This window comes from Ursus americanus, chromosome 24, assembly GCF_024610735.1.
Source record: "Ursus americanus isolate L20-20 chromosome 24, mUrsAme1.1.p, whole genome shotgun sequence".
In the NCBI taxonomy this organism is placed as follows: domain Eukaryota; kingdom Metazoa; phylum Chordata; class Mammalia; order Carnivora; family Ursidae; genus Ursus; species Ursus americanus.
Window position 1 is genome coordinate 10,889,168 of NC_142150.1, and position 72,089 is coordinate 10,961,256.

Genomic DNA, 72,089 nt, shown 5'->3' on the forward strand with positions numbered 1-72,089 from the left:
ATAAGAAAGAAAATTATTTGGGGGCAGTGGTGGTAGGCAGCTCTTCCCTTGGGCTTTAAATCTCTAATGAGGACAAGATCACTGGAAACTATCGAATTGCCACACTCTTCTGGGGCACAGATCGTATTCCTAGATTTGACCAATGACCTGGCTCATGGCTCATTCTCTCATTGAACCAGCTAAGTCCCAGGAACTGAAAACACAATACTGATGAGCGATTTTTAAGCACTTTGCATGTGAGAGACACTATGAGCTGTGTGTTTTTCATGCAGGATTTCATTTAATCCTCACAACAACTGCTTGGGGTGAGTCAGGGTGTTAAAGCCGCTTTGCGTGAGGAAACAGACTTGCACAGACAGAGGGACTTGGGCAAGGGAGAAGAGTGAAGGGACCGGGATCCCGTTCCAGGCCATCTGAGCCCCTATCAGACTGGGCAGAGTTCTTGTCCCTGTGCAGTGAATACCTCCATGAGGAGCCAGAGAGCAAATGTTTCTTCCCTAAAGTGCATTCAATTATTGTTTTATAGTAGTTCATCATTATACGATTGTGATAAAGACTGAAAGAAGGGCTATGGACGACTATTAGATCTCACTGAGGATGTCAGAGAATCCCTCCCCGTGGAAGGAAACCTTAAGCTGAAGCCACAAATATTTAGAAGTTAATGAGGTAAAAAGTGGAAAGGGGAGTGAGCTTTCCAGAGAGATGTGCCCTGTAAAACTAAAAAAATTAAAAGAAGCAGCCAACAGTTACTGCTTGATTAATGACAACCAAGCTATACTAATCCCTTTGTAACGATTATTTCTCTTAATTCACACAGGAATTCTTTATTTTTTTATTTTTATTTTTTGAAGATTTTATTTACTTATTTAAGAGAGAGGGAGCTTGAGTGGGGGGAGGGGCAGAGGGAGAAGCAGACTCCCTGCTGAGCAGGAGGTCTGACATGAGGCTGGATCCCCCGACCCCGAGATCAGACCCATGACCCCGAGATCATAACCTGAACAGAAGGCAGACACTTAACCGACTGAGCCACCGACGCGCCCCACACAGAAACTCTTTAAGGTAGATATTATTATTATCCTCATTTTCCTTATCCAGAAACTGAAACTGGGTATAGTCCAGCAATGTAACCGAAACCACACAACCTGTAAAAGGCCAGGGCCTGAACCAGTGCAGTGCAGTTTTAGAATTTAGATTCTTTTTTTTTTTTTAAAGATTTTATTTATTTATTCGGCAGATAGAGACAGTCAGTGAGAGAGGGAACACAAGCAGGGGGAGTGGGAGAGGAAGAAGTAGGCTCCTAGCGGCGGAGCCTGATGTGGGGCTCGATCCCGTAACGCCGGGATCACGCCCTGAGCCCAAGGCAGACGCTTAATCGCTGTGCCACCCAGGCGCCCCTAGAAATTAGACTCTTAATTACAATTTGTTATAAGAAAGAAGGAGCCTTGAATTTACTTGTAGTGGATTGAACAGTGTCTCCTCCCAGTTCACGTCTACCTGAGCCTCAGAATGTGACCTTATTTGGGCCTTGAGATCAAACATTCTGAATTTAGTGTGGGCCCTAAATCCAATGACCAAAGTCCTTCTAAGGAGAGAGGACACAGAGACACAGAGAAGAAAGCAATGTGAAGACAGAGGCAGAGGTCGAAGTGACCCATCTATAGGCTAAGAAAGGACAAGGATTGCCACCAACCACTGGAAGCTAGGAGACAGACAGGAGACGATTTCTCCCTCGGAAGGAACCCAACCCTGTTGACACCTTGAATTTGGACTTCCAGCTTCCTAAACTGTGAGAGAATAAATTCTTGTTATTTTAAGCCACCCAGTATGTGGTAATTTGTTGTGATAGCCCTTGGAAACTAATACAGTACCTTTTACCACAAGCAGAACGCAGTAATAAAGTTTAGGAGGATATATTTATTCAACATTATTTACTGTTTGCCTGTCTGGCAAGAGTTATGGAAAATGCACATCATGTAAACATGAACCCCGTTTCTGAAGACTGCAGGGTTAAAAATGACATTTCATACAAGGGTTTTAAATAAATCATCATCATCATCATCATTGTCATCATCATCATATTAATAATTACTCCCATGTGTCAGGCGCTGTGAGAGGTGGCTTACATGCATTATTTAATTTAATTTGCAAAAGATAGATATAACTCATTCCATTTAACAAATAATGAAACTGAGGCTTGATGAGTTTTAATTACCTTCTCCAAGGTTGTTCATTACTTCCAATGACAGAGCTGGATCTCACTGTCCAGTGAGGGGATAAAGGAAGGAACTTCATTAAAGAGCGTGCATTTGATCTGGGTCTGGAATCATGAGCTGTGCTGGGCACTGGTAAATGAAGGCAAGGGCAAGGGCATTATGGGTGAGTGGTAGGGAGCACACAGCCCGGAGAGCATGGAGTAGGGCTTCTGTGGGTAATAGCGGGCTCCAATTTGTTGGAGTGTGTAGAACTAAAAAGGGAAAGTGGGAAATCGATTTGGAATGGCAGATTCAGACCAGCTATTGACCAATGAGCAGATGTCAGGAGGAACTGTGAAATAATTCTTGAAAGAGAAGTTCTGAAAGATTTTGCAAAAACAGGTGGAAAGATCTGTGTTGCTTCCAGCAGATAAATCCCACAGGGGTGTGAGAAATGGCCTGGAGCCTGGGAGACTAGTGACCAAGAATCCATTTCGGAGCCAAATGTCATAAGAAAGGACAAAATCCATTCACTTTCTTCAGAAAACAACTCAAAGTTCAAACATCAATTACTCATTTGTTAAAACATACCTGCTGAACCATTCTGTGTCATCCAAACAGTGCTCTGTCTATATGGCGATGTCCTGGGTTTCCACCCTAACTTAGAGGGAAATGTTCACAATGTCTGGAGCCCAGATATCTTGCAAGTGAAGAAGGATGTCCTCAAGTTTCTTGCAGCAGGATCCTGCTTAAGTGGCACCAACATTGACTTGCAATTACGTCTACAGAAGGAAACCCATGGTGTGATGTGATGTGATGGCATCTACATCATAAATCTGAAAAGCACTTGGAAGCAGCTTCTGCTGATGGCTCACGCCATTGTTGCCATTGAAGATGTGGCTGACATCAGTGGCACATCCTCCAGGAATACCGGCCAGGGGGACAGGCTGAAGTTTGCTACCAGAACTACTCTTAATGTTGGCTGCTTGGCTTCTGGAACCTTCACAGCCAGATGCAGGCAGCTTCCCAGGAGCCACATTTTCTGATGGTTACTGATCCCAGGCATGACCACCAGCCTCTCAAAGACATGTCTTATGCTAACCTGTCTGCATCACTCCACGTAACATAGACTGTCCTATGCGGACATGCCATTCTGCACAACGACAGGGGGTCTGATGTGGTGATCCTGACCTAGAAGTTCCGAGTATGGGTGGTGTCATGTAAGAACCCATGTCAGATCTCTGCTTCTACAGGGATCCTGAAGAGATGGAAAAGGAAGATCACGTTGCTGCTGAAAAGGCTGTGACCAAGGAGGGATTTCAGGGTCGGTTTACCGGGACTCAACCTGAGGTCTGATGGCATGCAGGTGCCCTCTGTGCCTACCCAGTAGTTCCCTAGCGAGGACTGGAGCACTCAGCCTGCCACTGGGGATGAGGTCACTGAACGGCTAGGGATGGCCAATGAATGGTCTCAAGCTGTTCTTCCATCAGCTCTAATGCAGAAAAATGAAAATATGGTTGACTGAAAATAAACATGTTCTTTAAAAACGACAGATAACAACAACAATAAAAAACCTATTAAGGACCTTCCTTGTAGCAGGAATATTTTGGGTGCCAGGGATAGAAATGAAAACAAAATAGGCACAGTTCTGCCACTTAGGAATTTTCTCTAGTTGACTTAGATACAACAAAACACAAAACAAAGAACCAATGGATACTATGGGCGGCAAACTGAAAGATGTTGTCATCCAAATCCACAGAACCTGTGAATATGTTTTCTTATGTGGCAAAGAGAACTTTGCAGATGTGATTGAGTTAAGGATCTTGAGATGTGGCAAGCATGCTGGGTTATTCAGGTGAACCTAATATAACCATTAGGGTCCTTATGGATGAAAGAGGAAAGCAGCAGAATCAGAGAAGGAGATGTGATGATGGAAACAGAAGTCAGAGAGATTTGATTTGTGGCTGGGGACCACAAACCAAGGAATGCAGGAAGCTTCTGGAAGCTAGAAAAGACAAGGAATGCATTCTTCCCTATAGTGTCCAGGAGAATGCTGCTTTCCTGAAACATTGAGGTTAGCTTAGTGAATCTTGTGTCAGACTTCTAGCTATGGAACTCTAAGATAATAAACGTGTGCTATTTTAAGCCAGTAACCTTGTGTTCCCTTGTTACAGTAGCAATAGGAAACTAAAACAGAGAGTAAGCAGAAAATTAAACAAGATAGTAAGATAGTTCTCCATAGTGATATGATCCAGAAAGAAGAGAATTTTACTTTTTTTTTTTTTTGAGAGAGAGAGGGAGAAAGGGAGCGAGTGGGGGAGTGGGAGAGGGAGAGGGAGGATCTCAAGCAGGCTACACACCCAGCGTGGAGCCTGCTGTGGGGCTGGATCTCATAACCCTGAGATCATGACCTGAGCTGCAATCAAGAGTCAGATGCTTAACCAACTGAGTCAACCAAGCTCCCTGTAATGAAGAGAATTTTTAAAAAGATAATATGGTAGGAAGCCGGAACAGGTCCTAACCCCAAAATGCACATGTTCTGTGTTCATGGAGTGTAAAGAGCAAGAATGAGATTAGTTAAGATGAAGGTGGAGAGGTAGGCTTCCCTAGGGAGGATTCAGCTAACCTTGATCAGAATGGTATAAACTGAAATATTAGAATTGTTTCTCTGATAAATGTTTTTTTTTTTTACTATCCCTGAAAAAAGAGAAACATGAGATCTGCTCAAGGTTTATACTAGTCTTTTTAAAAACATGAAGACCTAATTTTTTAGAGGAGTTTAAGTTTTGTAGCAAAATTGAAGGGAAGGTACAGATACTCCCTACCCAACACCCAATATCAGCATCCCCAACTAGAGGGGTACATTTGTTACAACTGACGTACATGGACACAACATAACCACCCAAAGTCTATAGTTTATATTAGGGTTCACTCTTGCTGTTGTACATGGTATGGATTTGGACCAGTGTACAATGACATGTACCCATCAGTATGGTATCGTATTTTTGCTGCCCTAAAAATCCCCTGTGATCCACCTATTCATCCCTCCCCTCCCAGTGCCCCACCCCCACAAGTCCTGGTAACCACTGTTCTTTTCACTTTCTCCATCATTTTGCCTTTTCTAGCATATCATATAGTTGGAATCATACAGCATGTGCTTTTTTCAAACTGGCTTTTTTCACTTAATAATATGCATTTAAAGTGCCTCTATGCCTTTTCATGGCTTGATAGTTCTTTTCCAGTGCTGAATAATTTTCCATTGTCTGAATGTACCACAGTTTAGCGATCCATTCACCTACTGAAGGACATCTTAATTGATTATTAATTAAAAGGGACTCAGTGGCTCAAATTTTTGGAAAGTCAGTCTAGTTAGAGAGCAGGTTTCAGGTATGGTTTGATCAGATCTCTAATTCTGTTCCTCCACAATGAATGAGCACAGAGAATGGTACTCAGTATCCAAAATGTCAGTGAAGGACCACAGCCTCTTTTTCTTACACAATAAGACCTACTCACCATGGTTCTCACAACAGTATGATGGTGTCTTTACCATTACCATAATCCTACAGGCAGACATAAACAAAATTGTTTAAGTTGTGGCACAATTTTTCAGTGCTAATTAGTCAGTGCCCATTTATTCTTTATGCTAGTAAAAAAACCACAAGTAATATGAATATTATTTGAAACATGTTTACCTGCTGATTTTAAAATAATTTAAATCAGCGCACTTTAGCCATTTTAACTTTAAGAAATCTTTTCTTTTTTCACCACTAGAGGGCAGCAGCTAGAAAAGATTTATAGTCGCCACTGTATTTCATTACATCTTTTTGCTATTGTTATTGCTGTTGTTTTTACTTCTCCAAAATTGTGATAGAATATGCTTACAGCAGTGAAATATTCTATATTTCAAATATTCTGTCCTATTAAAAAACTATGTATCCATATTTTACTTTGGAAAATGTCACTCTAACTATTCTAGAAGTGAAATTCCCCTACCTTCTGCTTCTGATAGCTTAAATAACTTAGAAAATGTGAACAATGAAACAAAAAAATATCTAAGTGTTTGCAGCCAAGTGGGAGATCTCAATAATGTTAGATGTTTTCCTCCAAGGAAGATAATATTCCACAATCTGGAATGCCAAGCATAAGCTATTCAAAGGAAGGGAATCAGTAACCTAGGTTGATGAAAGCTAAGTAGGACCCTTATAGGACCCAGAGAGAGAGGGAGACATTTCAATTAGGTAATATTTCATCAGATTGAAGGATATTACATGTTACTTGTCACTTAATCTCTTTATTTACCTGTAAAATATCTTAAGTCATGCTGATCTCTGCCTTGGTCTCCTTCATATTGACCTATATATATTTATTTTATTCTTTTTTCAAGTTGCATCTCTTTTCTGTCCTAATTTCTCTCAGAATTCCTTTATACAATCACATCTTTCACTTTAAGAAAATAGTTTTGAGAGTTTAAAGAGTGTTCAAAGTCCTTCTGTAATTTATCACATTACTCTCTACCTATAGTATGGGATTCAAAATTAGAAGTACTTTTCTGGCATTAGAACAACAGTGTTTGGTCTCCATTCACTTTAAACTTGGATTTTCCCAAGGCATAATGGTGTGCAGTGAATAAGAAGGCTGGTTTCTTTTCCTTGAGTACAGAGAGAAAGGAAGGGAATAAAATGGATACATCTTTCTAATGGTAAATTATACAGAGTAAGATACACACTAAAAGAACACATAGCATAAATGATTATATACATACATTTTGGGTAGTTAAAATATACGCTTACGATTACAATGTGCTTTATTGAAAATTTCCAGCCTCCAGTTTCTTAATCAGACAGATCACAGGGAAATCAAAGGATATTTTATACAAGGCCACTAAATACAGCAGTGCAGCATATTGGGTTATGTACACAGATGTGGATAAGACAAACCAAATTATTTCTTCTAACTCCGACACTCAAGAAATTGTATAATCATAATTTCTTGGAAATGTCTCTGAGGCTAACACTGCCAAGTAAAGTCAAATAAAGCTGAACTAAAAGCTGTCCACTTAAAAAGCCTTGATAAGAAACAAGTCACAGATGAATCCTACAGCTTATTTGTATAGCCTCAACCTGAAAGAAGTGTGTAATTATTAGAGTGAATGTGGATTTAGGAATTCAAGTCAAATAATAAAAAAGTGATACTGTTAAAAAAATAGCTTTTCAAAACACCTTTTTCTTCAGGAATATACACTCTTTACATCTATTATAACAAGCTGTGGTGCTGTCCTGAGTTCTTTGGTTTACTATATTCCAGAAAAGGGCCTAGCCCACTACATGTGCAAATTATATGTTGAGTATTTGTTGAAAAAAAAAAAACAATAGAAAATGTTGCATTTAAAATATCCTTGGAATTAGACTCCTCAAAGAATTTTCTGAAATAGATTTGCCTTAAAAAATGCTCCAGCAAAGATTTGTGAATAGCATTAAATAGGATGCCTTTAAAATATATTTTTTGGTAATGGGGAAGGAAATGTATCAAACTTCCATTACTATTTCACAATATTTATAAAATTATCGTAATTTATTCTATTGGGATTAGAAACTTTAACCCATTTTCCTACTGTCTGATTACCATATCATTTATAAATCTTAATAGAGTTAAATTTCCTTATAATAACTCTGGTTAACTGATTCTTAGACAATCAACTTACTTCTAAAGTGCTTGGTCAGGCAATTGCAAGTGTGTTGTCCACAAAAGGGACTTCATATTTTTAGTTATAGATATTAATTTCACAAGTACTAAGAACAGTAAAAGAGGGAGTGAAGGAGAGGGAGAGAGAGAGAGAGAGACTGAGAGAAAGAGAGGAAGGAAACAGTAGTTTTAGTTACGTAATTAAGGACTAAAATAATTGTATATCCTTCCACCAGAGGGCAATATTTACAAGTCATTTAAAAGATCTCTCAGAAGTATTTCCTCACAGGAGTATATAAACAAATGCTAACCTATCACATTGTTATTGGGTAATATGTTCTATAAATTTCAAAGAATACTGTAGAGACAATTATTGAAATGACTGCATATAAAACTCAGTATGTACTCATAGTAAAGCAAGCAATAAATTTCCTCTTCTCTGAATATGTAAGAAGATTGAACTTTCAGAAAAAAAGCACATTTCTCCCATATTACTGGCATTTTTCTCTGTTCATTATTAACCATTTAACTCAAATACAATAGAAAAATCTCATGGTGGAATAAGCAAAGGAAATGTGGCTTTATATCGATGAATAAATTAATGAAAAAGTCATAAAATCTTGCAAGTAGAAGGGGTAAGAGAAACCACTTACTATAACCCAGTATCTGCACAAGTAAGGAACTGAAGTTCATTAAAGAGAAATGATTGATTAAAAGTTATCAGATTGCTAACCAACAGAATCAGGACCCAAACCCAGGTCAGCCAATTTCAACTTTCACACTGTAACTCTGTCAAGATTCAAAGTGTGATCCATGAACAAGTGGTACTGAAGACTTGTTAAAACTGATGAATCTCAGGTTCCCCTCTAGACCTATTGAATCAGAATCTGTGTTTTAACCAAGACCTTAAATTGTGAGAAACAATGCTACCTCGTGCTCCTTCTTCATCACTGTTTGCATGCCTTCAGGCAATTCATCATATCTAATTTTTCTCCTCCAGTCATGGGAATGAAATTAGTTCAGTCTGAAGCATAATTATAAGGAATAAATGTGATCTTGTAAATGAAAGTCATTCATAATTTGTAATAAGCTACACACATTAAATAAACTCAATGAAACCTTTTGTTTTTAAGAGTGCTTGGATAGAGGGGACCATTCTTCTATAGGAAGACTTGTTTAATAATTCAATTTAAGGCACTGTTAAAATTGGATGGAAAAGGGTGCAAGGGGTAAGGGAGGTAAGCTAGTAAGGAGTAAGGTGGTAAGGGAGGGTACCCAGAGAAAGGAAGGCTTTTTTCATCTCTCCAGATTAATACCATATGTGTAACCACTAGTATTTTTTTGCATAAAGATAAATCTGGTGATCTTAAGGTCACAAAATTACATGTTCAGTGTTTGAATTTGAGGATCACACATGAAGAAAATCTGTTGGGTATGTACATAGTGTCCGAGTGTATGTCTCTTATATTGGGAGCTATTAATTAAAGAAAAGCTTAAATGGCATTCTTTGGTCTCAGGTGGCCTAGTGACAATTCTTGTAATTTTCCATATGCAATATTTTTCCTTTGTTTATGACTTTGCTCAAGATGTCCCCTCTGGCTGGGATGCTCTCCAAGTATCACCACCCCTCCTTACCCAATTCCACTGGGCTGCCATCACCTTCATAGAACTAAGTTTCTCTTCAATTATTGAGACAGACAAGGAAACATCATTTCCTGGGATCTTTTCTGTGTACTTTTACTCCCAGGCTGGGTTATTTACTTATTTCCTTGTTCAATTGTATCCATAATTGTTTGTAATTGTATTTATGTGTCTATTTCCCATAGCTTGTGAGATCTTTCAGGGAATATTCCCAGAACGTAGTGCAATTCTTGGCACTAAATGAGTATTTTTAGAATGAATAAATCAATAATAGCAATAATTCTGATTCAAGCACTTGCCCTGTTATCAAGAGAATGAAGGCACCAGATGACATTAATTTCAGTAAAGGTGAAAGTAATTATTTTACTATAGGAACTGTGTTTTCATGTTGGATTTGTATTGCTTGATTCCCTCTCAGATGATCTATAGTGCAGAGTTAGCAAGTAGCTTAGCTCTCTAGTTATTTGAGGTGAAATGTAAGTGCTGAGGAGAATCAGTTTTATACCATCCTCCTAACTTCACAGATATTTACCTAGCTTCTAGTTTTTGCGTAACTATCCAGAATTTCAGAATCATGGGTACCCTTAAGTGAATTTGATCTAATGAATTTGGTCACTGAAGAATTGAAAAACATAAATATTTTGAAAAGCACCCTGGATAAGTAAAGTCTTGATAAACTTGTATCTTTTATTTAGAAGGAGGTAGATTAGTGTGTGTGTGTGTGTGTGTGTGTTTTCTTCTTAGACTTAATCATCTTTGGAGATATTATTCTGAAGCATTCCAGAGTTTTAGAAAAATCTAGTTCACTGTTTATAGGGATATATATCTTAATACATATTTATCAAAATGAGAGAAAGATGCCCCTAGTATTCTTTTCTTTATTATAATTCATAATGATATATAATATAATTTAATAATGGCAGATGGTTTTAGCTACTTTTGATTATCTTTTTTTGGCTATCCATTCACTATATACATATCCATTGTATTATTTGGCCTATTTAAGAAACATTCTCACATGATTCCGTATTTAGATCCACACTTTAGAGATTTGGTCCCAAAATCCCTAAGAAAAATCTACTCCCCCTATTGGCTTGAATAAAATCCAAAGATTTTGACCTTGACAATGTGACTCAAGGGCAATCAGTTTTGAAATCACTTGGCTGAATGGCATCTAAGAGGTTTGTGATTCATGTTATAAGTGCATTAATAATTAACATTAAGCTAGCCTAGCTTTCTTGCTTTGCTTAATGAAATAGATTCATTGATGCTATACCTATGTATGTGACAACAAAAGTCTTACATGAATGTCTCTCTGGAATTCTGCTTTAGGGGAAGATGGTGAAAGGAAAAAAATCACATTTTAAAGGAATATAAGCAATTCCAAATAAATCTTGAAAATATCATTACTGATAATTTGTTAACAAGCACAAGATATAGCCACAAATTTTGTCAGTATATTGATATTTCCATAGTGTGCTGTAAATCAGTTAAGCAAAGAATCATAAAATTCCAAGGAATTTATATTAAACTGGCTGTATTTTATTTAACCAAGGGCACTGAGGTCGTAGCTCATCTTTTCTTTCTCTTTCTCTCACCTCCCTCCCTTCCTGCCTTCCTCCTTTCTCTCTCTCTCTTTCCCTTCCTTCCTTCCTTCCTTCCTTCCTTCCTTCCTTCCTTCCTTCCTTCCTTCCATCAGAAATTAAAACAAAACACACGAACAATATAATTATACATTCTGTGTACAAATGTTTTATATCCAAGGGAGACCAAGTGCCCCAGAATTCCACAAACATAAATGAAATATGTTGTAAGCTTCCTTATCTGCAACACTGTCAGAGCTGGTGGTAGCGCGCTGGGCAAAATGTAGGAAACTAGAAGTAACTTGTCAATTTTTAATAAAGTCTTCCTCCCTTGAAGAGTCAAATGCACCATTCTCTCTGCAAACTCTGGCGATGATGACAGATTTCCACTTGGTTTCCATAGCATCCATTCCTGAAGATGCCCAGAATGGTTCTGGGTCGGGACGATCCACCCAGCTCCCCTAGAAAGTTGGCGACCTGGCCATCCAAAAGCTGCTTTCCGTTTTCCGGAAACTTACTCTGTCCGTGGTGCTGAACAATTCTGCCGAGACGCGCCCTAACGAGCGCTGTCAGCCGCGCTGAAGAAATCTTTCCTGGCGCTGCCCAAATCAGAACTGTGTGTCTGTTATTTACTCACGTCCTCAAAGAGCAGCAAGCTTTCTCCATCTTAATTCGACACAACCGCAGAGCAGAGTTGCGCCGGCGTGAGGGAAGGAGATCAGAGGCAAGGAGGAAAAACTAACAGCAGCATTGCTCACCTGAGACCTCAGATGCTCCCAAGAGTTTTGGAAGTGCTCTGCTCCCTACAGCAAAGACACCATTAAAAAAAAAAAAAACAAAAAACCATTCTTCTGACTTTGCTTTTGCACAAAGGTTCTGTGATATTTCTGCTCCTCCGTTTAAAAGCCAGAAGATTTGACAGCAATAAGGTTTTCAAAACCGGGAATTTGCATTGTTTTTCAGTGGACTGACTTCCAGGACAAGGACTCATCTGCACCCGCCCAAATACCATGGCACTGCGTGCGCCCTTTGCCACCGGATCCTCCCCTTCCAATGAGACTTTCTGATTGTGTCTACCAACTCTCCTATTAGGAAACCCGTGGGTTGCATGCAGCTATTCTGTTGTATTCTCTTTCTCACTCCCTCCCCTCTCTCACTCACACTCTTGCTGGAGGCACACCAATACCGTTCTGCTGAGAAGAAAAAGCCCACAACTACCTTAAGCGATTAAGACAATATGCGCAACTCTCGCCTTCCGTAGCGACCACTATTTAAATTTGGCAAGAGCCAACACCAGTCTTTGCAAGAATGGAGTCGGTAAAACAAAGGATTTTGACCCCAGGAAAAGAGGGGCTAAAGAATTTTGCTGGAAAATCCCTTGCCCAGATCTACAGGTAAGAGAAAGCAAACCCATGTTTGCCTGGGGCTCAGCATAAAATAAAAAAAAAAATCTACAGTCTATTTCTGTAAACCCTGGTTGCTTTGAGAGATTGTAATATGATCGGAAAGTCTTTTTTGTTGTTGTTGTTGTTGTTGCTCATTGCTCAAGCAGGGCTGCTCTGCAAACCTGCTTATTAATTCAGGAATGTTGCACTGAATGAACCTGTCTGCTTTGTGCCTATGTGTGTGTGTGTGTTTTGTTTTGGTACCTGCAGATTCTCATCCTTTCCTACCCAGGATTTATCCTCTTTACAACTGAGAAATGACCAGCACCTGGTTCAGAAAATCTTTGTTTGGGTGCTAACAGTCACAACAAATTAAATTCCTTTGATGCAGACAAATGAATTTAAAAAATACAACCCTCAAAAAATTAACAAAGAAATTCCAAAGAGTAATGGCAGAAGGATATTTAGATCTCAGCTTCAAAACCACTCAAGTAGAGAATCTCCCAGTGGAATGTTCCTCTGTGCTGAAGGAAGAAGAATCAAAATATATCAATAATTAATAGCTAAAGCAGCTCCTCTCTCAGAACCCAGAACAATGTATATGTATTTTAATTATTTGACTTCTCCCAGAAGTCTATTTCTTGCATGGCAAATGTCACAGTGTTCATAAGAAAAACTATAATAATAACCAGTAAAATGACTTCAAAAGTACTAGAAATGATTTGATTTTGTTATCCTCCCTGTAGTCAATGTACTAATTATGCTGAAAATTTTACAACTTTAAAGCATTTTGAGAATATTACATGACTACAATTTTCTTAATAATATGAGCAAAATCAAGAAGAGAGGGCAGAAACAGAACGATAAACGATTCCAAGAGAGTGCTAATTTTCAAATTGGGGAAATTGAAGCTTTTAGAAATGTATAGAAAATGTAAAGAAAATGACCAGTGCACTTCCCGATTTTCCAAATCTCTTTGGATCTGGTGGGCTTCCTGTAGGCACCATCATGCACCTATGCGGCAGTAGATACCGCAAGGGCCCTGCAGTCCAGCAGCTGCCCTGGAAAGAGCTGTTCTCTCCCAGCTCAATTGCCATCAGGTGGAGAGTTCAGGTGCATCGCCCAACTTTGCATATATCAGCTATAAGCCAATGTAAAAAAAAAAATCACTTTAGTTACATTTTTTTCTCCCAGAATAAATAATTTGCCATGTGTTCTGACATTGGGATTGGACTTTAAAAATAAGAATTGACATAGTTACAGAAACCTCCATGACCTATTCTCCAGGTGATATTTTGTAGAATTTGGAAGTCTAACATTGTTTTCTGGTAGCCTCACATTGCTTGGCAGTTAGCTCCCAACCTGTGCATTCTTGGAATTGATCTTAAAGTTTCATTTGCTTTACTCATGTGTATGAAAATAATTGTGTGTGAATATATCATTTGAATGGGCACACAGAAAAATAAACTACATGGTGGATTAAAAAACATCTGCAAATTGTAAATGGAGAGGTTCTTTGTTTAAATATCGGAAGTATCCATCTCAAGAGTCCGTGGTGATTCTACTGTTCACATTCATTCTCTTCTTTTTTAAATAGACATTTCACGGATATATTATGGACTAGAACAACACCCTCAGCTTTTAGTTAAACCATGCCATCACCCTGTTTTCCCCTTCTCCCTTCCCCCTTCCCTTAAGGATGAAAACCTAAAAGGAACTGAATTATACTGGCAAAATCTTGTGAAATACTATGCAAATTAAAGAACACAAAAGAAAGCATAAATGTGAGATCTACTTTGGTGTGGAACATCTTAGAAGAGTTGATTTGGGGCACGTCGTGTACCTGGGAGTCGCATTGTACCTCTTTGGAAATATGCCCCTTACATTTTTCGGTGTTTGTAACCGAGATAGTAATGACGCAAGATTGTGAATAATTAATTATTCATGTTCTGGCAGTAGGAAGCTTAGGTGTCGGCCATATGCTGCGGAGGCCTTTGTTTCAAACTCGAGTAACAAGGAAAAGAAAGTAAGATATGTGACTGGAGAGTAAACGGTGAACTAGCACAGGGGACTGGGGGAATGGGCAATAGAATGCGCGCGTGACACTCTCCGAGAGCGTTCACGGACCTCCGCGTGGCCACGGGTCAGAAGAGGCCTTAGTCCCTCGGGTCCCTGGGCTCAGCTGGGCGGCGGGATCGCGCGTCCTTAACTCAGAAAGCTTCAACTTGGCTGGGAAGGAAGGGGTAGCGCGGGTTCAGGGCTGAGCTGGGCTAGCCTGCAGAGGCGGCCCCCAGGAGGCTGGGTGGCTGGATAAAACTGCCTGTCTCCAGGTTTAAAGCACTGCGGGCAGGAGGCATCTACACAGGTGCCAACCAGCCGCCGCTCCGGGATCCCATTCTCTCCCAAGCTACAGACCCCGCGAGAAAGTTAGGCCCAAACGGCCTGTGTCGGTGAATCTGTGAGCTGCGGGATGGATCCCGAGGGAATGGGGGCTGGGTGCCGCCGGCCAGACAGTATTAAAGTTGAAGAGATGCTACCGCGGGGAGGAGGACTGGCAGGAGGCTGGAGAGCCGGGGAGGTCCTGAAGCCTGGTGGCGCCCTAGCACCCTAACTCCTGAAGGAGTTGAGCGTGTCAGCGCCCCTCCCCCAGCCCTGACGGGTCCTGGGAATTGGGATGGGCGGGCGTCGGGGGTGCCTAACCCGCCGCGTCCTTGCCTTTCCCCCGCTCTGCCGCGCAGGGTGCTGGAGAAGAAGCAAGACACCGGGGAGACCATCGAGCTGACGGAGGATGGGAAGCCCCTGGAGGTGCCGGAGAAGAAGGCTCCACTGTGCGACTGTGCCTGCTTCGGCCTGCCGCGTCGCTACATCATCGCCATCATGAGCGGCCTGGGCTTCTGCATCTCCTTCGGCATCCGCTGCAACCTGGGCGTGGCCATCGTGGACATGGTCAACAACAGCACCATCCACCGCGGGGGCAAGGTCATCAAGGAGGTGGGCAGCCGCTGGCCGTGTGGGTTCGCAAAGCCACATCACCTGTTTGAGCTCCATTTCCCCCCACTGAACGAGGAAGGCCTGGATGCTCGCTCAGCCCCCTGCTAGCGCTGCCATTCTAGAATAGGAATAGACCGCGGTAGCAGTATTACCCCCCTTTTCGATTGTTTTCTGGGCCTTCCTTTTCTGACCTGCAAAGTGGAAGATAGCATCTAGCTCACTAGATTTTTGTGGAGTGACTTCATACGAGAAGTTGCATAATGTCCGCTAAATTTAAATCGAAATATTTTTCTTTCACTCGGAGGAGTAGGGCTGCATATCAGTGATAATGTCCCCCTGGTTTCCTCCAATTCCTGCTAAACACTCTTAATAATAAAAATGAAACAAAGCCGAAATCAAATCAACTGTGAGCATATCGGCAGTTTCCACCAAAGGGCCTTTAGGAGCTGTCCACCTCACTGGTCGTGAGAAGAGCCGCCGCGCGGAGTGCCTCGAGGTCACAGGGAGTCCGGTCCCGTAATCTCATGAATGTGTTGGGGTGACGCCTAGGGGAAGGAGGGTCAACGTCAAAGTCACCGAAACCCGTGGGTCTAGACTACCTGGTCAGGGATCTGAACGACCATAAGCAAGGGTTGGGAGGAGAAAATTCGGGAACCGTCTGTGAATGAGAAGCGGTGAATGCCGCTGGACTCTGGGGATTCCGGGAGACCCTACAAAATGCGTTTGGTTTCAAAATACTTTTCAAAAGGAGAAAAAGGATCCTCAGTTTCCCAGGCGGGAAGACTCCTTCGCCTTTCAAATGCAGATATTTACTTTTAAGGTTCACCTGGTGGGGCCGCCCAGGCTGGCTAGGGTGGAGTTAGGCCTTGACCTTCAGATAACACCCCTCCCCAGCTCTTAAGACCGCCCCTGAACAAATTCTCCTCTCCACTGGCCACCCCCACCCCCCACCAATTCCCCAGGCTACTCCAAATCTTTCCGGTCTACGCCCATCCCCATTTTGCAGGGAAAGATCCTTTCCTCCCGCTCCTACGACCTCCTCACCTTCCATCCAAGTGCCCCACTTTCCTTCCTCAGAATTTCCCTGGTTGGATTGCATTCTGGGAGCGACCCCTCTACTGCATTAGTACTGGCTGGCGTTAGCTAAACGGACCCCGGTCAGGGGTCCCTATCCCCAGCCAGCAAATGGAATCTCTCCGTGGAGAGATCTAATTTCCAGTTCTGGAGCTCAGAGGATTCCTCATTCATCGAGGGGATCAGACCTGCCTGACAGTAGTCGGGGAGCAAAGCCAGGGCGTCCACCTTCGCCATTAATGCGATACATTTCAAATGAGCACAGGTTTTCCGTTAAAAGAAGCATTTCTTCTCTATAGAAATGCATACATTCAATTTTGTTAGAAAACGAAAATTCAGCCACCTTCACCTCCAGAATGCAGGATGTACCCCGGGGGTTGAGGGCTCCTGAACGTGAGTCTGCAGCCCAAGCACTGACTCTACTCTTTCCCTCCACCCCTCTTTTTTCCCTGTACCCCCATAGAAAGCCAAATTCAACTGGGACCCGGAAACCGTGGGGATGATCCACGGTTCCTTCTTTTGGGGCTACATCATCACCCAGATTCCGGGCGGCTACATCGCGTCTCGGCTGGCAGCCAACAGGTAACGCGCCCCCAGGGCTGGGGGTCTTGGGGCTTGTGCCTCCGAAGGCGCTTCAGAGGCTGGGGGCAAGGACAACAGCCGCGGGGTAATGGAACTCCTGGGTGAGGTCTCCTGGTTCCCAGGCACCTCTTCTCTCGGGGGAGGAACTGTTGGTGCCTCCTTCCAGAATTAGGCACCCAAGAGGATTTGGGCTAGCCAGGCTGGGCGCTGGTTGCAGCTTCTTCTCTGTCCTGGCTGACCCAGCTTTACTCCAAACGGTCGACATGCCTTAAGGTCTGGTAGGAGCTGAGGCCGGGCAGAGAGTGGACCAAGCCGGGACTGAGCGGGGGTGCACAAAGGGGAGGGTCTGCGCGCGCGCGTGTGTGTGTGTGTGTGTGTGTGTGGTTAGGGGGGTAGCGACACGTGCTGCGCTCTCGCCAGTGCATCCCTCGGGTGCCCCGGCTCCCTGTGGTGCTGACCTCCCGGCAGGGCGCATCGAACGCCGGGCCACGGAGCCCGCCCAGATGGTGCTCTGGGTCTGAAGGATTTGTTTCTATGGAGGCAGGCGGGATTTCAGGCGCCCGGGGTGCGATTCCACCTGTTAATGAGCACCAGTGAGTAGAGGCGGGGCGGGGGTGGGAAAGGAGCTCAGCTGAGCCCTCAGGCTTCCAGTTTTGCAGCGGGGGCGGGGCGGGGGGTGGTGGGACGCTGCAGCCGAGGTCCTAGCGCCCGCTCCAGAAATGCCGTCGGGATCACCTGCAGAGACATACCAAAGTATGGGGCGTAAGGACTGATGGGGTGGGGACGTTCAGGAGCACAGCCTGGCCACTGCAGGGTGAGAGGCAGCTTTATTTGCTTCATGGTGCATATTAAGATAAATAAAACTAAATAAATTCTCCTTAAGTCTGAATTATAAAACAGAACACACGCACTCACCTTTTCAAGTGTTGCTTCATAGAGACTCCCAAAAAAGACTTCGGGTCTTTCCTAAGACTTTGTATCTATGACTTCACCTTTCTCCCTCCCCTCCAAAGTCAGATTTTCTGGGGCAGATATTTCGAACTAGTCTCGATCTTCTCTTGCTTTTTAAACTGGTCCCTACTCATTTCTCAATAAAGTCTCTGAGGAGGCCTCTTCCTGTGGCTTCTGTCACCTAAAATCCCATTCACCAGCAGTAACTTCCTGCCCAAGACTTTTCTGTCCTCTCCAAAGCCTAGGGAAGAATTCTTGCAAATTTAACTTAGGCTTCTCAATTGCTTGGGCCAGGACTTTTGGACAGTCCTTCGAATTGTCAAAAGAAGAGAGTGAAAGATTAGTAATAGTGCCTTTTGAATACCATCTTTACCTTGACATCATGATGGTTACTACTCAGACCCAATGGGAGACAAACTAGTCTCTTAAAAAAGGAATCATTTTAAAATGAAAATCATTAACTATTTAGAGAACCCAATCCTATAGATGGGGTAAATCAAATTAAAGAAAATATTTCCTTAAATAGTATGGTAATGAACATGTTACATGTTTGGCTTCCATATCCCTAAGGCATAATGTCTTGAATCTTTCTTTTCTCCTCAATTTTTTTTTCTAAAACAAAATAAACTTCCCAGAAAGATAGTCCAAACATATGTATATGAAATATTTTCACTTGGGGGGGGGAACAACCAGTAATTCACAAACAAAGCAAAAATGATACAGGAAACTCAATGTAATGTGAAATGAAATGATAATGACTGTGTCTTTAAGATTTTTTCAGAGTCAAAACCTTCAGCTTGCCAATTGTTAAAATGCTACCATTTTCCTGCCAGGAAAAAACACCAGGGATGCCCCAGCTTTCCCTCTTTGTAACACTGGGAGGTCAGTAAGCAGGTTTTCCTGGTTTAAAAAAAAAAAAAAAAGGCAAGCTCATTTCTATACTATCATTTGTCTTATGTTTAGTAAAGACTGATGCGTACTCAGGTTCTAATTTATTTTGTAGATTTTTCTTATAGGAAAAAATTGTGAACTTTAGAAATCAGATTTGGATCTGAATTCACCTTACCTTTATATGGATATTCAAGGGAGGGAAACCTAGTATTTTCATGTTTTCAATGTCTTGTGTTCTCCGAGACTGAGAAAACTAAAATTTATTGTAAGATATGACAAACATCCAGAAGACCTAGATTAATTCCTCATCAGATCTTAGGGTTTCGACATATTTATCTCATTTAAAAAATATAACAAAATGTTACAAATACAGTTGAAGCCTCCTGTCAAAACAGGTTTAAAAATATATAATCTTCCCTTTTCTGATGATGAAAGTATTGTATCCTAAGAAAAATATATAAAAAAGAAAATATAATAAAAATCATACATTAATCACACAGAGACCCTATTGTTAACATGTTGGTTAATGTCCAAACGGTCCTATATATGCTACTTTGAATTTTATCTTAGAACTTTTTTATTAACACAAAATCTGAGAGATTTTTAGAATTGGTTTGAAAGATGTACATTTCCTAGTACGATCCTTTTTCAAAAACAGTAAAAACAATACAGCAAGACCAGTTTTCCACCTACAAATATTGTATGCCCATTCAAATAAACTTCTCCCTATAGATCGTCTAATAGTAGGACAATATTTCCCTTGGGTGGGATACTGGGGACAGATTCCTTTCCCTCTGGGTGTAAAAGAAGCTCACTTTGGAAAGTGTTTGCCATCACAGTTGGGCGGAACCAGAGGAGAGGAACCAGGTGTGTGGAGGCGGCTCCTCTGGAGAGAAGGGCTCCTGGATCCACCTCCTGGCAAATTTCTCAATGAAAAACCAACAGCACTGATGTGGCTTCTCCATTGTATGCTTTAAGCAAAAAAAAGCAGCTGCACCCTTGATCAGAATACAGATTCCTGGCCCGTTTTCTGGTCAGACTCTAAGTATTCTTTCTTTTTTCCTCATTGAGTAAAACAGCTAGGGGAGAGAATCTCAGTCCCAGAGGACTCTTGCATCATTTTTTCCTTTGTCTTTTCTTAAAGGGCTGTGGCACCTCGTGGACAGGAGAATGTAGTCACCTCCCTGGAGGGCTTTGGGATGAGGAATCAAAAGAAGATTCCTTATAAAATCTGTAGTGTTTCTAGATGAGAACATATTTACTATAGTGATAACAATGTGTTGGGGGCAAGTTAATGTTGCCTTTAAACAGTACAGGGCACGGGGCTTACAGTAATCCAGACCATGACAAATGTGGAAGAGCTAAGGATTATTTTTACCTTGCATTTTGACTGATGAGGAACCTAGGCAAGTACTAAACAGGAGAAAAACAGAATTTTTGCAAAGGGCGTAATCAAAGATGGTCAGATTTACCAAAGAATAATTGGTCAATATTTGTCCAATTTCAATGGACAATATTATCTTCACAAAGACTATTCTTCTTTCTAAGTGACAATATCTTATAAACCCTATTTAAAATTTTTTCCTATCCTACTCATGTCTTCTTGATCTGCCGATGGTGATTTAGGTTTTATGAAGCGCTTAATGCCAGCTGCTGTACCCATATTTCACCGATTTATCTTTTTGCTTTGTCCAATAAAGTGTAAGCATCATGAGAGCAAGCAATTGTATCCACATTGTTTTCACTGCTGTATCCCTAACATCTCAAACAGTGCCAGGCCCAAGACAGATACTTGTTGAGTGAATAAAATGACCATCCCAACAAAGTGTTTGGGCATTTTAAAAAAGGCAGTATGGCAGAGTGGTTAAGACACAGGTTCTAAAGATAAACCATGTAGGTTCAGACTCCCGAAGGTACTACTTAATAACTGAATGACATTAAACTTTACTTAACTCCTCTGAATTTCAGTTTATATTTCTGTAAAAGGGGACTTATCAAAGTACCTACTCGATATGAGTGTCATGACAGCTAAATAAGACAATACGTGTAAGGTTCTTAGAAGTGCCTGGCCCTCATTAGATGTTGGCTGTTATCATTCATTATTAATAAGGTCCTAGCTTCAGAAAAAAAATGAAAGAATAAATAATATCTTAAGGCCATTCAGTATTACTTATGTTTAAATTTGTCTTAAGTATTAGTAATGCCAAGGGATTATTTCTATTGTGATAAAAACGCATCTTTCCACCTGCCAGATTTCTAGCTTTAAAATTATTTTCCCATACACATTATTTATAGCTAAAATTATTGTTCACTGAAAATGCCTTAAGTCTCATTTGAAGAATTGTCTTAGGAAAGCTTTTTAGCCAACGGTATAGAGAGTGCTAGTAATTCAGTGCATTCAGTCTTTGAATTCTAGTCAGGCATTATAACCATTTAAGTTTGAGGTTAGACTTCTCTGCTGAAAGTTATAGTTTATTTCCCCCACTCCTCTTCTTTATTTAGGAAGTGTTTAACTCCTGGTGCAACATTTTGTCTTTTCAGGTGTTTCTTGGGTTTCTAACTTGACCTTTGCTAAAGAAAAAAGAATAGTTCTTTATTTGAATAAGAGATTGAGGATCCCATGTGTCTGTAGCATGTGGTGAACTTCAGTTAACAGAAAGAGCCCATATTAGAGAGGGATAAGGCTCATTTCATCCAATCTTCTCACTTAGATACTAGGAAAGGAAATAGAAAATCAGGGAGGTGGTGACTTGCCCAAGATCACAAAGAGACTGGGACTAAAACTCAGGTGCCCAGCAATGCATGAATTCAGGCTGTCTCTACACTGACATTTAGCATCTCTGCTTGATACTATGTACTTCACCTCGAAGTTCACTTTCAGCAGCAAGCTGAGCCGTCTGCTCTCTCAGTGAGTGCCCATAATCTATCATGCCCAAATCCAGGATAGAAATCCAAGAATTAAAAAGAGAAGCCTTTAGCTGGCCCAAGGGATCCTTCAGTTTTGGTGGCAAGAGAAACATACTGTATTTGTGTGTGTGTGTATGGACTCCCAAATGATTTGGCTACAGCGTGAATGATTCTGTTCTTTTCTTTGCAAGAGACAAAAACCCGAGCTTGACAATGACTTAAACAAATAGTGTGATTTTCTATAGGAGGAAATATGGCATTTAGTACTTTTTTTTTTTTTCCCTACCCAGCCCTTTCGTAATATGGGCTCCTACAATATTTCAGAAGTTTGAGCATCACTGGGCAAGGGGGTGAAGGGTAAGGGGGTGGACGGAGTGGTTGGGTAATTTAGACCATTTGTCTGCAAAAGAGAAGAGATTCTTCCTTGGGATTTTGATGGCTACAACTCAATTCATACCACTGTTACAAAAGAGAGAGTAGTTTATACTTAAAAATCAACAAATTCAAATGCATGGATTTTAAATCTGTTAACTCATGTGAATTTGCATTTATAAAAATGAAATTTGGTATACTTTAGGTAAGTATTCTGGCTTGCCTGATTCTGAAAAATTCTCTTGTGAGAGGGGTTTTCAGAAAGAGAGGAATGAAGATATTTTGAACATAACGTCTTCATATTTTAAGCGCAGGAAGGGACAATTTTACCTGTGTTATTCTTTTTCCTTCACAGAAATAAAACAATGAAGATGTGCTTTATTTACTGTAATAAGCATTGGAAGTGAATTCTTAAGTGTCATTACCAAACACATATGTAAACATTATCTATCTATCTATCTATCATCTATCTATCTATCTATCTATCTATCTATCTATCTATCTATCTATCATCTCTCATTGTTTTCCTCTCCACTTACCTATCCATTGCAATGTCCATTACAAGCAGAGGCTCTGTAACCCTTCAGTAAGAAACATTTGCAGATTCCTTTTGTGTGAGAAAATAATTTAGACTATGAACATAAAGCTGTGGCAAGAGACCACCATCGTGCTGTGGTGGAAATGGGTTATCATCATCTCTTCCTTTAGGGCCAGAGGTGACTCTCTGTTTCACTCCTCTAGCAGCCTATTAGACATCTCGCTGTCTTCCCATTGTGGCCTCTGTAGGTTAGGAGTCTGGGACAAAGCGGAAGAGACCTTCCTTTTTCTGACAAAAGAAAATACCTTTCCACAAGATGGATAAATGGATTGAGAGAGGGAGGGGTCCCTAAGGGCTTGCCCGTGGTTTGCTGACATGAGCTTCTCTTTCCTTCCATTCTCCCCTCCTCTCACCCTCTACTAGCTCTGGGCTCCCCTGTGGCTGCCACAGCCCTCTACCGCAGTGCAGAGCCAGCCCTGGAGGGGAGGGCCAGGATTTTGAGGGAGGAGGGAGTCAGGTGGGCAGCTGGTGGAATGATTGTCCCGCTGCCATATGCCACTGTTGGGGCTGTCTAATTTCTCTGTCATGAGTGATGAAGTCATTTTTACAACTTAATGATGTACCAAGGGACCCAGAGGGCTGGCTTGTGCTTGTGTATTCCTTTTTAAATATGGGAATGGGGCATCAGATGTGACAAAGGGAGGCGCCTGAGCCCTGATTTGATTAGATTAACTAGATTAAACAGCCGAATCGGTCTACTGCTACACACCCTCAAGGATAGGATTAGTGCCACACCTGGGGTGAGGAACACTAGCTCCCTGTTAAGTGACAAGCCACTGTCCAAATGGAAATGCATTGATCGATTTGGGGAAAATGGATATCATCTGTAGAAGTGACAAGTCACCAGTGTTCCTTTCACCTCTACCAGGCAAATCCTTTTGGGGTGGGCTTGGTAGCTGAGGGTGTTTGTGGCTGTGGGTCATGGAGAAATAACCTGACTGAGGATTTCTCAGCTAACTCGCCGCGGAGCGCACTGAATGTCAATCACCAGGCAGGGCCCGATGCAGGTTTCAGCAACTGCATTTGCTTTTCCAACCTTTTCTGTGTCAGGGGCATGATACGCTTCTCAATTTGGGCAATCGGTTTAGTAATACAGAGCCTCCTACTGCACACACACACACACACACACACACACACACACACACGTCCTTAAAGTCATTCTGTATAAGAGAATATAGTCATTTCACACTGGAAGACAAAGAAGAGAGAGAGAGAGAGAGAGAGAGAGTGTGTGTGTGTGTGTGTGTAACAAGCAGAAAGAAAACAAGTAGAAATTAGGTTTTAACTTGAAAATAAGCAAATTGAATTCATTTTAATATGTCATTTGCTGCAGGGGAAATCATGAGGAAAACAACAATTTTAAGTAGCTTTCAAGTGGTTTATCATTCTGAAAAGCAATCTCAATAAGCAAATGGCCCTTATTTTATTTCGCAGAGATTATGATGTTCTTTGAGAAATGGAGAACACCCATCACTTTCTAATCCTGTTCTTAAGGCATTTGCGATGTTCAGAATTGTCACATTTAGTTTGCATGTTTCTTTGCCTTTTTTTTTTCTTGGCCCAATTACTGACACCCACCTCTGACTTACATTCACAAACATGGGTTTTTCAGGTAGAACTTTAGCTGCCAATTGTATAAGGAGAAGGACTTGAGACCAAATGAGACATCATGCTAGTTGAGATGCAACTTACTCTGGGATTCTTCAAGTTTGGCAATATTTATTTAATTAATGACTACATGGCTCGGCTTAATTAATTGTTCAGTGAAAGAAATGGTTTAGTTTAGTTTATTGCTGAAAAAGTTGTGTGTAATTTGTTAGCATTTGCATTGATGGTTTATTTTTATATGTAGTACTGACATGAATCTATTGCCTGATATAACATATACTGATAAAAATACTGCCTGGTATTATAGAGAACTTAAATTTACAACTGAGAAAGTAAAAAAATATATTAAAAATAGACAAATGTTTATTTGGGGAAATTTGTTTCTAGAAAATTTTTTTTTAAATGGAAAGTATAACATTTCTTTATTTACCTATATATTATTTACCTTTATTTGGAATAAGTGGTGTATCAGACCATAAGTGAGCTTCTTAACTGACATAGATTATAAAGCAAACCAAAAAACCAAAACCAAACTCAGAATATAAATCAGAAGTCAGCTTAATTTTACAAACATGTGATTGGTTACTTATACTGAATGAACCTTCAATTTCTATTCTATAATCAGTATTCATTAAAACATTTTCAAATAAACTACATTATTATTTGATAGGTCATTAAACTTAGCATTTAGCCTATTGAGAAACATAAAAAATGTACCTGAGAAAATCCACAATGAAATTTCAAAAGACAAAAAAAAAATTGTAAAAATGAAACTTTTTGCAGCATAGATGTTCTTAGGCCTACAGAAGTCAAGCAGTAACATGATTGCTTAATTTATATGATGGGGTAAAGGACAACGTTCTCCTCCCTGTAGATAAAAAGAGTCTAGAAATCTAGCTTTTAGATTAAAACGGGGAAAAACAAAGCCAGTTCTACTGAATGGAAACATAGAAGGTCTACTCCAACCAGGCACAATGGAGAAGGATGAGTGAGTATCAGGAAAGCTTTTCAATCAATGTGAAGTAGATCATTCAGGGATAACATTTCTACCTCTCCCTAAATAGTACATTTGTATTGGGGTGGGAAGAGAGAGGATATGAGTTATAAATTGTTTTTATAATTGCCTTAGTTCCTCATTTCAGAAGGCAGATGAAATTAGAATGGAATACAATACTAAATATATGTATTGCTCAACTTTTTATGTACAGAGATCATCTTTCTTCCTCATAGAGACTGTAAGGCAGACATTCTTAACACTTGTTTTACTGATGAGAGAAATGAACACACAATAGCACCTATTTCCCCCCCAATCACCAGCTGATAAGAGGAAGAGCTGGGGTATCAACCCCAGTACGTCTGATTTCAAAGGATGTGCTTCTTTACTAAACACATTTCTCCTATTAAATAACTTTACTGTGTGTTCTTTAAAATATTTATTTTACAGTCCCTTAAAAAAATTCACTGTATTACTTAGTGCTAGGCTAGGCTCATAGGAAAGAACATGGCCGTGGAATAATTTAAAACATTTTTGCATGATTTTGGTTTTTAGACAAGCTTTCTAATCAGCATCAACTTGGAAGCCTATCATGGTGGAGATTGTTTTCAGAGCAGCAGTGCTATGAAATGCAATTATGTGTCCATGTTGGAACCAGCGCTAGAGATAATGAAACTCACAAGAAGAGTAAATGTTTCTTGGTATATAATCTATTTCCTTCTACTGAGATATCAAAAATATATTCAATGCTTACGTCTGTCTGTTTTTTTGTTGACATCGGTCCAAACAAAACTAATGACTGTCAAGCATAATGCAATATACACGACGACGACATTAAAAATTGATAAATGGTGGGATTCTTTAAGAGGACGAGTTTGAAAGCAGAGCTTTAGAGACAGTGGTTTCAAGGATGCCCTGATGAACAGAGAATGTAATGGCAGTTGGTTTCAGAAGATTCTACAGTGTTGTTGGGAAGACAAGGATAAGGCCAGACCCGGCCACGTACTTGAACTCAGCAGCTATCTGAAGTGAGGATTTATCCACAGGAATACTCTCAGTCCTAGTCCATAGCCGCCATCCTACAGTTATTTTGTGAGAGTAACTCAGCTTCCTAGGATTATTAGGATACCCAGAACAGCAGTTCATCCCCACTAAAAGCGCAAGAACAAAGAAATGGTCAATTGATTGAAAAGGATAACAGAATAATAAAGGTTCAAAGGAGAAAGATCTGTTATCAGCCACATACACCTCAGGAGGGAAGTTATCATTGCCCTCTATTTAAAGTCTTTATACAAAAGTAACTGGATGGCCTTTTTTTTTTTTATTTTATTTATTTGATGGAGAGAGAGAGAGAGCTAGCGCACACACAAGCAGAGAGAGCTGGAGAGGGAGAAGCAGGCTCCCCGCTGAGGAGGGAGTCTAATGTGGGGCTCAGTCCCAGGGACCTGGCATCATGACCTGAGCCAAAGGCAGACGCTTAACCAACTGAGCCATCCAGGCGCCCCTGGGTGGTCATTTCTTAAGAGCACATGATGTACAAAGCATTCTGCTAGCATCCTGGGGTTTGAAGAAGTGAAATAAAGACCTGGACAATGTTCCCCACAAATAAGGCAGGGGGGCAGGGGAACACGGGATCTCCTGAGTTAAGTCTTATAAAAGCAATCTACAGTTGCTTGAGGGACATTGGAGAGAAAAGATTAGTCAAAAAAAGAGGTGTGTGTGTGTGTGTGTGTGTGTGTGTGTGTGTGGTGGGCAGGTATTAGGGATAAGGGTGGAAGTGTGCCAAGTACGAAGACACATATAATTTGGACAATGCCGTACAGTTTTTAAAAATGTCTTGTCTCCTGCCAGGGATTGCAGCCGGCCTGCGGAGGCACAGACTGGGAGCCTGGTGCGGTTCAAGCCATTCTGTATGCCTTCAGAATGGGACACAGAATTTTTATTCTATGTCTTCATGCACTTTAAGCTGATAGAATTTTTTTTTAAGATTTTTATTTATCTATTTGAGAGAGCAAGCGAGAGAGAACACAAATTGGGGGGAAGGGCGGAGAGAGGGGGACAAACAGACTCCTCACTGAACAGGGATGCAGGGCTGGATCCCAGGACTCCGGGATCGTGACTTGAGCCAAAGGCAGATGCTAAACTGACTGAGCCACCCAGGCACCCCTAAGCTGATAGAATTTCAAGATGACATGGAACAATTCTGAATCCTTTGTTACAGAAACAATACTATTTAACCAGGGCAAAAGCATGCTGGGGTGGAAAAAAAGGGCAAAGAATACAAATTCTCTGAAAACTCTAATGAATGTTGGAAAATTCCTGTATGTTAGCTGATATTTAGGAACCATTTACTATGAACCACGCACTGTCCAAGGTCCATAGCTGATTCATATAATCTTCATGATAGTCCTTTGAAGTATGAAAACTTATTATTTCCATTTTACAAATGGAAAAAGTAAGGCTTTGAGAATGTAAGTAATAACAACTTGCCCAATATTATACTTAGAAAGAAATCAGAGTTGGAATTTGAATTCACATACTGTAACCACAGCTTTTATTCTTAATATTATGTTATGCTGTTTATATGTCCCCGGGAGAACCATGGCAGCTGCTCAGTCAATTTGGTCAGTGAGGACAGTCGAAATTAGGCCAGAGGACTTCACTTTGGGTTTGACCCAACCATCTAATTACAGTTTGTGCTTTGTAAAGGATATTGCGCCTTGTAGCAGGTGTTTCCATTCCGTTCTTGCCCCTCCCCTCTATAAATTAAGGTTAAACCCCCTTTTCCAGCTCTGTCTACCTCTGTCCATATTAGGTTTATCCCCAGTCCTGCCCCAGATCTGTCCTTTTTGTGATGTCTCGGGGGAATATCTAGCATAGTATGGCTAAACCAATGATTCTCAAGTCAGAAAAAGTAACATCAGCATCATCTGGATACTAGTTAGAAATGCACATTCTCAGGCCCCACGCAAAGTTCTGGCGCCCAGCAATCTGTGTTCGAACAGCCCCCTAAGATGATGATCGCGAATGATAAATCTGAAAATTGCTGTGCTGAACCATTTTATATTCTGGAACTTGTGTTCCGTACTTAGTTCTATTTCTTCCATTTCTCTTTTGAAAACTAGACTTTGCTCATAAAAAGACAAAACCCCCCCTAAATAAGCTTCTCAATTTAACTACTTTGAAACATAGGACAGAAGTTGAATCCTCTTTTTCACTCCTCCCTGCTGCTATCATCCATTATTCAGCATGTTTTTGTCTTCCAAAATTGTTGCCATTTTATTTGCTGCTCGTGGCATTTGTGAGTACTAGTTCTGCTGCTAGTAGAGTAGAGCTTCGCAGGTAAGGATCTAGGATCTACAACTGGACCAAGTCAAGACAAACCATAATTCTCCACTCAGTTTCTATGTGCCTGTAGCCAGCTATATAAACCCACCTGCACTTAACTATTCTACCTATGGAATAAGGACAGCAGTAGCAGCGTGCTGATGTTATTGTTAGTTTAAAATGAGAATCTGGAACAGTGACTGACACACACTAACAATTCAATAAACGTTGGCAATTTATTATTATTTCTACTTGACTGGCTCACATTTATGGATTTATTTTTATGTGCCACGCACCTTTTAAGTGCATTATTTTTAGTCTCACAGCAATCCTATGACATGCAATATATGAATATCTTCGTTGCACAGATCCTAATACCGTTAGGATATTCCAGGAATTCTTCTAGATGCTTTACTTATAATAAATCATAGGTTCTGTTAATATCGCCATTTTGCAGACAAGGAATGTAGCGTAGTTAGTTAAACTGCTCAAGATGACTCAAGTAATAGATGACAGGAATGAACTTCGAAGCCAAGCAGCCTAGCCTTAGAATCCATGCTCTTGACCATTCCATGGCTCTGCCCTTTTTATAGACAAGGAATCAGAAGCCTAGAGAAGTTAACTAACTTTCCAGTCACACAGTTATTAAGTGACGAAGCTAGGGTCTTATAAAAATTTCTGTACCGTATTTCTGTCACTTTCTCCGCCTCTACCACCATTACTGGCTTTGGCGCCTTGCTCCTGTGCAAGCCATCATCTTGCCTAAATTTACATGGATCCTGATAACGTTCTGTCTCCCTGGCCTCATAGATCCCTCTCCCCTTAATTCTACTAAGCTTTGTGTTTACTTCACTTTAAGGGCTTAAAACATTGTTTACCCTCTACAATCACTCTATGCTGCACCGTCTCCCGGATGCCACGGATTTACAGACCCTGTTCTTCCCTTCCTTGTTCAATCTGTATTTGCTCACACCTTCCTTGTTCATAATCTCACTCTTGATGGTCTTACTTTTTTTACTCAGGGTACTGGATACCACAATGTCCAGCCATTTTAAACACTGACCTAGTTTCTTTCTTTTTTTTTTTTTAAGATTTTATTTATTTATTTATTTGACAGAGAGAGAGAGAGACAGCCAGCGAGAGAGGGAACACAAGCAGGGGGAGTGGGAGAGGAAGAAGCAGGCTCATAGCGGAGGAGCCTGATGTGGGGCTCGATCCCAGAACGCCGGGATCACGCCCTGAGCCGAAGGCAGATGCTTAAGGACTGCGCCACCCAGGCGCCCCTTTCCCTTCTCTTTCTTTTCATTAGTACTCCTGTTAAGATTTTTGGCTTAAGTTGTCTCTTGCCACTTGTCTCTCCCTTCCTTTCTCCTACTACACCCAGGGCCATCTTTATCTTTTCTCCTGAGTGCCTAATAGCCTCATATCAATGAAAGAGCACAGATTTTCATGTCAGAGAGCCCTGGATTCCAGTCTCCACTTCACTGCTTGCTTTCGTCTTGCACAACCATTGTCTCCAGTTTCCTATTTGTAAAATGAGATGAATATGTGGCTCGGAGCGTAGTTGTGAGGATTAAATGAATTAATGTGGGTGGAGTGTGTATAGTAAGCGCTCTGTAAGTTTTAGCTCCCTTTTCCTCCTCAGCACTGTGTCCTACTCTAAATATAGTCTCACAAAGAATTGGAGTGTGAATGCATAAATGAATGTTGAATGAAGTGGCTGCTTTAATTTTGGCTCTGTGTAGCACAGCAAGAGAAAGTGTGAAGGCTTCCCATACTGGGCAAGAATTTTGATAATCAGAATTTTAATTACTTGGGTATTGAGTTGGAGAACAATGATATAAAATTTTAAAAAGAAGATGAGATTCTGAAAAGTCTGATGGATTTCCTTCTTAAATAGAAAAAAAGTCCATGCATTTTTATGATCCAATAGCAACTAATAATGAAAAAGGGACAGTTAAAAGAATTTAGGAACTTAAAAGTACGAAGCATTTGGATATGTCACAAGATTATATAATTAGAAACAATATCCAGGGCAAGAGTGGAAAATGAACTTTGGAACTGATCTATTGATGTTTTCTTTCAGGAACCGTACGGTGAGTTCAAATAGCTTTGTGAAGATTATTATTTAAATTTATAGTCAGAATCCCGAAACACATTACTAACTGCATGTGTGCATAATCAGATGAAAACCCTAGTAGTAAAACCCACTGGTTTTGGAATCAGACAGACTAGATTTGAACCAGGTTTCTTCTACTTGGAACTGACAAACAACGTGTGCAAGGGATTTCACTTATCCAGGCTTAGTTTCTTCATCTATAAAATGGGTGTATGAATAATACCCATCTCACAGGGTTGTGAAGTGGTTGTGGATTTTATGGCATGTGAGATGTTAGCATGGTGTCTAGCAAGTTGAAGAAGCACTTACTAGATTTAGGTCTAACTGTAGTGGGTGTTGAACAAAGAGTTCATAATTGATTCAGTTCTACTGGTGGGTGGTTTTGTTCCCCAAAGGACATTTTTGGTTGTTACAACTTGGGGGCAAACGCTACTGGCTTGTAATGCAGAAAGGCTGCTAGACATACAGTGCATGGGACAGCGTCCCACAACAAAGAATTGTCCATCCTGAAATCTCAATCGAGTGGATGTTGGGAAACGTTGAGCTACAGAACGGGTAAAATTCATCTCTCTCTAGCATGTCGAGAGACGCGGTATTTTAAAACCCTTCAGAGAAAGTGATGGTTGAAAGTTTTATGCATAGAAACGAAACTTCATGCATCATACTTTTAAGAAATTATTGGAAAAGAAGACACGTATTAGATAAACCTAGTTATAAACCTTATGGTGTTGGGTTTTTTTTGTTTTTGTTTTTGTTTTTGCAAATCTTAGCATGCAAAATTATCACCTGGGTTTCTTATTAAAACACAGATTTTTCAGCCTTCACTCCCAGCACAGTCTGATTTGAAAAGTCTGGTGTGAAAAATCTGCATTTTTAATAAGCTCTCCAGGGAATTCTGATGCAGCTGGTTCATGGACAACAGTTTGAAGAGATTCTTCTGAAGGCTAAATGGGGCGGATGCATAAATCACATAAACACTTTCAAAAATCCTGTAGCATCATGTAGTTCTGGTTCTCATTATCCGTAAAGCCTGAAGCAGGGTCAGTCTCTTTTATTATTGAGAATCATAAGCAACGTGGGATACACCTACAGAAAAGAGAGTCGGCACGAGTTTGGCAGTACCCGGGCAGCCTACCCAGATGACCGAAACTCCAGTGTCATTGCCCTTCCTGCTTTCACCCTCTCTGCGACACAGGTCAAACACACGCACTCCCAGAATAGTAGAAACAGACGTTCCTCTCACCGGCCTTTGCGAACTTGCACCTTTCACCACTCGGTCCAGGAAACATGCCCCATACACTTTCTCCTCTTTCCTCTCAGCCTTAAAGGAAACTTCCAAAATGTCCTGAGGTTTGCATACAAGAACATTTGGATTGCATTTTTAAGAGAGGTGAAAATCCTTTCAACGTAAAAGTAATGGTTAATAAAAATGCATTTTAATTCAATTTTTATAACAATTTGGGGTTCTTATTTTATAAAGACAGGTTATGGGATTTTGCCTTTCTTTTCTGAAAAAATAAATACATATTTGGCAGAAGTTTAATGTCACTGGGTATATGGTGTTTTTTTTTTTTTAAGATTTTTTATTTATTTATTCGACAGAGACAGCCAGCGAGAGAGGAAACACAAGCAGGGGGAGTGGGAGAGGAAGAAGCAGGCTCATAGCAGAGGAGCCTGATGTGGGGCTCGATCCCATAACGCCGGGATCACGCCCTGAGCCGAAGGCAGACGCTTAACCGCTGTGCCACCCAGGCGCCCCAGGGTATATGGTGTTTTAATGGGAGTAATCATTTTTAGAAATAGAAAGTTTCTATTTTGCGACAGACATTTAGGAAATCAGTTATTCTCTGACTCAAACCGAAAGATACCTATTCAGCAAATAGCACAGAGGAAACATGGAACAGGGTATCTACCTTCTGAGTGACTTCTTAGCACTGAGGACAGGCGGATATTAGGTTACGTCAAGTAAACAAAAGTATTTGACCTGGTCTAGGATCCACTTCAGCCCTTCAGAAAGGCATTTCTCAAATTTCAGTAGCTGATTAATAATGATCAAGGCCCTTTCAGAAACTCCAATCTTTAACTCCTTATGCTTAAATGGGCCCCTTGGAAGAGTCAGAATTTCTATGAGACCATTTTCACTGAATTCAAGGCTCAATGTTCAGCTGGAGAAAACTTACACAGGACACACAGCTTAGCTCATTAGAGATAGTGTGTCCCCAAACTTCTCTGCAAGACGATATTTCTAACGTTCCCCAGTTAAGGGAATATTTTTCCTACTTAGTGTGAACATTATGGAAGGTATTTTAAGAACAGAGTGGAATTTCTGCTTGCAGATGGAGGAAGGTGTGAGCACCATATTTCCAGCAATTCTTCTCTGAATCATTATGTGCATGTGCGCAGTGAGAGGTGGGCCTCAGACAGTACCCCCGCCCACATACACGAAGAAGAAAGAAAAACCATATATATTAAGGAATAGTTATTTTCATTATAAATACTTGTGCTGTGGGATCTGACCATGAGATTTCTCGGGGCATTGAAAATATAATTCCATTCATAAAATGTTTATGTGTAGGCAACTTCTAGGGAAGTTGCAAACAGTCGTATAATGTGAGATAAAACTCCATTCAGGCCTTTGTTATTTTTTTGACAACTTTCCAGTGAGTATCTGCTCTGTCAGGCACCGTGCTGTATTAGTGACATAACAGTGCACCTGAGGAAAAAGCTCTTGCCCCAAAGCAGCTTACGTTGCAGACTGAGATATAAACCCAAACCACAGACAATGATTTGGTAAATATTTGCAATTTTTTTAAAGTTTTTTTTTCCTAAGATTTTATTTATTTATTTGTCAGAGAGAGAGAGAGACAGAGCACAAGCAGCGGGGGAGAGGCAGAGGGAGACACAGGCTCCCTGCTGAGCAAGGAGCCGGATGCAGGACCCATCCCAGGACCCTGGGATCATGACCTGAGCCGTGGTCATGACCTCAGACATTTAACGCACTGAGCCACCCAGGCGCCCCAATATTTGCAATTTGTAATTAGATCTATGAAGAAAATAAATATAAGTGCATGTAACTGGATTTATTGAATCTTTCTTTTATTTCTTGTGCTTCAATAATGTAACATTTCAAGACAGTCAAAGTATCTGTTTGTAGTAGCTAACTCATCAGGTCCGGGACACATCTTATTCTTTTAGGAAAAAAAAAAATCTACCTTAAAATTGCCTTTAGTTGACTTGACTTGAGAAACTTAGATCTATTAACTCCTTTTCTTTTTCAGGGTTTTTGGAGCTGCCATACTTCTTACCTCTACTCTGAATATGCTGATCCCATCAGCAGCCAGAGTGCATTATGGGTGTGTCATCTTTGTCAGGATACTGCAGGGCCTTGTTGAGGTATGGACTGCGGGAGTGCCATCTTGAGGTTGGCATGTTAATCGGACCAGCAGGTTATCTTTGACTTGATCTACAAATAAACATTTTATAAGGTTGTGTCTACATAGTATGCTTAAAAAATTGGAAAATTTAGGCATTCAGATATTTTGTGTTTAAATAAAGCTGAAGTACAACTGTGACGGCTTGCCTTCCTTTCTCTAGAATTGAGTGGTATTAAAGAAATGTTCATTGACTATTTGACAGAAAAAAAAAAGGACAGGCACAGGTTAATATGCTGTGAGGAAAATTTTTGAGTCTGTCCTTTGCTGGTGATAACCCTGAATTAATATCTTTTGGGAGATTTATACCATATCCTTGTTGGACTTGAATCATGATTTGAGTTTTCATTAAAATATTTCATTGACTATATTCTTTGGGAATGTAACTCATGATTGACTTTTAAAGACCTCAGATAGACCTACCTATTGCCCTTCTCTTCTCCTGAAATATAGTGGGAGTAGATAAATCAGATGAAGTATTAAGCACTGAAAACTTTCTCCTTTCTCTCCAAACAGAAAACATTGGTAGGATAAAAATATATCAAGTGGATAATTATTTTAAAAGCCCTAAGTTCTAAACAGTACTCCCAGGAAGTGTGAGCTTCAAGGACCTGGCTTTGTCTTCCTCTATATGGATTCCTTATATTTGGGAATCGCTGTGTTTAATGCTTCACGAAAAGGCCTCCCACATTTCTCAAACTGTTCAGAGTTCCAGATGAATAGAGTAATGGGGGGTCTTTTGCCTTCATCAGAAGAAAACTGAGGTAGAAGGAAGACTTGAAGGGTGGGGAGAATCTGGACAGGTCACTTAAAAGAAGCCATGTCTTACCTGATCTGGGCTGAACGTTTTTAAAGTGGAATTTCAGGGAATTAGCAAAGATCTATGAGTAGCAGCTTTCCCTAATACTTGGGCCCAATCTAAGGAGACAGCATCAGAGAAGGGAAATGTGCTTATTTTTCAGTGATCCTGCATCCTAAATGGTGATATATATCTTCCCTGTCACAGGGCGTCACCTACCCAGCATGTCATGGGATATGGAGTAAATGGGCTCCCCCTCTAGAGAGGAGTCGACTGGCAACCACCTCCTTTTGTGGTGAGTACTGCGTGCAGGTAGTTATGGTGGGTAAAAGTTTAGCAACAACTTGGATAAGAACTGAAAGTCGATAAAGCTCACCTGTAAAACCATTTGGCGGGTGTGTGTCTGTACATGAGGAAAGGTTTTTGACCACCATTTCAATTTCTTTAGTTCTTATTGGTCTCCTAAACCCTCTATTTCTTCCATGTTTTGTATTTTTCTAGAAGTTCATCCATTTTATCTAAGTTTTCAAATATATTCATGAATAATTTTTAGAGTAGTCTTTTAAAATTTATTTTTTATTATAGTCTTATTATTTTTAGATCTCTTTTGTGTCTTGGGTAGATAGGTCATATCCACTTACGTAGTCCTGTATCATTGGCTGTGTATGTAGACATATATATGTATTTGGAGATATAGGGGTGTGAGCGTGCATGCACCTGGGTGTGCAAGTGTGTTTGTGAGAGCCTACCAAGAAACATGAGATGAAGTCAAGAAGTTCTATTTATTTCACTTACCTACCTCCCGTTCTCCCTTTTACTTTAGGTTCCTATGCTGGAGCTGTCATTGCAATGCCTTTAGCTGGCATTCTTGTGCAGTATACCGGTTGGTCGTCAGTATTCTATGTCTATGGTATGTTGCCTACTCAGCAGTAAAGTTAAAAGAAATGGGTGTCAATAAAACAGTGAGGTACATCACTGAGTATACGTCTGCATTCACTCACATTTTTTTTCCATTAAGAATCCTTTCCTTATATTTTGAGAAGATCAAGGAAAATGTTCCACCTCTATGATTCTCCCTACCTTGTTATTTGTTGTTTTAAAAAGCAGGTACATTGCTGGTGGAAACTTTGTGATATATTTCATATATAGTTCTTGATCATGAAGAAAAAAATAAATTCGCTCTTGATTCATTGCCAATTAAGAAGAAAGAGCTGGGCAGCACCCCCTCGTCTTCCTTTGCTACTGCTTTCTCCTCTCGGCTGACCCTGCCTCATCAAGACTGAACAGGGATGGGAAGCTGGATGGTGATAGCGGTGCTAACGCAACAGTTCGCTTTTGTGATGAAATAGTAACAGTCAGCGGCAGCCACCTCACATTTTCGTCCTCGTTCCTCCAGGATTAAATAAGATGAAGCCCTCAAATGGAAATAAAAAAGGACAAGAAACCCTAAGTCCAAAGGCCCTTTCTGTTCACTTTCTAACTAGAACCAGAAAGCTTACCACTGGAGAGTACCCCTAAAGTCTCTCTTTGGAGACTTTTTTTTTTTTTTGCCATGAGAAAAAGAAATATAAGAGAGCTGGATTCCAACTGATGGCACTGATTAATACCGTCTTCGGACGTGGCAGGAGAATGTGAAATATTAATGAAGTCATGAGGCAGAACTGAACAGTATCTAGCTGCTTCCGAATTTGGCATGATCCATTCCCAATTCAAAATGTTCTCATCAGAGCAAATTCTTATGTTTGCAGAGTATTATTAAATATGCTTTATAGCAGGAGCTCTTACTCTGGTTCAAAAGCCATGGATAGGTTTTAGATTCATGAATGTCCTAAATGATAAGCCATACATGCATTCATACATTTTTTTCCCTGGGCAGGTATTTTTATTAGAATTTAATCCATATCTTTCATTAGATTTTCAAGAGTCTGTAATTCACAGAAGTTTAAAGCAAATGTGTATCGGGTATGTAGAACAAGTTGGGAGGTCAGGCCATTAAATCCTCTGATTCGTCCCTTAATTGAATCCATTACTTAATTGAAAATATGATGTGACTTTAAAGTAAGAATATCAATTTCCAGGGGCACCTCGGTAGCTCAGTCAGTTAAGCATCTGACTCTTGGTTTTGGCTCAGGTCATGATCTCAGGGTCATGAGACCGAGCAGCCTCAGGCTCCCTGCTCAGGGGGGGAATCTGCTTTCCCCACCCCCCCTCTGCCCCTTCTGCTCACGTGCATGGCGCATGCATGCACCCTCTCTCAAAATAAATAAATAAATCTATCTTAAAAAAAAAGAATATTAGTTTCCACCAAGCACTCATGAAAATCAATCTCATTATGTCAAGTTGTATCTCATGCAATATTTATCATTGAATGGTACGAAGTTTCAATATTAGATAATCTGAAAATATCACATCTCCATAGTACTTGCTTACTTACTGCGTATAACAAAAATTAGGTCTTTGAGCCACACATTCAATATTAATATTTTAAAAATTAAAAAGATAAGAACTGTACAGTGGCTTGTGTTAAAAGCAGATACTGCATATATAGCAATTAGCTGAATGTCTGGCACTTCAGATGCATTCAGTTAGCAGTGATGATGATTACCACTGAATTACAAAAGCTTTCATTTATTGAGTGTTTATTTTGTGCCATTGACCATGCTAGTTGCTTCATGCATTATCTCCTTTAATTATACTTTGCCACAAACTCATAGAAAAGAAATTGTCTCATTTTATAGTGGAGGGTCACGAGATTCAGTGACTGATGGGAGCGTGTAGCTAATGACACAGCCAGGACCTGAATCTGGGAGAGCCATATGCCATAACCACTACACTAACCCGAATTTTCACATACCGTCTAACTGCCATTTGTGTTTGCTGTCATGTTTGGTAACGAAAAGGAGCATGGTCCATCAAAATCTGTGGTATTAAGAAATAATTCTTAGAGATCGAACAAGCAAGAGAAAAGTATTATAGAGATCAGGAGCATTTAGACTGTTACCCAAGGGATAAAGAACAGTAGAAGCCAAAAATGAAACGACTAGCCTCTGGGAAACCGGAATAAATCACTTGAAATTCTTTCTTTTATTAATACTTTAGATTTACATTGCACAATAAGGGCATGTTATAATAGTGAGAGTGCTAAATAAAGAAAGGGATGCAAAAAAATTGCAAACAGTTTCTTGTGTTAAAATTTATAGCTTTCATTTGCCCACAGTGATCAATAGGTAATATTATGTACTGAAAATAATAATGGTATATGGTCACATGAAGTGTTAGATGTTACTACATTAATTACAGAAGCCCCCACCCCCGCCTTTTTTTATGAATGGTAGCCACCCAGGCTAAAATAATCTAGATTTTATGTAATAATCTGCTTACTAGATCTGGAAGTGCTAACAGGAAAGGGAAATGAGTATTTCTTTTTTGTGGAACTATAGACCACTCTCATCTATTCAAGGAAGACAAATAAGAAAATGATCCTGCCCCCATAAAATTCTTTGAAGACAGGAGCCTTGTCTTGTTCACCAATTTCTCTCACTTAGCAGAGTGCCTGGAATAGTAAATGCTCAGTAAATGTTTGTTGGATGTATGAACACGTGCCGAACCACAACATTCAATAATCATCCAATGCTGTGTCTCAGCATTGTTGGAGACAAAGAGGTAGAACTACAAGACCAGCCTTCAGGAAGCTTGAAGCTTAGTGGCACACCGCGAGAAGAGCTGGCTGGTCAATTGGAGAAGCAGAAGTTCCAATTCACATTCCATAGAGTGTGTTTGGCATGAGATTCCCGCAGTTTTATTTCAGCAAATGAGTTAAATGGCGGAATTTATGATAGGTTTTTGATTTTCTTCTTTTGAACTCTTCCTTGCAGGAAGCTTTGGAATGATCTGGTACATGTTTTGGCTTTTGGTGTCTTATGAGAGTCCTGCAAAGCATCCTACTATTACAGATGAAGAACGTAGGTACATTGAAGAAAGCATTGGAGAGAGTGCAAATCTTTTAGGGGCAATGGAAGTAAGAACTTTATTATGGTGTATATTCCTGTTCTTATTCTTCATCTCACCTCCCTTTGACCAACCGAACTACTTTCTGAGTCCCTATTCAACAAAACCAACTTGGTGTCAGTCATGATTGTGTTCTTCCCTCCATCCATACTTTCTGACTTAAAAATGATTGCTTTCCCCATTGGTAATTTCTTTTTTTTTCTTTATCTTTTCTTAGTGATCTTCAAATTTGCCCTGGACTATGGCTAGGACTATAAACCTAAATAAGCTTTTATAAACAGTTCAATATGGTCCATAATTTAAACAAATTCAACAAATATTTGTTAATTTCAGATAGTAGGAAATGCCAGATCACCTAACACAGTCACAAAAAGGGCAACTTTTTGTGTATTGAATTGTCTAAATGTAGGTTTTATACATGTGTATTGATGCTATATGTGGTTAGGGAAATATGAAATCATTAGAATGTCAGTAATAGATAGCTGACATCAAAAATCCTCAATATATAATCTTGTTATTGATAAAATCTTATCATTTTCAGGTTTCTTATTATGAGGATAAAGTGTCATAAAAATACAACATGGCCCCTTTTCCGATTCTAATTTGATTTCTTGCATGGGCTCTATGGAGAAAGAAAATGCAGTTCTGTGTCAATAATACAAATATTTTAGTCCATGTGACATTAATACATCATAAATTAATATTTATGATATATATAAATTATGATGTTAATTAAAATAATAATAGTATTAATAAATAACCATTTGGGGGTGCCTGGGTGGCTCAGTCAATTAAGCAGCTGCCTTCAGCTCAGGTCATGATCCCAGGGTCCTGGGATCGAGTCCCACCTCAGGCTTCTTACTCAGCGGGGAACCTGCTTCTCCCTCTGCCTGCTCTGCCTGCCTCTACCCCCAGCTTGTGCTCTCTCTCTCTGATGAATAAATAAATTAAATCATAAAACAATAAAATAAATAGCCATTTGATACTACTAAAAAAAAAAAAAAACGGAAGCAAAGCTAATGTATTTAGACAGGTTCAGTAGTTCAGCACCTAAACAGTAACTCAGTTTCCTTATGCTGAAAGCTGGAAGGTATCACACACAGCTGAAGAACCAGTGTCTCCTATACATTACGCTTCTCTTTCTTTTGAAGGCTCCGCCCCTCTTTCTAATCATGTTTTAGTCCAGCTCTGATTCTCTACTTCATTTCTTAGAGAAGGTGTGTCTTTGACATCTCATCCTCAGTAAAAAGGTCTATCACCCACGTTGTTGAGGCCTTTAATGAATAAGAAGAATCCCATATTGGATATCACTCAGAAGTAAAACTTCAGTACTGAAAAAATATTCTTACACTATGGACTGGCATTAGAACTTCCCCCTGCCTGTTTCCTTCTGTAAATGGATTGATGATTTCTTTCTCCTGGCGGCTACATAAGAAACAAGGGGTGATGTGGGCATGGGGTGGGGGTTGGCAGTTGCTCTGTCTCCCTCCAGCTGCAGTTGCTCTGAGCAGAAGCTAAATACAGGCTAATCTATGGTGAGTTCAGCAGTTAGCCTCCATTTCTAACCCAAAGTTATCCAAACAACCTTTATTTTCATTAGTTAAATATGCTTCTCTTATTACCAGTTCTTGAAAGACCATATGTCTAAATCAAGCATAAATTTTTTAAACAATCAGAAAGGTAGTCTAAGTGAAAACCAGTTTCTGGAAATGACCTTAAAAAGAACAGCTGGTAGCTTGATAAAACAACCTAGATAATCTTGAACTCCCCTTTTCCTTACCTTACTGCTTTTCCAAACATAATATTTTACTTCTTACTGATGTTTGATACTTTCCTGTAGCTTTGAAAAAAATTAAAAATGAGATTATATTTTAGTTATTCTACTTGTACTTTAGTTATTTTGAACTTTTTATTATGAGCAAATTTAATATACAGCAAAGCAGAGAGAATAATAACAGAAACATCTGTGTATCCACTGCATAGACACAATGGTTGTCAACACCTTGTCTTATCTACTTCACTTCTCTTACTGCTGAATGATTTCCAAGTAAATCAGATCTCCTGACACTTTACCCACAAATACTTCACAAGCATCTCTAGAAACAAAAAATTACTCTTTCACAATCTAAGTACCATTACTACACCTAACACAATTAAGAATAATTCCCTAGCATTATCTAATACCTAGATCATATTCTGATTTCTAATATCCAGTCCAAATTCGAATATATAGTCTATATTCATAGGTCCTTTGTAGCTATTTCTTTGGAGTCTGCATCCAATTAAGGAGCACACAATGCCACTGACTGTAGTGCCTTTTAAATATTTTTTTCTTAAAAAAAATTAAATATAGCATATACACAGAAAAATGCACAAATCATAAGTGAACAACTTGCTAAATTTTTCTAAACTATACATACCTGTGAAGCAAACAGCCAGGTCAGTAAGTAGACTGTTATCAGAACTATAAGCCCTCCTAGGACCCTGAGCAATTTTTTAAAGGTATAAAATTAGATACTTCTATCTTACATTTGATGAAGTGTTTTACAACCTGAAGAATAAAGTTCTTAGTAGAGATGATCCAGGTATGAATAATAGAAAAACTTTCCCAACAGGAAAAAGTTAGAAAAGTTTTCCCAACAGGAAAAAGTTGTTTATTTTTAATAATATTCTGAAGTTATTTCTTATACAAACGTAATACTACAATGTTGACATTTCTGTATTCAACAATTTCCATTTTCTGTAAAATAAGTATACTTATCTGGCATTATTTTCCCAGACTATATAAGACTTAAAAAACACACTTTTTGAATCCAGCTATAATGTTGTCCCTGGATATTTTTATTCAAAACCACAGTACTCATTATATATTATTAGGACATGATTTTGTTTTTTTTTTCTTTTTTGTCATATGTATTTGTGATCATGACAATATAACTTCTTACAATATTGTTTTTAAAGTGATCCTGAAAGGCTTAATTAGAGTCACAATCAATACTAGCTGTTATGAGGCTCTACATCCAGGAATAATGACTAAATCTGGGTAAAAAATGTTTGCTTCCTCTTTTACTAATTTGGTCAGGTTAAGGATCCCAAGCTAGCATTAAACAGAGTTATTTCAGGCTATTGTTTCTTCACCAAACAGTATGTTGACATTCAAAATAAAGTCATTGGGAAAGTGTTTGAGAATATGAGAGACATTTTCAGGTATAAAAATATGGGGGAAGATATTGCTTTATTTTGGGGCATATACAGCATCTTTAAGTACACTACATAAAATTTTTAAATGGGTATCATAAGCAAAGCCAATCCTATTTAGGTGGTTAGTTTTGAATGTTTTGAATGTCATAAATAACTAGTTATGATGTGCCCATGGTGTGCTGGATAGCTAAATACTCAACCCAGCTGTACACCATGTGAGTTTTCTAGAACTTTGAACTTCTGCATTACAGAGTTTATATTGATATCCATTGTCTATCAGGAGGATTTATAGATAAGTGGGTAGGTCTAGAATATTGCACTCAATTTTTCTTATTTTTTTCCTCCTAACTCTATTGAATTTTCAATGTTTTAGTTAAAATATTTTGGATACCAACAAGGTCACTGATATGGCAACGACCTTCAGCTGAGGCATGATCTATCACTGCCAGAAAAAAAGAAAATCTTGGAAACTAAGATCTGTGCTTTTGGAATTGTTTTCTACAAACATAGGATCTTACACATTCCCAAAACGGGAACAATTTGATCAAAAGAAGAGGCTAATATCTTTTTTTTTCTTCCAACAATTATTCATCCAGCTAAGGTTAACTAGACTGTTGTAATTAACTTCATTACCTCCTACTCATGCCTCAGCATACACATCCTGAAAATGCAAAGCACCTATTATTCCCACGTAAGTCAGAAAATATTTTAAATGGTCAGAATGGCTCTCTTTTTGGGATTTCAGAAATTCAAGACTCCGTGGAGGAAATTTTTTACATCTATGCCTGTCTATGCAATCATTGTGGCAAATTTCTGCAGAAGCTGGACTTTTTACTTACTGCTTATTAGTCAGCCGGCATATTTTGAGGAAGTGTTTGGATTTGAAATCAGCAAGGTATGTAAAAATTATCCTTGTTTCACTAGTGCATTCTTTTTGTGTTCAATCGAATATTAAGTTCCTTTGCCAATATCTTCTAAATTTTAGGAGTTACTCATTTATTTGTTTATCCACTTAACAAATAACTTCTGGGAAATAGAGACTAAGTAAGGTGTTTGAGTGTCTACTGTATTCAGCTGTCTGCTAGACACTGCTCTTTTTGCTGGCAACGTCAACCCAGTCTCTGCCCTCATGGAGCTTGTATCTCAATTAGGGTGGACAGCGCACTGTGGCCTTTCCCCTGTAAAGAAACATAACTTCCTTTAAGTCTCAGATCAGAGACAATGTAACAGTGAACAAAAAAATATTCTATTGAAATGGAATTGTGTTTATATAATTATCAATCTCTTCTTCAATGCTTTCAAAATTCCGTCTGTTTATCTTGTCTGTGTTAAAGCTTTTTGTTTTGATGTAGTCCTGATTGATAGACAAATGGATAAAGAAGATGTAATACACATGGACACACATACACAGACACACACACACACACACACACACACATTCTGGAATATCACACAGCCATAAAAAGGATGAGATTGTGCCATTTGCAACAACATAAATGGACTTAGACAGTATTAATCAGACTTTGAGAAAGACAAATACTATATGATTTCACTCATAGGTGGAATCTAAAAAAACCCCAAAAAACTAAAATAAATGAATAAACAAATGAAAAGCAGAGTAAGACCTGTAAATACAGAGAACAAACTGGTGATTACCAAAAGGATAGAGCAGTGAGCAAAATGGGTGTATGGGTTCCAGTTAGGGAATGAATAAGTCATGGGACTAAAAGGCACAGCATAGGGAATATAGTTAATGAAATTGTAATAATGTTGTATGGTGACAGATGGCAGCTACACTTGTGGTGAGCATAGTATAACATATAAACTTGTCAAATCACTTTGTCCTGCACCTGAAACTAATGTAACATTGTGTGTTAACTATACTCAAGTAAAAAAAATTTTTTTTAATTTCCTATAAACTTAAAAAAAAATCTGTCTTCCTAAAAGATTTGAGAAAGCAAAAAAAAAAAATTCTGAAAATATTCTTGTGTGTCATTTATTCAATTTATTCACTTAACAGGCATTTGTTGAATATGATGTGTGAAGCTTTGTGTTAGATTCAGAAATAAAAACATTGTTCCTGTCCTCAGGAGTTCACAGCTTGGTGGTATACAAGAAAGTAATTAGTTACCAGTTACAGCACAGTAGGCTAAATTCTACAGACATTTGTTCACAGCTGTGAAAATGTAATCATTTTGGGATTTTCTATAAGGATAAAATGAACATAAAAATAACTACTTTATATTTATAGAAGGGTTTGAAATTCACAAGGTCCTTTCATATTCATGAACAACCTTATTTGGTTGACCAGCTGGATAACTCTCATCCTTTCTGTTGATGGGGAAACAAACTAGGGAAGGTATTTAATTGCCTAAGGCCAAGCTGGTAATATATACCAGTTTATAATATAATATAATATAATATAATATAATATAATATAATATAATATAATATAATATAATATAATCAAGTTTAAGCCCCGATTCTTTAATTTATGTTTCAATTCCCTTTACTATGCTTTTCAAATTCAGGTAGACCCTATCTTCATTTAAGCACTTAGCAAGTATTTGTTAAATACCATCTCTGCCAAGCCCTTTGCTGAGTACTGAATACACTCGTCTGCTGGCAATGGACTTGCCATTTCTCTTCATGTCATTACATACATCCAGCTGGGCTCGCTATTCATATTATGTCTCTACTTGAAAGACTATCTGAGGCCTGGAATTGAAGAAAACCTGAGTTCAGGAGAAGCTATTCTAAGAGCTCTTTTGTAATCCCTGTTTCTAAGGAAACTGTTTCCTCCATTCCCGAGAAGAATGGCTGCTTTAGATAGGGCTCTTCTCTCTAGAGCTGATCAAACATTGCAGGGTAGCCTTTGGAAGCTCTGAGAGGTGTTATACTTCTCAACAAAGGCTGCTGGAGGTGTGAGTCCATTTTCCTAATCTAGGACAAATATGACACTGAGAGGCTATTAATAAAGTCAGGTCTCATGGGGGAGAAGTGAAGGAGCCAACTGATGTTAATGAAACTGTGTGGTCATTCTGGCCCTGTAGCTCCACTTAATTGAAAATGCTTGAGTAAAAGTAATGATATTTTGCAAAAACTAAATATAATAGCCAGATGAGTTGATTTGATTCATTTGTTATATTTGTGACTAAAATTGTAGGTAAGTTCTACACACACAGATCGGCTTGAAGATTTTGATTATACTGGTTAGAAAAAAAAAAGTCACTGACTCACTTGAAAAATGTATATAGGAGGTTGTAAAGGAGACAGAGTGCGGGCTTTGTATCCAGGCTGGCATGGCTCTGAATCCAAGCTCTGCAATGAACTATGGATACATAATCTGGGGCTGGTTTTTGAGCGATTGCCAGCTTCGATTTTCTTTTCCATTAATAATGGTATTAATATCCTCCTTCAGGGGACGCCTGGGTGGTGCAGTCGTTAAGCGTCTGCCTTCAGCTCAGGGCGTGATCCTGGCGTTCTGGGATCAAGCCCCACATCAGGCTCCTCCGCTGGGAGCCTGCTTCTTCCTCTCCCACTCCCCCTGCTTGTGTTCCCTCTCTCGCTGGCTGTCTCTATCTCTGTCAAATAAATGGGTAAAATCTTAAAAAAAAAATATCCTCCTTCAGAACTGCGGCAAAATGTAGGCAAACTAAAATATTTAAATGAAGGACAGTTCTCTTCAACCTTAGTTAAATTGAGTATCTTGCAGACTAAAACACAAGTGCAATAGCTCAATCTTCATTTCAAGTAGACTGACCCAGTTAAAGCAGAAATAGGTGTAGATATATATATATTATATAATATAAATTGTATTTTAGTATTTTATACAAATTAAAAATTAATATAAATTATAATAAATATATTAATATATTATAGTATATATAATGCTTATATAGAAACATTTTTAGCCTCTTGAAAATGACCTATCAAGGGAAGGCTAGCGCTTGAATTAACCAGCACTTTGAGAAGTCAGGTTACAAGAGACAACCAAATGAGAGACATTCATTCCTTTTGAGCTTTACATTTAGGGGCAGAGGAGAATTGTTGAGTGGCTGCTGCTCTTTGTTGAGTGATAACCTGCCAATTTCTAAACAGAATATGAAACAGGTGGGGAGAGAGGAAATCCAGACTGTGACCCAGAGAAGCAAAGAGGAGGGTAGGCAAAGTTTAATGATCTAAAGTTTCTATGAAGAACCAGTCAGTCATAGACTCAAAACATTTTGCCTACTCTTATAAAACCTTAAAGTAATGAGCAAAGTACTTTGTGATTATCATAAATAATGATACTCCCCAAAAGTCGTGAGCCTTCTGATCACAGGTGAATACAAGACATTATGCTAAGTCACCAAAAGCTGAGGAGATCGTTGAATAACGTTCATAAAGTTCTGTAACTTGGCCCCGATGAGGTCACATTTGGAAAATGTCCATATATTGTCCTAGGAACTGGGAGATTGAGTATCTTCAAGCATTAAGTCAGTGGGCTAGGATATTCCCAACTTTTGCCTCATTAACCTCTAGATTGTTAGCCCCTTGGGGGTTTGCTGAAAGTGAATAACTGATGATCATAGCTTTATTCTTCGTTTAGCCAAAGGAATTAAAATGTCTCTTTGAGTAGAGAGTAAATAGCAAAGAGTGTTCAATTTAAGAACTTTTCAGATGTCTCAAACACTGAGTCAAGATACAGGCCAGTTATGTGAACTTATCAATTGCAGGTCATTCTCGGGCTTTCTCTGCCTCTAAAAGCAAACACATGGCTTGCAATTCTACACACATCCTAATGTGGTGTATTTCAGAATGTTTTCTTGTCTGATGGTTTCTTTCTACACATTCGTTGCTTTAAATATATCTACTGTAGTTAAGAGTAAAGAACCAGGGGCGCCAGGGTGGCACAGTGGTTAAGCGTCTGCCTTTGGCTCAGGGTGTGATCCCGGCGTTACAGGATCGAGCCCCACATCAGGCTCTTCCGCTATGAGCCTGCTTCTTCCTCTCCCACTCCCCCTGCTTGTGTTCCCTCTCTCGCTGGCTGTCTCTCTCTGTCAAATAAATAAAATCTTTAAAAAAAAAGAAAAGAGTAAAGAACCACTCTGCTTTTCAAGATGCTATTCTCAAAAACAGTACTATTTTCTCTAATGTCGGTTTACCTTATAGTTTTACTTAGTTCACATTTGTGGAGCCTATACTAAATGCCAGGTTTTGAACTAAATTAAGAACATTCAACACATTATCTGGTTTTATTTGATTTTTCTTTCTCAGATGACGGTAGTGTTAAGCACAGTGGTTAAAAGCCCAGTTTTTGGACTCAGCTAAAAATGGCTCAATATTTGGTTCTGGAAATGAGTTAGCCCTTTTAAGTTATACTTTTTTCATAAATACAAGAGAATAATAATATAATAAACTTTTACCTGGATAAAAGAGAGAGAATTAAATAACTCAGATGTTTAAGCTATGTAGGAGTCATTCACTGACTCAATTAATCATGATAACAACCCGCCTCCGTGGGTGTGGTACTCTGTTGTATGCCATTGTGAAATCAAGCAATCTTTATCGCAAACCTTCAGCAATCTAACTTGGAAGACATTTTTATACACAAATAATTAATTTTTCTCCAGTACTTATAATTTGCAGGAAGAATACTTCAAATTACACTTAGGAAAAAAGCTTCCTTAGTATGTTTATATTCAAAATCTACTAAGTCTATGTACACAGTTAAAATGCATTTTATTCATACTTCCTGCCTTCATAATGCCTAGAGAAGAGTGTCTTGCACATAATTATTGGCCGAAGTGTTTGTGTTGAATTGAGGTTGGTAGGTTAGATTTTAGGTTGAGCTATTCCATATGAAATTAATACAAAAACTATATACCACTGTGTGACACTGTGACCAAATACTGACATCTGACATAGAAAATACCTAAAATTGAAGAACCAATCTGCATATTCTGGGCTAAATTTACCGTGGAAACTAAATATAAAACTCATAAGAGATACATATTTAAAATGCAATTAAGGTTTTTAGCCTTCCTAAGAATTAAAAAAATAATAAATTTAAAAATACAGCCTCGTCAAGACTTGTCAAATGTATTTCTTGTCCCTCTGTCTCTGTCTCTCTCTCACTCACTAATGATGAATTTTTGCAAACATATTTAAGAATACAAAATGGGCACATAAATGTGAATCACTTTGTGATAAGATTCAAGATAGTTTATTCATAAACTCAAAATTTGCTGACACAGGAAAAAAAAAGTATTCTCTTCTAAAAAATAAAAAGTCACTTTACTTAGCTTTTCTCATTTATTCTGTGGAAGTTATTGCTTATTCTAGGAATGAGTAAGTGGTCATTTGGAGACAATATTTTTCTCTTTCTTTTTCCACAAAGAGTTTATGACAGATTCAAAAAACCAAGACTATTGCCCATATTATGTATGATTGCATGTATGTTTCCTCTTTTTCTTTCTCTTCAGGTTGGCATGCTATCTGCTGTGCCACACTTAGTAATGACAATTATTGTGCCCATCGGAGGGCAGATTGCAGATTTTCTAAGAAGCAAGCAAATTCTTTCAACTACTACAGTAAGAAAGATCATGAATTGTGGGGGTAAGTACATAAGAGATGTGAAGGACATGTTTGGGCTCACAAAGTGCTGATCCACATGAGTGAGTAATTTTTATTGTGCATGTCAAATATGCAGCTAAATCTGTGTCTTCATTGTTCATTTATAATCACTTCCCTATCTTCAAATTTTCGTAACTCCTGGTTTTAAATAACTACATGACTAACTTGTCCCTGTGCACCACTGAAACTTAAGGGTGTATTCAATGTTTTTACTATAATGAAAGGCTTCAGTAATCTCTGTCCATGAATTATGACTGTTATCATTATTATTTGAAGATTTTATTTATTCATTTGAGAGAGAGGATGGGGTAGGGGCAGAGGGAGAGAGAGAATCTCAAGCAGACTTCCCATTGAGCGTGGAGAGCAAGGCGATGTGGAGCTTGATCTCGCCACCCTGGAATCAGGACCTGAGCTGAAATCGAGAGTCTGAGGCTTAACCAGCTGAGCCACCCAACTGCTCCAGTTATTATCACTTTTAAGATAGACTCCCTGAAGAAGTTTGCTAGGTCAGATAAGCATGAGCCGTTCTAGCAGTTTTGGCTCATTGGAAAAATTTACAGAAATTTCTGAAGTGTTTCCATGTGTTTGTTTCTGAAGGTTTTGGCATGGAAGCAACACTGCTTCTGGTCGTTGGCTATTCTCACACTAGAGGGGTGGCTATCTCATTCTTGGTACTTGCAGTGGGATTCAGCGGATTTGCTATTTCTGGTAAGATACACATTTTTAAATTTATAAATGTAACATCCTGATTTTTGCTAGTAATAATACATATATTCTCCTTTCCTCTTTAATATTCTATTGTTGAAAAGTTACTTAACGTATTTCCACTAGAAAATAAAAAGAATACACATTTAGTAATCATTATTTGGATTTATTACTTCTCATTTTCCTCCTCCTGTTTACTCCTCCCTTCTTCTTCTTCTTCTTCTTCTTCTTCTTCTTCTTCTTCTTCTTCTTCTTCTTCTTTTTAAGAGAACATTTCTCTGTGATTTGGGCATCACATATTACGTCCTGGATAAGAAACCATACTTCATTCCACTCCGATCATATCCCTGAGCTAAATTATCAAAAACTACTTAGTGAACCCATGCTGTATACCTAGTATCTTCTAAGGAGGGTGGTGAGTGTGATAGAGAATATTCTACAGTCACCCACTTCCAGGGGGTTTAGGATTCTCTGACTCTAAGCTGACGTATATATTTCAGGTTTCAATGTTAACCACTTGGATATTGCTCCGAGATATGCCAGTATTTTAATGGGCATTTCAAATGGTGTTGGCACGTTGTCAGGAATGGTTTGCCCTATCATTGTTGGTGCAATGACAAAGAATAAGGTAAGATGTAGCTAAAGAAATGTTCAGTTTTAGAAGATTCTCTCTCATGGTAGACAAGAGTTACTGTATTCTGTTTGGCATTCTGTCTGTGGTTCAGCCACCAGACCTCTGAGTAAGGGACATAATTGAGGCTTACTAGAAAATCTCTAAAAACTCCGAGGAAACCTTCTTTCCCAAACAATAAGCAGTGCACTTTTCAACACCTTTTAATATTTCTTGTATTACTGGCTTGGCAAAACAACAACAGCAAACCTTTTTTCTTTTAGCTTATTAGAATACTCCAGTAGAAGTCTTCTGAGCTTTATTTGGAAACATCAATTCAGACTCTGCAGTTATCAGTGGAAGAATATTATTATCAGCTATTTGTCCTTATATGTAGAACTTCACCATTATTGTTCACCAAAAAGAAATAAAAAAAAGAAATAGGAGGAAAAAATATACATCAATCAATGGAAATTCGAAGAGAGATTATGGGTATTTTAAAAAATTAGCAGACCACAGATATATTTGGAGTTTTATTTCAGAACTTGAGGTTTAAAAAAATTGTTAATTAATGAAGGCCATAGGATTATGGAAAGTTTCTGTCACAGTCTTTGCTTTATATAATCAGAACAGGGTTTTCCCCTAAAGATAGCGTTTTTATGAAAAGCGTCATGGTGGAGCATTCAAAGAAGAGGTTATGCTTTTCAAATATGGGGAGTCTGTTCTCACAGCGCTGCTTTTTGTCACTGCAGTCACGGGAAGAGTGGCAGTATGTTTTCCTGATCGCTGCCCTGGTCCACTACGGCGGAGTTATATTTTATGCAATATTTGCCTCAGGAGAGAAGCAACCCTGGGCAGACCCTGAAGAAACAAGTGAAGAAAAATGTGGATTTATCCATGAAGATGAGCTCGATGAAGAAACAGGGGACATTACTCAAAATTACATAAATTACGGCACCACCAAGTCTTACGGCGCCACAACACAGGCCAATGGAGGTTGGCCCAATGGTTGGGAAAAGAAAGAGGAATTTGTACAAGAAGAAGTACAAGACTCATACACCTACAAGGACCGAGATGATTATTCATAACAAAGCTAATTGCTGGATTTATTTTTAGTGTTTGTGATTCAATTAATTGTGATTGCACAAAAATTTAACATAAAAGTGGTGTACACACGTAAACATATCAACCAGGCAAGTCTTGCTGTAAAAATGAATCAAAACAAACTCATGAAGTTACCATCAAGTGCAATCTGTAGAAGTTGTGAAATGCCATCATTTCCATTCAGGTCATCCATTTTTGCATTTGTGATTTAAAGGTTGACTGGTCAAAATTGTAGAAGCGAGTAGTTACTCATTGGATTCATGTGAGCTAAAACTCATCACCATTTAATAAAGCACAACTACAACAGTTGGCACATCCCATCCTACAAAGGTTAGGAAGCCAAAGCTACTTGATCATGCAAAATGCACTTATCTATTTGTGACACTGTATTGCAAGATATCATGCGGAAGTCCTGTTAAGAAACCTGAAGATGTCATGTTGGCTGCATCAGGTGGGGGAACGGTTATTGAATATAAATTATGGAGTTGATATATCTCTCAATTAGAGAAGAATATTGTGGGCTAGCAACTAGCAAGGTGTACTAAATAATTATTGTTATTACATAATGTGGAATATTTTGTTGGTTCTGAAAAGAAGTATCTTGCAGTGTTTTATATGAAATGCTTGCACACATGTACTTATATCTGTGAAAGAGAACTTGTCAAGTGAGGGGTATGCTTCATGTTCTTCCATTCATTTACCTAACAGTATAAAACACGTCACATTTCAACAAACATCTGACTTTTCATGTAGCATATCACATAACTTTTTTGCAAAAAAATATAAAAAATAAATAGACTTTAATGTATTTTTTATTACAACTTTGTACTGGTTGTAACTTGCATTAGAAAAAAAAAAGATGCATACACCATAAAGAATCTAATAAGAAATTTACTATGGAGATAGAGCCCTTAAAATGCAATATTAACAACAAAAGAAATAGAAAATGGTTTAGATATTCTTCTTCCTTAATAACAGAATACTATATGAAACTTGTGCCACAGAGCTATATATAATATGAAAAGATAAACTTAATAGAGATATTGTAAGTAGATGATTTTATTATTTAAAGTCCCATTTAAAAGATATTTGTCTTAAATATATAGGACAATAAATTATATTAAAATTATATCTATATATATCTGTATATCTTATACATATCCATACACAAACGCATAATAAACAACGTTCACAAAAAACCAAAAATAGCATACACCTAATGTTGGGTTAGGGGACTGCAATTTCTACTTTCATAGAGTCATAGAATTTTAGATGGGGCAGAGGCATTTTGCTTGTCATTTCTTAATATAATTCAACAGGAATTGCAACATTTGTGTTCCAAGCAATAAGTGCAATGCGTACAATTTCCTGTCTGTATATTATCTTCATTTTGCTTGTGGTAGCTGTCTGGGTGGTTGGAATGATTTTTTTTTCTTTTAAAAGTTAACATCAGATCTCTTTAGAATGTTCTAAATGATAATAATGCATTTCCCAATTCAACGCAAAATATCATCGGTGTATTTAAGTGTCTACTCTGAATATTTGATCTGTTCATTGTATTGTGCTAGTGACTGGAAGCCCTGCTACTGCAAATAGAAAACATAACATTTGTTTTAAAGATGCAAACCATCCTTGACCTTAAGAAAATAAAATCATCCTTTGCTTTGTGTCTCAAAGTGATGTAATGTGATCATAGCTTTTGTTGTGTTGAATGAAAAGATGTGGACTATCATTTTGTTGCTGCAAAAAAAAAAAGAAGTGTTAATAAAATGCTCTATTTATCCTTTTGTAAAAATACAATACATTAATTTGGGTTTGTTTAATATAGTCTGCAGCTTTAATGGGAGTTTAGCTTTTGTGTGCTCCAGGAAGCCAAAGCTAGGTTCGAGAATAATAACCTTTTTTAGCTACTTGAGATTGAATGGAAGAACATAGCCCTCTTCAGATTGTGTGGGATGTGGTTCCGTAGATAGAGTTTTGCATCAAGAAATAGGTCTCAGAGTCAAACTCCTAGTTTTCGATGATAGTCTTCTCATAGCTTGTGTGCTAAGCTTAAAGAAAAATTCAGCAAAAAGTTCAAAAGTTGTCAGGTCAAGGATCCCATGTAATTTAGATTGTACGTGTAGGTTGTGCTGGACAGTGCCCTACCCATTCTGTGTAGAGTATCTCATATAACTCCACAATGACCCAAAGTAGGTACTCCTTTTAGTCCCAGATGACAGGGGAAGAAACTGAAACTCATGAAGGTTAAATAACTTTCCCAAGCTAAAGGTAACAGCATTATATTATAATGTGCCAGCCAAAGCAGTAAGCAGTGAGCAAGATTTGTCAAGGTAGCAGCCAGGGGAATGTCTGTGTCACTGGAAAAGTGATCATTTTGCTCCGATTCCCGATTTTACAGATGTGTAGAAAGGGAGGACCATAATTACACAGCACTGGAGATTCATAGAACTTTACTGCTCAAAAGGACTTATGGGACGATTTAGGTGACACCCCTTATTTAACGAATGAAGACACGAGGCTCGGTAAGAGAAGCTGAGCAGATACAGAGGATACAGAAGATGTTATGGATTTGGAACAAAGTTGTTATGGAAGCTGTGCTTTGTTTTTATTTTTATTTCCTTTTTTAGCCAGGACTAATTTAAGAAGTTAATTGAAGAATATTTATCAGTTCAACCACTACCCTGTATCCACGACTCACATAAGCTCCTAGTGTGTGTGGAGGGTGGTGGGAGGTGAGGGAAATGTATTTTCTCTTCCTGCGATCCTGCACAAAGAAACAGCCAGAGACCCAGCCTAATTCTTACGGAGCCTCACATGCCATTCTTGCATAACTTTGGCAAGAATGGAAGTGTCTTGGATCTAACACTTTATAATTTCCCCAGTTCTATAATGCAAAAGTTTACAGTTCCTGCAAGAGAGTAAAAGAATCATTCTAATGATATCTCCAGATATTACTACTGGCCACCCTCATTTGCTCCTACCTCTCATCTTTTTTTTTTTTTTTTTTTTGCGAGAGAGCGTGTGCAAACAGGGGGAGAGGCAGAAGGTCAGAGAGATCTCAAGCAGGCTCCACCCTCAGTGCAGAGCCCCTCACAGGGTTTGATCTCAGGATCCTGAGATCAAGATCTGAGCCAAAAACAAGAGTCGGAGGCTTAACTGACTAAGCCACTCAGGCATCCCTTCCCTTTCTCCTCACAATCCCCCTTTTCCCTCCTTCTCCTCCCCATCCCAATGCCTATCCCCATCTGCAATGTTATATGTATGAGGTACTTTGTAATTTACAAAATGCTGTCTCAGGCATTATCCATTTCATCTACATATCTGCCTTGTAAACTTGAAATCCACTTATCAATATTAGTAATTCTATTTTCCAAGTAAGGGAACTGAGTGTAAGAGAGTGTAATTAACTTCCCAAAGATTCCCTAGGCAGGATTAGAAGAAGATACAGACTATTTGGCCACAGCAAGAGAGTGATTTATTTTTTTCTTTAAATCACTTTATTACTCTTCTGATTACAAATGTATTACGAGGGAGGGGAGCTTCATTGGGCAAAGAACAGTATTAAAAACAATGAAAATGAAGGTAATTGATCATCTCACTGTTCAGAAAGAAGCACCATTTAACATTTCTGGAATCTTTTATAAGTAAAATACACAGAAAACGTTTTGCCATTTTCAAATGTGAAGTCCTACTTGGTCTACTGTTGCAAACTACTTTTGTGTTTAACAATATGGCATGTGTATTTTCCTATTTGAGCAAGACAGTTCCATAGTCTAATATCCTATTACTTGAGCTGTATTTAACCTATGTATCCCGTACCTTATTTATGAAAATTCTATCTATCCTTGCCCCTTTGCCCCTTTAACTTTCTGCTTGCATGGATGATTTGGGGAAATGCAAAATTACATATACACACTTTTAACCTCTATAAACATGATGGATATTTAAGTTACAATCCCTAGCTGATTTTTCCTGTGTTTGTCTACCAAGAGTCCTACCTGCAATCCAACTGGCTTTCCTGGGATTCATTTGCTAATTTACAGATTCACTCAATACATGTTTATTAAGCACCGACACTGTACGAGTCACTGTCCATGCAGCGGTGAGAAAATAGCCCCTGCTCTCGTGGGTCCTAAAGTCCAATCTCCTCCCCGAGGTGTCTGCAGCACCCCCAGCTGCCCAGACAGGCCACACAGATATGACTGAGGAGAAGAGGCTTTTCCCTGAGAAAAGGTTTTTCTTAATTGCCAAATCTCCCAAAGGGGGGCTGCCTTCAAGGTGGTGCTCCCCATGGCAATTTTTTTTTTTTTTTTTTTTTAAGTTTCAGGTGAGGAGGCTTTTCTCAGTCTCAGAGCTCCCCACGCAACGGGGAGTCGGGGCCTGGCAGCCAGATCAGCAGCAGCTGCCCCGGTGTCTGAGTCTCCGCAGGAGGGGAGATGGATGGGCCGAGCTTCTAAGCTCATTTTCCAGGTCTCCTTCCCATTTCTTTCTGTTTGTGTTCCTCCCCTGGGTTTCTAATGGCCTGTACATTTTCTCTTTCCTTTTTTCCCCCCTTCTTGTACATACTGCCTTGTCTGTCTTAACCACAGATCGTGGCTATGGAGATTTAATTCTTACGGTGCTGATGGAACGAGTGGGGTTGGTTTTTTTTTTATTCTTTTTTTTCTCCATCCTCATACAAGACCTCAAACCTGAATTTTTATTCCGCTGCTGTCAGAAACACTTCATTCGTGAAGGTTTCTCTATGCTCTACAGTCCCTTAAAACGCTCCAGCTTCTCCAAGCTCTCCCATGAATGCGGGCCGGGCCCCTAAAAGCTGCAGAATGCGGACCTGTGACCCGGGGCCTTGTCCAGATTCAGCAGCTCTTAGGGAATGAAAGATTTCATTCCGATTTCACCAGGAGCAAACCAGATGAAGAAACCTCTTCAGTTTTGTTAAATTGCATTTGAGGACATGTTTTATTACTTTGCTCGCTATGCACTAGATACAGATCCTTGCATTTCTAAGCGTTTGAGGAATGCTTTTCCTGATGCATTAATGCACCCTCGGCGTTTGAAACTAAAAGACGAGGGCCCTGCCTGCCATCTCCTTCTTTGTGTCCCTCTCAGAGACGCTGAGGCGATTGCTATTTTTATCTTCGTTCCTCATTTTCATTTAGTGTCTGTTTTTCATTGTTTGTGTAGGTGTTATTACCTTTGATTTTATTTTAAAGGAGGACGTGAGTGAGGGATCTGATAATAATAATAATAATAATAATGCTAATAGGAATCCGTTATATAGGGCTTATGAAATTCCAAGGTTCTCAGGGTTTCATATATAAACCTACAACTCATTTAATTTTCAAAATAACCCTTTGTGGGCCGCCTGGGTGGCTCAGTCCGTTGAGCGACCGACTCTTGATTTCAGCTCAGGTCTTGATCTCAGGGTCCTGAGGTCAAGTCCCACATAGGGGCTCCGCCTGGAGTCTTCTTGAGATTCTCTCTCTGCTTCTCCCTCTGCTCATGCGAGTGCTCTCTCTCTCTTTCTCTCTCTCTCTCAAATAAATAAGTAAATAAAATCTTTAAAAATAAATTCTTCAAAATAACCCTTTGTGGTAGATACTACAGTTAACTCCATTTTGTAAAAGAGAGGAAGCTGGGGGCGCCTGGGTGGCTCAGTCATTAAGCGTCTGCCTTCGGCTCGGGGCGTGATCCCAGGATCGTGGGACGGAGCCCTGTGTCAGGCTCCTCCGCTGGGAGCCTGCTTCTTCCTCTCCCACTCCCCCTGCTTGTGTTCCCTCTCTCACTGGCTGTCTCTCTGTCACATAAATAAATAAAATATTTTTAAAAAAATAAAAGAGAGGAAGCAGGCGCAGAGAACTGAAGTTACTTATCCAGGGTCCTACAACTAACGGGGCGAAGTTAGAACGTGAACGTAAGTCACCCGGCTCTAGGTCCCGTACTCATCATCACTACAGTTGACTGCCTCGAAATAGCTGTATGACTTTGCAAAGTAACTTAATTTCTCTGAAGCTCTGTTTTTTTTGTTGTTGTTGTTTTTTTTTTTTTTACCAATAATATGGCACTCTAATACCTAATTTGTAGCTGGGATTGTGATTAAATAAAATAACAGATAAAGTGCATAGCACAGCAACTTACGTGTTAGTATTTAACAAGGGTCATTTTGCTTGCACCTTTCCCCATTGTGCTAAGGAAATACAAGGTATTGACTCTTCAAGAGTGACCTCAATGTCAGATTCATCACAATGGATCATTTTGGAACCTATTTTCAGGTATTTTTATCTTTACCAAAATTTTTATCTTTACCAAAATTATCTTTACTCCTGGTGATTACCGAAATTATTTTTCTATGTAGAGCTTATAGAGTTTATGCGACAGAAAACAAGGCAGAATAATCAGTACTGTAGAATGCTATTCATGTGAAATATATATTTATCAGAGGATATGCTGTATAGTAAAAAGATAAAGACATGGACAGGAAGGAAACACACAAAAGTATTCATAGGGGTTGTAGCTGGAAAGGAAGAAAGAGAATAGATTTAGGAAAAGCCTAAGAGAAACTTCAAATTTGTCATTTTTTAATTTTGAAAGATGAGCTGAAGCAAATATGATATAATACCAATATTTATTTATTCTGGGAATTTATGTATGGCTTTTTATTATGGTTTTCAGACAATTTTCTGTATTGTAAAATATAAAAGCAAACCAGATAAGATATGTTCCCTAGAGAGCACAAGTCTTATTTCTCTCCAGTTTTCTTTTTTCTTTTTTCTTTTTTTTAATCTCTGGGCTGCCAATGAAGATATTGTCATGATTTTCTAGAGCATTTGACAGTTTTCAAAAGCCATAGCATTTAATGCAACAGCTCTGGGAGAATGTTTTTATTTTATAAAGTCAAGATAAAGGTAGAATTATACACATTTATGAACAGGTTTATGAATCCAAATGGAGTTCTTGGGCACAAAGCCAACAAAAGAGTGCATGAGAATAAATGTCACAGATGAAAGCCTTCTTTCTGACAGATCTCATCAGTCTATTGGACTGCTTCTCAAAGATTAAAAAAGAGGTTTCAAGAGCATACCTATCTCCTTGAATGCAGGGTGGAAATTAGTATATCACCATTAATCTAAAGGCATATTCATTCTCAATTCCAGTTGCAATGGGATAGTAGAAAAATCAGAATTATGTGGATTGAATCCCTAAATCTGCCACAGCCTCTTTTCATAACCCAAGGCAAGTCATCTCAGCTCTTTGGGCTTCAGCTTCTCCATCTGGAAAATAAAGGAGTTCGTTCGTCTCAATAGTTTCTTAAGATCCTCCGGGCTCTGAGGCTCTGAAGTTCTCTGACTTTATTCCCACTGACAAATAGCTGAGTTCCTCAAGTCAATTTAAGATTGTAATTGTTCTCAGAATTCCATTAAATATAAAACTAAATTTTTATTTTCTTGGTTTTTTAAAAAGATTTTATTTATTTATTTGAAAGAGAGAGAGAGTGAGTGGAGAAAGTGAGCAGGGGGGGAGGGGCAGTGAGAGAGGGAGAAGCAGACTCCCCGCTGAGCAGGGAGCCTGAAGATGAGGGGCTCCATCCCGGGACCCCAGGATCATGACTGCAGCCCCCAGTATCATGACCTGAGCCGAAGGCAGACACCCAACCAACCCAGCCACCCAGGTGCCCCTAAATTTTTACTTTCTGCCTACACTCCTACTGACATTTAAAAAATCTTGATAGTCATTGGAGGTTCGCTTCATCCTGGTGGGCTGCTTTCTGTGATGCTACCGTCTTCCTGACCCTTTTAGGGAACACCTTACACATTCTTACAAAACTTTGGATTTGAGGATTTTATGGAATCCCTTTATTAAATAAATGTCCTGCAGTGAGTTGAGATACTTGTGTGAAAAACACAAGTCCAAGTTTTAATAACAGGTCACACTCAACTTTTGTTGGTTTGATGGGATATGTTACAGAGTTCTGGCACAGGGAAGGAAGAAAATACATGCTCGAAACCCCTTCATTGTGTAGATGGGGAAGCGGCAGCTAGAAACGTGAAGTGACTGGTCAAATTCTCCCCAGCTAGTTAATAGCAGAAGGGTAATGTTAGCTTACATCTTGGGATTCACAACAGAGCTTTTGAAGTAATTCACTCTTTCATTCAGTCTTTTAATTCACTCTTTCATTCAGTAAGTTAGCCCGTTTGTCGAGGAAATATTTATCAAGAATGTATTATGTGGCAGGTACTAGGAGTATGGTGGGGAAAAGAGCTAAATGGATTCTGCCTTCGTAGAACTCTTAATACATGGAGGTGACAGATAGTAAAGAATGAACAGAAAAATTACTTATGGTTGTGATAGGTGCTATGGAAGAGATGTATAGGTATTTTGAGAAGTTCAAATGGATGGAGGAAAATTTTCTCAGGGGTGTTACATAAAATGTGAGACCTCAAAGGTGAGTATGAGTAGCCTGCAGAGCATGACAATAATGTTTCAGAAAGAGAAAATTGTATGTGCAAAGACCCTGGGGTGGAAAGAGCTTGGTAATTATTTTAGTATTTTAGTGTTAACACTGCCTAGACGTTAGTGAGTATGCACACAGAAAAAGCAAGATTTATTTAATATGCGGAAATGCTAATCAGCTGAGCTTAATTCTAGCATACAGAAACATTTTTTCCAGGAGTTGCAATATTTGCCCATTCATTACTTCATTCAACATCTACTAAGATAAATGCAGGCCTTTTACTATACTACAGAGATTAAAAAAATAAATTAGGCATAGTCTTTGTTCTTGAGAAGTTCATGGTTTAGAAGAGAAGACAAATAGAAATAGAATAGCTATAGAAAGAATGTCATCGAAGTAAAAAAAAAAGAACAAAAGACCTTCACGTGTATAGAATCTCTCATTTGGGCAGCAAATTCTGCATATCAACAGATATTCACAATCATTCCTAACATAAGTATACCACTGTACAGTGTCACTTTTACATGTGATTTATCACAATTTGCAATTAGGCATTTATTTGTTTGTTCATAACTTTAATATTAACTATTTTTTTCCACTAAACTGTAAATGCTGTGAGGCATATCTTTTGCTCTCCATATTATCTCCAAGGCCTAACATAGATTAGGAACTCAACAAATAATTAATGGGAGAATGCGTGGTCATAGTTGATATGCAAGCAGAATGATACTATCTTCCTCATTAAATTAATTCTTCTTGTCAGAAGGAAAGTCAGAGACAGAGAAGACATTGAACTAGACTTTGAAAGCGGAATAAATGTTTGTCCACCTTATAAGTGGAGGAAAGGCATAGAGGCAGAGGCCACATCACTGGCAGATCATGGAGGTGTAGCTACCGTGATGTGTTTGGAGGAGTGAGCAGGTGAAGCGGATGGACTACCATGTGTGCTTAGGAACAGGTATGAGGCTGGATGGGATGACTAGGCTGGCCATGCCGGGCCTTAGATGGCCTGTTTAGATGCTGTTATATTTAAAGGAACTTCAGTGGAGCCTAAGATGAGCATTTCTGTCTCATAGGTTGTTGCGCAGGAGTGGGGAGGGACTGGAAGCAGGTTCTGTACAAGAGTGCCAAGGCAGACATGGTGTGGGGGAAGATGATGTACTCTGGGAATCATAGTGTCTTTCCAGATGTTAAGATAAAAGCTTGGCTTTTCATTCGTTTCATATCCACCTACTCACAACTCAAGCCCGAGAGCAGGATGTGGATAATCAAAATATATTGACAAATACGTGATTCATGCTTTCGGCACCTTGCAGAAGGAGTCCAAGGCAGAGCAAGCCACTTGTCCCTGGCTTTCACAACTCTAGACAGAAAGAACCAGGCACAGTATTTATGAAATAATACTTTTTCTCTTTCTTTTCTTTCAAAATCCTGTCTAAAACTCAAGGTTATCCACAAGGACAAGACAACGTGTCTCAATTTTGGTTGTTTTCTCTCTCATATCTCGGAGCATGTTTGTTCCAGAAGTAACCCTAAATTGGTTTCTTTCCTCAACGAAGTTGATGCACTCTCCTCGGAGAGCAATAGGCTCATCCGAATGGTAGATTCAAGTTAAGCTTTGACCATACTCCATCATTTTTTGTGCTTTTTTAAAAAGTTGTGTTTATTTAATTTTTTTTTTCATGAAGAACATGGTTCTTTATGATATGCCTGGAAATAAAATAAAATCTACTTCTTCATCAGTAATGGCGGACATTATAGTTGCCTGCTTTAAGGGTTTATTTTTAAAAACTTAAATTTTAAAAAATTTAAGAAAGGGATGGGTGATCCAAAATACCCCCTTGCAAGGAGCTGACAAATTCAATGTTGAAATTGGCCTCACATCATACTGAGAAAGGGACAGGCAGGGCTAGGTAAGGGGCTCCATGATCAGGCTCACAGAAATCCCCCAAATGCAGAGGTGTAAGGAAACCAGAGATAAGGGAACACACCTGATCCCCCTGCCCTAGGCGTCTGAGGGGCGAGTCTTATTTATGACAGTCTCCTGTGGTCAACAGAAAATAAACAGACCCTAAAAGGAAGTAAGCCATTAAAGATGTTATCACTAGCCCTGCTTACACAAAGATGCCGTCAAGTAGAGAAGTCAAAAAGATTTAAGTTTCCTGGTTAACTTTCTATAAAAGAACAACCCTAACGGCCCTCAGTGGCAACCCTGTCAGGACCTGTCTCACTTCTGAGAGCTTTTTCTGTATCCTTGCTTAATAAACTTCTATCACTTTACTCACTCTCCCTTGTCTGAGAGATTTTTCGACTCCGTGAGACAAGAACCTCGTTTTCCTGCATCAATACCTCCAACTATTTATGAGCAAATCCCTTTATTTCTCTGAGCTTAGTGTCCTCATCTTCAAAATGGGCATAAAATGCATAGCTCACTAAATCATGGTAAAAATTAAGTCAGATGACTTGGTTTGTGAACTGTGTAAATCTCTATACAGGGCTAAAAAATGCAGGGATTTCAAGCTTCTCCATTTGGGTGAAGGTAGCAGTTCTGCAAAAGGGTCTCAGTAAAAAGGAAGTATTTAACTTGATGTAAATATATTAGACCATTGGTAACTATGAATATTTTATGATAGTACAGGTTTCCAAAATGCCTTCTGTTATTCTCCCTAATTTGATCCTCACTCCAATGCTGTGAGATAGAATGGAGAAGCGTCATTATTCTCATTCTTTTCCAAATAAAAAAGAAAATCAAGACTCAGAGGTAGTCTTTGATTTGTCCAATTTGGGACTGGAACCCAGAACTAGTAGGACATTCTTCGGTGGGGGTGGGGAGCAGCATGACTGCATGAAGACCCTGTGTGGGGAGAGGAGAAAGGGACACTGAAAAGAAAGGAATGGTCCTGGAAGCCTGGTACGTCATGCTCTGTGTTGCTCACTGACAAGTTACTTTTATTTTCACATAACCCTTATTTATTATTGTCTTATTACTTGTGCTCCCCAGCAAAGGTACTGAAGGAAGCAATTACGTTTTATTCCTCTTCATGTTTTCCCATGGTACCCAAACTATGCCTCTCACCTAATACAGAATCAAGTGGAGGGAAACTCAAAACACCTCTGCGTTAGTTTCCTAGGGCTGTCGTAAGAAATTATCACAAGCTGGGTAGCTTAGAACAACAGAAGTTGATTGTCACACAGTTCTGGAGGGCAGAAATCTGAAATCAAGGTGTCGGCAGGGTCAAGCTCTTGGTAGAGGTCCTAGTGAATGATCTACTCCAGGCCTCTCTTCTAGTTTTGGTTAGTTCCTTGGCTTATGACAGTATAACTCCAAACTTTGCGTGGCATTCTTCTCCCTATGTGCCCATCTGTCTCTTCACATGACATTTGTTTTAAAAAGATAGCAGTCATATTGAATTAGAGACCCACCCTAGTTCACTACGACATTATCTTCACTCAACTGCAAAGACCTTACTGACAAATAAGGTTACATTCTGAAGTCCTGGGGGGTAGGACTTCAACATATAAATCTGGGAGGGGGCATAATTCAAGCCATATCCACCTTCCTCTTGGCTCAACAGAACCTAAAAATCTCTCAGTTTATCAGAGCTTGTTCAATTGGGGACCACAAAGCAGCTATTCTTAACAATCTTTCCATTTCTTCCGTTTAGTATGGGTAATAAAAGTCTTGCAAAGTGTTCTAACACTTGGCTTACTGTGGGCATTGGTTGCCTAGAATTCTCTCCAAGATGTGTGGGAATGTGATTGTCTGACATGGCCAGAGGTGGGAGAGTAAAGATGCGTTCTGGACAGCGAGGAAGACATCACAGACACACTACATGGCCCTTGTGCTGACAAGGAGTCAGTACAATAAGACATGCTGTCGATCCCTTCAAGAATCAGATGGCAGAAGTCCTAGATCAAAGAGCAAGAAATAAAATGAGCACTGGAGACAAGGGCATAAAACAAGTGTACTTGGCTGTGTGACTGGTATCCCAAATCACTCAAGAGTCTGATTTTTTCCACTTGGCAGTTCATCTTCATCTATGCTTAACATTACTCAGAAAATTAAGTGGATCTATTCAATGCGATGGCAACATCAGTGACTGCAGAAGGTAGAGCTATTATTTGGAGTAAGTATTCTGAAGTCAACTGTATATATCTCAAGGTGAGATCTGCAGAGTATGTGAAATTGAAAAGTTGCCTGAAAATCAAATAAAACCAGAATCCCTCTAGGTCACTCTGCTTCTGGGTCCTAATGAGATCACATAACAGTTAAACCTGTGGTCTGCTCCTGGATTGATGTCCAACTTTCCTTTTTGGGGAGTTTCCTCTGGGTGGCCCTTATCTATGAGTCACTGACTGGGCTTTTGTTGAATTTGGTGCCAGAGGACTGAGCCACCTTGAGTTGCTGCAATGTTACTCTGAGAGCTTCCAGCAGGGACTCCTCCAATTACTACTGTGCCAGCCCAAGGGGCTATTGCTCTCTCACCTGTGGCCTGCCCTTTGCCAGTGACTTAGAAAGAGGGAGATTTGATGGGACACCATTCCTTTCAGTCGCCTGACATCAGGGTATATTGTTGGCACAGAGTTCCGTCTGGGTTTCAGCCCCAGTGTTTCTCTCTACCCAGACCCATTGTCCCTTTACTACTCTAGTCTTTCCCTTAGTTACAACACAGCTCAAGACAAGCTGAAGATTCTACAAAGGTTAATCAAAGAAAAGATCCAGGATTATAGAAGAAGATTTTCAACTGATCACTACTAGGGATTACTATTCAAAGCCTACAGGGTTCAAGCATAATATACAAAAGAAGGAGAAAGGCTAATGGGGATGGGGTAATGCAAAAAATTCACACCCAGTCGAAAGGGGACAGCAGTTCCTCAGTTCCAGCTGATTGTGGCCAGTGGAAATGATGCCACCTTTTTCTGAGAGGCAGAGAATCGAGATATTTATGTGTCATCACAGAATTATTTTTTTTTAAATACTGGCAAACATAATTGCAAATTAACAAACAATGTAAGCTAAACAGAATGCCTCCAGGCCAATTTGGCCCTTAGGCTCTCACTTGGAAGTCTCTGGGCTGGCAGTTTAGAGGCTACGTGACTTGGGAATTCCTCAAGCTTCTCTTATAGGATGTTTCATTCATTACAGGCCTGACTTCCTAGCAAGATCTAGGAATAACTCCCTGCCATGCTCTTAGCCTATGTCCCAGTGGCATACATTATCTTTCCCCCTCACATGCTGCTGTGCTTGAAAACACTTGCCCACCTCAGAGGGCCAGCCTTAAGAGTACAGACAAAAAAAGCATTTTCCTCCTCATCCATGAAAGCCTACGTGCCATTCATTCAACCAATATTGACTATGTGACCACGCATAGGCAGGTACTGTTCCAAGCATATGTATGTTTGTTGCGGAGTTTATTACATGTCTAGGAGACAGATTTTTAAGAGTAAATAAATAAGTAAATAAATAAGCAAATAAATCAGATAATTTCAGAATGGTACGTGTTAGGGAAAAATAAAAGAGAGTAATGGGATAGAGAATGGTGGGAGGGCGGAGTTCTACCTCACACTTGGTTGTCAAGAAAGCCTCTCTGAGGAGGAAACTTACACAGAATTTCTTAAAAACAGAGCTGAAATGTGGATTCCTGAGTGATTTATTGAATGTATGTTCTTAGGAGAAGGGGAACTAGGGGGAAAAGAGTCCCGGGAAAGAAAGCAAAGCATGGATGTGGTCTCAGACGTGGGGCACTTAAGCCTGGTCCTACCAAGAGCTCTAGAACATGAATTACACCACACAACTGGTACCACCTTGAAGCATGAGGGTTGGCCTTTTGTATTTCCGTGTCTGTCAGTCACTGGCTTCATTCCTCCCCCTGGTGAGGGGAGCATAACCTCTTAAGCTATGGGGCTGAGGGCAATTTTTTGGAAAAGGTGGCAGGTGTGAGCTGTTAATAGCCAATACACCAGCATAGCAAAGGGGCTATGGGGAGGCACCTGCCATATTCACTATCAGAAGTGATATTTGAGCTTGGCTCTGGAAGTAAGAAGCATGCATTTATGCAAATATCCAGAGGAAGAGTACTTCAAGCTGAAGGTAGGGCTTATGGGAACAAGCTTGGACAATGATTCTGGGCTAAGAAGGAATGTGGAGCATGGGGTGAAATGTAGCTGGAGGAGTAGATGGTGTAAGTCAAGTAGTGAATGACATGATTTTGACTACAAGATTCCATTCTAGTCTGTTCCAGTCAATAACGAAACATAAGTTTTTATTTTTCCACAGTTAAAGAAAACTGTCTTTTCTTACTGGTTATAAATGAGTATGCCTTTAACCCTAGATGTGGCTGGAAGCTATCTTGTAACCATAAAAGCAGAGCTATGGAGGAAGCTCTTGGAGAAGGGCAGAGCTGAAAGAACTTAATGGAGCCAGAGCCTGGACTAAGCTCTGCCTGAACCCATCCTGTGCTACCTCTGAACTTTTCACATTTGTATAAGCCATAAATCCCTTATTGATTTATTTACTTGTTTATTTATTTACTTAGAGAGTGGGGGAGGAGGGGCAGAAGGACAGGGAGAGAAAGAATCCCAAACTCCCCGTGAGTGCAGAACTGGACGCAGGGCTCAATCTCACAACCCCAAGATCATGACCTGAGCCAAAATCAAGATTTGGATGCTTAACCAACTGAGCCATCCAGGCGCCCCCACAAATCCCTTTTATTTTTTAAGCCAGATGTTAGAACGCTATCTAAGGCCTTCTAGTTGATGCAGAATTTGGAAGAGAGAAGTATTTCAGGAAGGAAGGGGTGATGACAGTGTCAAATGCTATTATTTATTATTTAAAAGAGGACAGAAATTAATGCTTAGATTTTACAACATGGAAATCATTGGTGATGTTGACAAATGTTGTTCTCTTGTGACAGAACAGTCCAAAGGAAGAATGTGTAACCCCATAAGATATTTGGAGCATGTTGCTCTAAATCCGTACTTGGAAATTAAATCTTCTCTAAAGGAAGCATCACATTAAGAGTTGTAGCTATGCCCATCATTAACAAACATTCATAATAGCACAGCAAGCAGTTTAGCACCTTAATTCCACAGCTTCTGAGACACCTTTATTTTTTATCATAATTTTACAAAGCACTTGCATAAGTAAATGACCCATTTGTATGGTTTTCCAAGAACTGAGAAGTATTCTACCACAAAGGTATAAATTCCCACCTCTTGCGTAATCAAAAAGTAACATGACAATTTCATCATCAAGGTTTATACTATCTAAAGGTAATATCAGCGAGATTTTAAGTGTAAGCTATCACCTGTTCCCCTTTATCTGGTAATCTATGTAAGAAGAAAGCCCTTCCAGAGCCCATGAGCCAGGAATGTATCTAAGCATTGAGATGATGGAAAGGGAGAATCCATTCTGCCTTTCCACAACTTTCTCTGGGGAATCATTGCTTTTCACCTGGACAACTGGTAGCTGATCTTCTTGCCAAGTCCACAGTCAACCTTGGCTCAGAATGAGCTGGATCACCCTATTAAACGTTTTTTATAACCTGAGACAGAAAGCCTAATCAGTTCCCAAAAATATACAAAGTGGCTCTGTTGACACTTTAGGAATATGTCTGTGTTTTAACTGGTGAAACTTAGCTGGCTGTACCTACAAGGGTACCATGGCAGAAGATCAATAATCTTGGATTTAACTACTGAATGAACTTTGAGAACCAACTGAATTAACTTTGAGAACTACTGAATCAACTTTTATCTTCTCTATGACAGACTTGATCCAATATTCCTCCTCTTTTGCTTAACTCTTTCAGTTTACTGAGTTGCTAAGTAAGAATGCTTTTATTTTTAAAAATTTATTCATTTTTGATATGCTGTTTCCTATATGCTGCTTTGTTTTCTTTTTCTGGGATGGTATCTCTTTGAATTGATGAAAACTGAATTGCTCCCTGCTTGTTTCCATAGTTATTATTAGTTGGGACTCTTTGTTGAAAGAGACAGAAGCCTAACCCAAATTGTTCTGTATTTCTCTGCTTTGCTTTCTTCTAAGATTCAGCCTCTCTCACATAGACTCTCTTTTGCTTGAAATAACTAGAGAGGAAAACATGATGTTTTAATTAACCAGATATAGGTTTTATCCCTGACTCCTAGGTGGAGTCAGTTTCATTTAAAGCTGATGATTTGAGAATGGTGGAGGAGATGATCTCCCAAATTAAATAGGAAGCAATTAATTGAACCAAAAAAAGGTGAGTGGTTGGCAGATTCCAAATATCCTTTCTACTTCCCATTCTTCCACCTGCATAACGGCTTTCGGAGCTAAACTGTTTCTGAGGCCTCGGATTTAGAGTAGAAAATTTCTCACTGACACTATGGTGAGATGTTGAAGACTAGAGACCAGGACCAAGAAGTGGATAGAAAGAGGAAATGGAAAATTAAAGAGATAGTTCCACAAACAGAAATGAAAGCTATAGTTAGCAATTCGAGAACCAGGGATATGAGTATCAGAGTAGGCAGGAACTATCTATGCATCATTTAAAGTCACATTTTCTGAGGATATTTACTCACATGGGAATATACTATGTTGTAGAGAGAGAGCAGGTGCTCATCAAAAGTGACCTTTCCTTCCAGCTAAATTGCACTTCCCAGTCTCTTGCATTTAGATGCTCTTAAACATCTGATTTTTAGTCAATAGAAGGTAGGCAGAAGCTGAGACCTGAAATCTGTGAGAGCCTTCATGCCTCCATGCTAACTCTTATCTCCCTGCCAGATCCAGCAAATGCACTATAGGACTTTGAAGCTCCTAATGATGGCATAGCCACTAAATAGAAAAGCTGGGTCTCTGAATGATTAAATGGAGTAAATGTCCCAAGTGAACCAATTCAGCTATTAGTTAAGTAAGAGATACATACACCTTTGTTATGTTAAGCACCGCAACTGGAGTTGTTATAGCAATTGGCATACCCTGATGAATACACATAATATAGAGTTCAGTTAGTTTTTAAATGTGAAAATTTAAATGTGAAATTTAAATTCAGTAGTTTTTATTTTTTTATTTTTTAAAGATTTTTGTGTATTTATTTGTCAGAGAGAGAGAGAGCACAAGCATGGGGAATGGGAGGCAGAGGGAGAAGCAGACTCCCTGTTGAGCAAGGAGCCCGATGCAGGACCCAATCCCAGGACCCTGGGATCATGACCTGAGCCAATGGCAGATACTTAACCAACTGAGACACCCAGGTGTCCCTCAGTTAGTTTTTAAATGTGGAATTTATTTTGAAAAATAATAGAAACAAAATAGGAAAATATAAACCAAAATACTAAATGTTTAGTGGAACAGTAAACTCTGGGTACTGGGCTTACTGACAATTTTAAATAATCTTTCTGAGATTCAAGACAACTTTTAAAAATAAAAACGAACTAATGTTACTACTGTAGACAAAAGTTTTAAGAAAGGCTAAATGGGAAGGGTGTTGGGAAATGTTAAAACTTTCTGCTCTTTTTTATTGGCTTGATTTTGTGTGCTATCCAGAATATGGAGCATGAATAGGTTGATTGACTTTAAAAGGCTAGGAATGGTCCAGATGAATACTTCCAAAGAATCTCCAACTGCACACTCAGGAAACTTTGATACCTGTCAGACGCTCTTCCAGTAGGTCTATGAAAATAAAGAAACATGATTTCCTGCATATGACGCCCACTATAGTGGGTGCATTGGAATGAAGAAAATCTTGTTAGCCACACATTTGGTTGATGGCAACTCCAAAACCCACATTTTAAGCAATTAAAAACCAGCAGCCTGATCAACAGTAGAAATCCTGGTGTGTGAAGTGACCAAAGCAATGAAAAATGATGTGGGACATGAGTAGAGTACAGTAGTTAGAATGCAGGCTTGCTTGTTGTAAGAAAAAGACTCTAAAACAGTGGCTTGAATGGTTTAAGCAAGTTCAAAGTTTATTTCTCTCTGATCTCTGAGAAAGGAGTCCAAGGCTAGTAGGATGACATGACAGTACTGAGGAGCGAGGTCTGTTCATTTTGTTGCTCTTCAGTCTCAAGAGTGGTGCCTAATATGCATGTTCATGGATGGACCTCCTCTACTTTTATATGCCAGTGGACAGGAAGAGGCATGATCTGGAAGTTAAACACATGTCTCCGATCTATTTCCATTGGCCCAAACCTAATCACATGGCCATGCATATCTGCAAGGGAGGCTAGAAAATGTAGTCTTTATCTGGGTGACCACATATGCAGCTAAAATTTCTCTTATTAAAAAAAAGGGGGAAGAATGGGTATTAGTAGTTTAATAGCATTAGACAAAATACAAAAAAGATACTGGGCAATTAGAGAAGAGAAAGAACCAGAAAGAATCAGATAGGACCAGAACTAACAGTACTAGAAAAGGAAGAAATCTTAAAATTAATCCAGACTGTGTATTATTTAGTTTATTGGATATAGTTATGTTAAAATTGCCTTTCTTGATTAAAAAAAATTCTTGAGGTGGATTTGATGATTTTGAAAGTGTTGAGTGAGTGAAGGAACTCTTCAGAATATTGCTCTACCTTGATCAACGGAGTTGGTTGGACCAAGTTGACTCTTGTTATGAATATTAGACATGTCATCTCTAGGCAAAAAGAACTTTGGACAGATGCAGGAGCTGATTTGCCTGTGGTCAAAGTGTCTGAAAGAAAAGTCCTTAGCTATCAGATTCAGAGAAACAAAGACATGGTACAAAATGTAGCCAGGAAAGGGAAAGACCCCAAGGCTAAGACTGCTGCTTGCCAGCCTTCTTACTTAAAGCCTCACATCCTGATAATGCAGTCCCTCCCAGGTAAGACCTTGTCTGGTAAGGGGCAGATAGGACTTAACGTAGGGGATTCAGACTCTTTTCAGGCAGAATCTTTTCTTAGACTCTAAGAAAGCCTTCTTTGGAGGGACTGCGCTTTGGACCTGCCCTTTTTATAGGGCATTTATAGGAAATAGATTACTTTCCTCCTTACATTCATCAACCCTGACTATCCCCCACTGATCCAAATGTCTTCCCGCAGGGTCTGCTATTTCCCTTTGCTACAAATCCCCACTCCTCTCCCTTACCATTTCTCCCCTTTTCCACTTATAATTTATCTTAGTGTGACCTTTTGATAAGCTTAAAACCCACAGCAATATGTGCTCTTCAAATGCTAGAGAGGAGCATATATTTAAAAGAAAGGTTTGATTAAGACAGACAGTTTAAAGTTCAGCCATTATTCAAACCTCCTTGATGTGGATAGTATCACCTATGAAATCATGATCAAGAGAAATTTCACAATTAGTCTTTTAGCTCTTTGTTGCAAAAACAACTGGAATAAAGACAAGAAATCCAGGCCCCGCTGGAAAAGAGAATATTTCCTGGCTAAGAGTTTCCACATATTTTTCATTAGGATGAGCTGGTAATTGATACTAGAATATATGTATTAAACATACATGCACCGGACACCTTCTAAAAGCCGCAACACAATGCAGAACTTCCGTGTACCATCTCTCATGTTAAGTAGACCCGTGCTCCTTTCCTAACTCAGCCACTTCAAAGCTGTGTATCTTAAACAGAAGCCCTCTTAGGTGTCTCAGAAACCTCATTCATCAGACAGGGATAATCTGGGTACTCACATGATAGTGGTTGTGCAAATGGAATGTGAGAGAACTCACTAAGGATTTAGATCAGGGCTTGGTATATAGTAAGTACTCAATAAACAAAGTAATAGCCTGCATAGAATTCTGTGGTCGATGTTTTATAAAAATATTTTTATCACTGCAACACACTACATTACAAATTACTTATTTGTTTTCTATCTCCCTTTACTGACCACAGCTCCACGTGAACAAGCTATTTTCTGTTTAGTTTTTGGATATATCCCTAGTGCTTAGAACAATACCTAAAACATAGTTGGTGCTCAATTAGCATTTAATGGATGATGAATATGTCTCTCTTTACTCATGTGACCAACTGTTGTTTATTTATGACCTCATTCAATCAACAGTTACCTATGAGCTTAATTTGTACAGCATACCATGCTGTGTTTTGAATTATCATGCCCTTAGTTGACCATATCTCTTTCTATTTTCCCATCTTCTGTGATCAATATTCATATAATGCTCATCCAATTTGATTTCACAACGCAGTTTTTGGTGTTGACTTAGTGTATTAAAGATGCCATAATAGTCTGCTTGTCAGCACTTCTTTTATTAAAATTTATCTCAACTTCAGGACCTTTAGAAAGAGGGCACTTGAGTAGCCAT

General features: G+C 39.2%; 1 protein-coding gene across 1 annotated transcript; it reads left to right on the forward strand.

The window, feature by feature from the left end:
- The first annotated feature begins 12,406 nt into the window (after positions 1–12,406).
- On the forward strand, positions 12,407–51,357 carry SLC17A6 (solute carrier family 17 member 6). The gene is made up of 12 exons (XM_045808679.2): positions 12,407–12,492; positions 15,222–15,474; positions 17,012–17,130; positions 34,176–34,290; positions 35,335–35,422; positions 35,951–36,037; positions 39,003–39,145; positions 43,082–43,231; positions 48,804–48,936; positions 49,552–49,662; positions 50,160–50,287; positions 51,022–51,357. The coding sequence occupies exons 1-12, from the start codon at positions 12,407–12,409 to the stop codon at positions 51,355–51,357; spliced, it is 1,749 nt and encodes a 582-aa protein (XP_045664635.1).
- The last annotated feature ends 20,732 nt before the right edge of the window (positions 51,358–72,089 follow it).

What these genes read in the sequence shown, in the direction of transcription:
- SLC17A6 (XM_045808679.2), top strand. Translation starts at nt 12,407, where the DNA reads ATGGAGTCGGTAAAACAAAGGATTTTGACCCCAGGAAAAGAGGGGCTA. An exon ending in GTCAGTATTCTATGTCTATG is followed by an intron (nt 36,038 to 39,002) that starts GTATGTTGCCTA and finishes TCTTCCTTGCAG; the next exon opens with GAAGCTTTGGAATGATCTGG. An exon ending in ATCTTTTAGGGGCAATGGAA is followed by an intron (nt 39,146 to 43,081) that starts GTAAGAACTTTA and finishes TTGGGATTTCAG; the next exon opens with AAATTCAAGACTCCGTGGAG.